Below are 72,089 nucleotides of genomic sequence, written 5' to 3'. Positions count from 1 at the left end.
GGTACATTTTAGGTATACAATATAATGACATTCATCATTGGAAATTTGCACCTTTACATAATCTCTCTTGGTTCTTATTTTTCACCCTTGCCCAGCCCTCCATTCAACCCCTCCATTCCTCCCTATATACAAAGATTTTGTTCCTATTTTTCCATTTTCTCATATTATCTTTTGAGGGGACAAATTAGTTTCAGTCATGAGAGGATTGCCCCTGCTTAGGGGGGCAGTTCCATCATGGGGTGATGTGCCTGTAAGCCTTGCTTTTCCTAGAATCTTAAAAATATCTTACTCTTTTCTTGGTATCTTCAGTCCTGAGGAGAGATGGGAGAGATTAGGTAAATTTAGGGCTAAGCAGCACGGCATTTTTAGGTTTTTGATGGATACTCCTTAAGTGATTAACACATCCACGTGCAGAGTTAAGCAGGAGCCTGACCCAAAGTGTAAGGTAGTGTTAGGCAAAAAGTTAGACATTAGCAGGTCTGGAGAATGGTGGCTGAGGGCTAATTGAAAAGCAAAGAAGACATGATGTTTTATTTTCTGTTGCTTCCTTAATCATTAGCTGTAGATAAAATCCATGTAAAGTTGTAGTTTCAAAATTTAGCTCAAGAGAATGCAGCATCCTCTAAGTGGGCTGATGAGGTCCAGGGTCTGCAAAAGACCAGACCGTGGGTGAGGGTTTGGAAAAACCTCAAGGTCTCAAAACAAACTAAATGGAAGACACCCACCTAATGGGTCAACAAAGTTCTACTAGGTCAACACAGTCCATTTTCCTTGCAAAAGAACCATGACCTTAGAGGAAAGAAAATATAACCCATGAGAGACCCAGTTAATCATGTAAATGTAGCTTGAAACCTCATTCAGTGCAACTGCCATCTTGGCATTTGTCTACCTTCATACCTGAAGGCACATTCCCCCCCTCCTCTCTCCCTGAAAATCTATCACTTTGCACTAAATTTTACCTATATTCTATACAATGACCTATATGTCTGAAATCTTTCATCAGAGACACAGAAATTCTAGGTGTGCTACTGGTTCCTCCTGGTGTTAAGACCTGGTTGTTGAGAGGATGAGAATGAACCAAAACACAAACACTGGAGACTAGGCCTTTATTAGGGGATGGGGTGCCGGGCTGTCTCGAACAATGGTGAGAGCAGTGGCCAGGGGCTGGCTAGGTGACCTCTTATATGGGCAAAGGGCAGGGGGGTGGCATAGTGGAGGTGGATGTTTGGCTGCAGCCAGAGGTGAGGTTTAAATCCACTGGCAAGTTTGAACTCGATGGGAAGGACTATAAATGGGAGAGCTTCGAAGTGGAAAAGTTAGGTTATTGTTTCCCTGAGTGATTTATTAGAGGCATTTAGGAGGTGGGGCTGCCAGAGCCATTTTATCTAGCAGAGAACTCTATCAGTGGTGTTAGGACTCAGATTTCCAATGACAGTAGCGAAGGTGACAGATACAAAATGAAGGCAGAGATGCCAAGCTTTTTTTCTGCTTTTAGTTACTCACTGGACATCTGTAAATCCAAATAAAGCAAAAGCAGTCACTAAGTTCCTCTTACAATTCCATCATGTTGTAGGTTAAGATTTTTTGTTGTTTGTTTGTTTTGAGACAGGGTCTCACTATGTAGTTTGGGATGGTCTTGAACTCACCAGGTAGCCCAGACTGGCCTCAACTTGTGGAGATCTTCCTGCCTCAGCCTCCCTAATGCAATTATAGGCAAGGACCACCACACCTAGCTTACAGGTTTGGATTTCAACATGAATTTTGAGGGAACACAAATATTCAGACCATAGCATTCTAAATTCTAAATATTTATATTAAAACATGCAGACATTTAGCCCAAATATTTTCAGATTCTACATTTGTGCCTCCATTCAAAATACTTTTCTTACATAAATATTTTTACAGCACAGCATTTGTCAGTTAAGTTCCTCTAGGCTGGGGATGGTGGGACACGCCTATAATTCCAGCACTCTGGGAGGCTGAGGCAAGAGGATTGCAAGTTTGAGCCACTTTGGACAATCTAGCTACATTGTGAGACTCTGTCTGAATGGGAATGTAGCTCAGTGTGAAGACCATTGGTTCAATCTCCAGAACCACAAAACAAAAGTGTCAAGCTTTTCCTGGTTGTGAAATGGTTAATGAATCTGCTTTTTAATTCCAAGCTCCCTCCCTCATGGTACCCCCCTGAGCAGGTAACTGAGAGTTTGATTGGATCTAGGTAGTAGGCCCCAGGGATGCTTTGGAGGCTGAGGAGCTAGAGACATGAACCATCAAAAGACAAAATTACAGGGCCAGGGATTTAGCTCAGTGGTTCTGCCACCTGCCTTGCAAACACAGGGTCCTGAGTTCAATTCCCAGTACCCCCCCTCAAAAAAGACAAAATGACAACAGATATAGTATAAAGATTTAAATTGGCTTTATTTGTGCTTCTACCTTTGAGCACCTTTCATTTCATAAAATAGAATAAGTGTCTCAGTGAGCTCAGCAGAAGTTGCTGGTTTTACAGACAGAGAAGGGCCAAAGAAAGCAGAAATACAGAACAAAGAGAAGATTTGCTTTCAGCTTTGATTTCAAAATTACTTTCCTTGTAAATCAAGGGCAAGGAGATAAAACAATAGAAAGATAACTGATGGGTTAACATAGGGTTACTTTAGGAAACTTTGTTTTGCTAAGGATGAACAAAGAGAACTTCATGATGCCAATTTCCCAATTGAAACTGGTCTGCTGAGGAAATTTGGGCCTTATCTCTTTCTTTTGATTTCTCAGGTGGTAATTTGGTTTCCATTTGATGATGTGGAACTTTAGTATAAGGAATTCCACGTTTTACTGTTAGTCAGATCTGTTGAGGTCCAGTGTGTGGGAGCTTAGTCTCAAATGATGCCCTCCTCTCTTTTTATTTAAGCAGAGAAATCTCAGTCCCACAGTGCTGTGGAAGTGACCTGCCATGGTGGTCTTGAGACAGTCAGAGGTCAGTATGGGATCAAAAACAGCTGTACTCCTGTAAACCTGTTACTTGTTTAAGTCCCTGAATGTCAAGCTGCTTTTGCTTTAAAAAAAAAAAAAAAAGGGGACTTTTCACTAGGGCCCGCAGATATGCAATGGGTAACTAAAAGCAGAACAAAGCTTGACCTTCGTTTTGTATCTGTCTCTTTTAGTACCTTAAAACTTTGGGTTGGGCCGGCAGTTTAGCTTAGCAGCATAGCGCCTGCCTGGCAAGCACAAAGTCCCAAGTTCCATCTCTGGCACCGAAAAACAAAAAACCAAAACCAAAACAAACAAACAAACAAAAAACCTTTAGGTCAGATCTTTGCTCAATTCTACATATAGGCATGCTAATTATTTAGGGACTGTCTAAAAACTAGCAATAAAAAGTTGAAGAGACTTAACTGTATATAACCCATTTCATCGCCTTTCCAGACTGAGGACATTAAAATAGGAGATTTATGGAGACATTCAACTGTGAATAGGCATCAAGAATTCTCCAGTCATTGACTTACAGGAAATTCAGCTACCAATAGGTATCTAGAATCATTGCCCTAAACCTATGGTCACCTTGGATTCTAGCACAGCCTCCACAAAACTGAGACTGTCCCAAGCAGAAACAATTATCTTATAGAGACTGGGTTGCCCTCTCAAGTGATAACTACTCCAGGGCAAAGCCAGAACTGAGATAATGTCAAGCAGACCCTAGCTCACTGTAGCAGAGGTATAAGGACTGACCTAGTTCTTTGGTTAGGGGGGCAGTCTGATCCGTTCCATCAGAGCTGTGCCTCCCTTCAGCTCCTCAAACTGAAGTCCCTTTCCTGTTCTCTCTTACTTTCTAACTCTGCCTAATAAATCAGCCTGTACCTCTCACTGACACATCCTGAATTACTTTTCTTTTTTTTCCCCCTTAAATTCTTTTCTTGGTACATTTTAGGTATATAATACATTTACATTTATCATTGGGTGCTTGTACCTGTACATGATGTATCTTGGTTCTTATTTTTTTCCCCATTCCCTGTCCTCCCTTCACCCCCTCCACCCTTCCCTATTTACAAACACTTTGTTTCCATTTTTTCCTTTTCTTACAATTTTTCCTTTCCCCTTCATCTCCCACTTCCCCTTTCCTTTTGGACCTTTTCTTCCTATTTCAAATTATCAATTATTCATTTTAATCATTTTAATCCTTATTTACACTTTCAGTTTCTCACACCAGAGAAACTATTCAGTATTTACACATGTGTGTCCTACTTATTTCACTTAAGAGGATGGCCTCGATGTGCATCCATTTAGCTATAAATGTCTCAGTTTGTCATTCTTTAAGGCTGAGTAGTACTCCATTTTATAGAAAAACCACATTTTTTAAATCCAGTTTCCAGTTGATGGGCACTTGGGCTGTTTCCAAGCTTTAGCTATTACAAACTGTGCCACTATGAACATGGGTGCACATATATCACTGTGGTATGATTCTTTTAATTCTTTGGGGAAGATACCCAGCAGAGGAATAGCTGGGTCAAATGGGACCTCTAGTCCTAGTTCTTTGAGGTATCTCCAAACTGTGGTTGGACCAGTCTGCACTCCCACCAACAGTGGAGAAGGATTCTTTTCTCCCCACACCACCGCCAGGATTGGTTATTGGTTGATTTCTTGATAGCAGCCATTCTTTCTGGGGTGAGGTAGAATCTCTGTTGTTTTCATCTGCATCTCCCCGAATGACCAGTGATGTTGAACATTTTTTCATATGTTTATTTGGTGCTTTTACTTCTTTGAGAAATGTCTGTTCATTTTAGATGCCCATTTTTGAATTGGGTCTTTAAATTTGGGGGGTCTGATTTTTTTCAGTTCTTTATATAGTCTAGATAGTAGTCTTTGTCTGAGATACAGCTGCTAAAAAGTTTTTCCCACATTTTTGGTACCAGGAATCAAACTTGGGACCTTGTGCTTGCGAGGCAGACAGTGGAACCACTGAGCTAAATCCCCAGTCTAGAAGCTTTTTAATAAGACAAGATCCCAGTTGTTTATTCTTTGTGCTAGTTCCCATGCTACTGAGGTTTTGTTCATAAAGCCTTTTCCTATGCCAATATCTTCAAGAGTTCTACCTAACTTATCTTCTAGCAAGTTTAGTGTTTCTGTTTTAATATTTAGGTCTTTAATCCACTTCAATCTTAGTTTAGTGCATGGCAAAAGATAGGGGTCTAGTTTTAATCTTTGGCAAGTTGAAATCCAGTTTTTCCAACACCATTTATTAAATAGGCTATCTTTCCTCCACTGAGGGTGGTTGGCTCCTTTTTCAAAGATGAGGTGGCTGAGTATGTCCGGAGTTGTTTCTGCATCTCTAATCTATTCCACTGGTCCTCAGGTCTGTTTCTTTGCCAGTACCATGCTGTTTTTATCACAGTAGCTTTGTAGTATAGTTTCAAGTTGGGGATTGTGATACCGTCAGCCATGTCTCTGTTGCCCAGAATTGCTTTTGCTATTCTAGATCTCTTCTGGCTCCAAATGAATTTTTGGATTGTTTTCTCTACTTTTGTGAAATATATTGTCGGAATTTCAATTGGCATTGCATTAAATCTATATAGCAGTTTTGGAAGTAGTCATTTTCACTATATTGGTTCTTCCAATCCAGGAAGAAGGGATGTCTTTCCATTTTCTGATATCTTTTTCAATCTCTTCTTTTAGAGTACTGTAGTTTTCAGTGTAGAGGACTTTTGCTTCCTTTGTTAGATTGATTCTTAGATATTTCATTTTTTTGGATACTATTGTAAAATGAATTATTTCCCTAATTTCTCTCTCAGTGAGTCTGTTATTTGCATACAAGAAGGCTATTGTTTTTTGAGTGTTGACCTTGTATCCAACTACTTTATTGAATATGTCAATTAAGTCTAGAAGTCTTTTTGCTGAGCTTTTTGGGTTTTCTATGTAAAGTATCATATCATCAGCAAATAATGACAGTTTAACTTCTCCCTTTCCTATCTTTATTCCTTTTATTTCATTCTCTTTTCTAATTGCTGTGGCCAATGTTTCCAGAATTATATTGAACAGGAGTGGTGATAGTGGGCATCCTTGTCTTGTTCCTGATTTTAGCTTGAAAGTTTTCAGTTTTTGACCATTTAGTATGATATTGGCTGTTGGTTTTTCATAAATAGCCTTAATCAGGTTAAGATAAAGACAATCTATTCCAGTTTTCTGTAGGGTTTTTATCATGAGTGGGTGTTGGATTTTGTCGAATGCTTTTTCTGCATCTATTGAGATGATTGGTATGGTTTTTGTTCTTGGCTCTGTTAATATAGTGTATTACATTTATTGATTTACTTATGTTGAACCATCCTTGCATCCCTGGGATAAATCCAACTTGGTCAGGGTGTATGATCTTCTTGATGACACTCTATATTCTGTTTGCCAGTATCTTGTTGAGGATTTTTGCATCTATGTTCATTAGTGAGATTGGCCTGTAGTTCTCTTTTTGGGTTGGGTCTTTCCCTGGTTTTGGAATCAAAGTAACACTTGCTTCCAGGAATGAATTTGGAAGTCTTGCTTCCCTTTCAATTTCCTTGATGACTTTAAAGAGTAATGGTGATAGCTCTTCTCTAAATGTCTTGTAGAATTCAGCAGTGAAGCCATCAGGACCTGGGCTTTTCTTTGTTGGTAAATTTTAAGTTAAGTTTTCAATTTCATTCACTGTAATTGGGGTGTTTAGAATTTTTATATCTTCTTCGTTTAACTTTGGCAATTTGCATGTATCTGGGAATCTGTCCATTTCTTCTATGTTTTCCATTTTATTAGAGTACAGGTTCTCAAAGTAGGTATTGATGATCCTCTGGATTTCTGCTGGGTCTGTTGTGACTTCACCTTTTTTGTTCTTAATTGCATGGATTTGAGCCTTTTCTTTCCTTTTTTTGATAAGGTTGGCTAAAGGTTTATCAATTTTATTTATTCTTTCAAAAAACCAACTCTTTGATTCATTGATTTTTTTGTATCATTCTCTTAGTCTCCATTGTGTTGATTTCTGCGCTGATGCTTACAATTTCCTCTCTTGCATGAGCTTTGGGTTTGTCATGCTCTCCTTTTTCTAGGAGCTTGAGGTTCAGCATTAGGTTGTTTATTTGAGCTCTCTCTGTTTTCCTAATATGGGCATTCACTGTTCTGAATTTCCCTTGTAGAACTGCTTTCATTGTGTCCCATAGATTCTTGTATGTTGTACTTGCATTATCATTTACTTGTAGCTACTGTCTAACTTCTTCCTTAATTTCCTCTGTGGCCCATTGGTCATTCAGGAGAGTGTTATTCAATTTCCATGTGTTTGTGGCATTTGAGGTTTCTTATGTTATTGATCTCCAATTTTATTGCACTATGGTCTGATAATATACAGGGGGTAACTTCAATTCTTTTACATTTACTTAGACATGTCCTATGAGCTAGCATTTGGTCTATTTTGGAGAATGACCCATGTGCAGCTGAAAAGAATGTATATTCTGATTTTGTGGGGAGGAACCTCTGTAAACATCTATTAAGTCCATTTGTTCAATAGCTTGGTTCAGTTCTAGAATTTCATTGTTGATTTTTTTGTCTAGATGATCTGTCTATTTGTGATAGTGGGGTATTGAGGTCCACCACTACAATTGTATTAGTGCTTATTTGGATTTTCATGTCTATTAATATTTGTTTTGTATAGTTGGGGCATTTGTATTTGGTGCATATATATTTATGATTGTCATCTCTTCCTCTTGGATTGTTCCCTTCACAAGGATGTAGTGACCATCTTTGTCTCTCTTAATTAGTTTTGGTTTGAAATCTACTTTGTCTTCCAATAAGATTGCTTCCCCTGCTTTTTTCTGGGTTCCTGTCATGTGGAGAACTGTTTTCCATCCTTTTACTTTCAGTCTGTGAATTTCTTTTTGAGTTAGGTGTGTTTCATGTATACAGCATATTGTTGGATTTTGCTTCTTAATCCATTCTGTCAGTCTATTTATTTTTGATTGGTGAATTGAGGCCATTAGCATTTATGGTTATAATTGATAGTTATTGACTCATCTTTGTCATGATGTTTTACTGTTGTTGGCTTTTATTCTTTGTATTTCCCCCTTTCCCTTTAGTTTCTTGCCTTACCTGGTGGTTTCCCTCTGTTGGGCCTCATGGAGTTGTGACCTTCATTGTCTTTTTCTAGGATATTGTTTAGAATTGTCTGGAGTGCTGGTTTGGTGTTCATGAAATTTCTCAGGTGTTCTTTGTCATGGAAGTATCTAATTTCCCCATCAATTTTGAAAGATAATTTTGCAGGATACAACAGTCTAGATTGGAAGTTATTTTCTTTTAGGGCTTGAAATACTTCACTCCAGGCTCTCCTTGATTTGAGGGTTTGTGTTGAGAAATCTGCTGTGATTCTGATGGGCTTTCCTTTGTAGGTGATTTGTTTCTTTTCTCTAACTGTTTATAGGATTTTGTTCTTCTGTTGGGTTTCTGGGATCTTGCATATTATATGTCTAGGTGAAGATTTTTTTTTATCATGGCTAGTTGGAGTTCTATATGCCTCACTTATCTGTATGTCCAATTCTCTCCCTCTGTCTGGGAAGTTTTCTACTATTACTTCTGTGAACAGTTTTTAATGTCACTGGTACTTTCTCCTGCTTTTTCATGGACTCCTATCAGTCTTATGTTATTCTTCTTTGCATCATCTAGCAGCTGCTGGATTGATTTCTCATGGTCCCTTACTATTTTTTTAAAAAATTCTTTTATTGGTACTTTTTAGGTATGCAATACATTTACATTTATCATTGGGTGCTTGTACCTCTACATGATGTATCTTATTTCTTATTTTTTTCCCCATTACCTCTGCACCCTTCAGCCCCTCCACCCTTCCCTATTTACATAGATTTCATTTCCATTTTTTTTTCTTTTCTCATAATTTATCCTTTCCCTTCTTCCCTTTCCCCTTCCCCTCCCACCACCCCTACCCTTTTGGACCTTTTCCTATTTCAAATTATCAATTATTCATTTTAATCATTTTAATCCTTATTTACACTTTCAGTTTCTCACACTAGAGAAACTATTCGGTATTTGCATATGTGTGTCCTATTTATTTCACTTAAGAGTATGGCCTCAATATGCATCCATTTAGCTATAAATGTCTCTAGTTTCTCATTCTTTATGACTGAGTAGTACTCCATTTTATAAACAAACCACATCTTCTTTATCCAGTTTCCAGTTGTTGGGCACTTGAACTGTTTCCAAGCTTTAGCTATTACAAACTGTGCCGCTACAAACATGGGTGCACATATGTCACTGTGATATGATTCTTTTAATTCTTTGGGGAAGATACCCAGATACCCAGCAGGGGAATAGCTGGGTCAAATGATCCCTTACTATTTTTAATCTCTATTTTCATGGTCACTAACCATAGTCCTGTCTTCTATATCTGATATTCTATCTTCACATTTGCTCAGTCTACTGTGAACACTTTCAGTGAAGTTTTTAATCTCCTGGATATCTGTTTGAATCTGTTTCATGGATTCTATTTCTTTCCTATGTTGGGTGATCATGGTTTCTATTTCTTTCTTATGCTGGGCATTCATGGCTTCCATCATGGTTCTGAGCTCATCTTTTTATTTTATTTTTTAATCTGTTTCTGTTCTAGAGCCTCTAATCATGTCTTTCACTCTGCTCACCATCTCTGTAGTTATTTGGGAAATTATTTCTGTTTTGAACTTTTCTAGAGCCTCATTCATCTGTTTTGTTACTTCCTGTGCTATCAGTTCAGGGTGTCCAGGTGGTCGATTATCAGACTTTTCCACCTTGTTTCCCCCAGAGTTTGCCTTTGGTGGAATGGAAGTCTGGGTTTGTGCCTTGATTAAATGCCTTCTCGTTTTTGTTTTTGGTACAGTCCTTGGTTTCATTTCTGGGTTGATACTTCAAAATTGCTTATTGTAAGTATCTTTATTGCTTGAATGTAGAACCCTTTTGGAATGATTGCTTCTTTTCCAGATATAGCTGGTCTTTAGGTTTTTGAGTCTCTAATGACTCTGGGGCTATCTCATTTTCATTATACCAGGAAGGACAACTGATTAGATCAATCACATCACCTTAGCCCAAGTGATAGAATCAGCAACACCATAGCATCAAGCACAGCTTAGAGAATGACAATTTGTGGTAGTTATTAATCTATCACCTTTAACTGTGTGAATTAAGTCAAAATTGAGGACCAGCCCAACATATGTTTATAGTGAATAGACTCTTCAATATAGCAACTTTACCCTTTGGGATGGAGAGTTAGAAGGAGTTGGTGGGGGGCCGGGGGGTAGATAGGTAGAAGGATAGGAAAAGGTTAGCAGTGAGGCCAGAGGACACAGGAAGATTATGCAAACTCTAGAAAACTGTTAAAGACAAGATGAAAAGACAGAATGAAAAAACAAAGATGAGAACAGGACAACCTAACAGCAATAGGGAGGCTAGAAACTGTATTTACTTTCCTTTAAAGCTAATGACAATTGAGAGAAGGAAAAAGAGAAGAAAAGAAAAATAAGAAGAAATCCAAATTAGGGCTAGAACAGGAAAAAAAAGGGAGATGAAGAACAATGTGGGACAGTGAGAGGACCAGAGAGAGAGAGAGAGAGAGAGAGAGAGAGAGAGAGAGAGAGAAGAGAAAAGAAGAAAAGAAAGAAGAAAAAAATTTGGAAAGAGTAGAAAAAAATTAAAAATTAAAAATAAGAGCAAAAGAATAATTTTGAAAATAACAAATAAAAAATAAAATGAAAGGCCTCCTTCAGAGTATGTCTCTGCTGTCACAATAGACAATGTGGGCATCAGTGTGCAGATATGAGTCATTGAGTCTCAGCAAGCCAGTAGCAGACCCATGAGATTCAGGCAGATTTCTGGCTGCAAGTCCCAAGTTGAGCTCCCTGTCCTCCTTCAGGGTTGAACTCTGCAAGGTTCTATTACAGGTTCCAGCTGCCCTTCCCCTGAAGGTAGTCCAGGTTCTCATGGGAGGTAATGATCCCTCCAACTTACCAAGTACAGTGGTCTGGTGTGCCTTTACTGCAGAGATTCTCTTCACTTTTCCAGTTGGCTTTAATGTTCATCAAGGAGCCTGAGAGAGGCCCTCTTTCTGTTGTTCACTTCTGCTCTATCTTGTGGAGCTCAGGACAATGGCCTTTATGACCCCCTGTGCCTCTGTAGTGTGGAACCAGGTTGAGGCACAGGCAGGAGGCCAGAGGTGGTGGTGGGGGGGGCACAGCAGCTAAGCTGGTGGCTGAGGGGCAGGCTTGGGCGGGAGGGAACCTCTCTCCATGCTGCTCACCATCCACTCACAGGTCACTTCTGAAATACTTTTTTGTGACAGTAAATCAAAAACCTCTCTGGGCCAACTTGAGGTCCCCCAAAGAGGAATTTAGGGGGACTTCCTTGAGCCCCATCCAATGACAGATTTTCCATTAATTCAGTTGCCAGACTGAAGCTGTATAGCGAGACTAGCGAGCCTTTTAGAGCCTGAAACAAACAGCTGGCTGTGACACGCATGTCATGGGTTCACCACCACTGTTGCATAGGATTCAAAGCTAAGGAGTGCGGTTGGGAAATTCTGAAAGAACTAGCTAGACCTCCCATTGTCTTTCAGATCTGAGGAATTAGACACCTGGCAATATCTTAATCAAAGGTCCAGGAGGGTCACACCCAAAGAACCAACAAGGCAAAGTTCTATTAAATCTTATCCAACTGGAACTCAGCCAACCACACCAAATGCCTAATCACACAGAAGTAATCAGCCTAACAGGAGACAAGGATGAACCCTGACTGGTAGAAAATAACATAATTTGAAGCCTCTTTAGTTCTTATGTATACAATGCATACCATTAAATTGAACATCACTGGGCAGACAATCAATCGTGATTGAAAATCAAGAGAGGAAAGAGGGCTGGGCTGGTAGAGCATTTACCTAGCATACATGAGGCTCTGGGTTCAATTCTCAACATAGAAAAAAAAAGAAAAGAAAAAAGGAAGACAGACATAGAGAGAAAGAGACATTAGAAACAGATCCTCAGATATATTAGGATACATGGACTTTTAAGTAGCTATGATTAACATTTTAAAGAAAATAGAAAAAAAGATCAGTGCATGATGGCACATGCTTATAATCCTAACTAATGGGGAACTTGAGGGTTGATAACTCCTTTTTTCCAGCAGACTTAAATGTCATTTAAACTAAGAGTACTTCTTTCCAAGACCAACGTATTCACGATTCTTTCTCCCAAGGTTGGCAGTAATGAATTGCTATGCTACTACAGCAACTAATGTGAGAGACCCTAGACAAGTCTTTTGTGGATGATATGCAGAGGTGGAAAAGCACACCAACAAAAAATGGACTTTAAAATCCTCGTTTGACCTTCTCTTGTCCTTTTTTTGAAGCATTTGGAGAATCCCCCTCAGTCTGATTCACACATAAATATCTGGCAAAAAATGATAAAGACAGAGGATAAATTTGTTTACAACAAATACACTGGGGATATTTAAAAGAATGTTTGGAGTAGGAACTATGGAACTAATGTCTTTACATGTTCAAAGAGTTTTAAGATGAGAGAAAGGATTAGATTTTATTTGACTCAGCTCCAAAGGGAAGATTGCTACTAGTTCAGGTGAGAGGTTGTGATATATACAGAGTCTGACAAAAAAATGTATACATACTTCAGGTAAAGAAAAATAATATGTTTTTTCAGCAGATAGTATTACCCTTGTAGGAGGACCCTAAAAGATGCTGTATATTGCAGAAAACCCACTATACTGCTGGCCCTTAGGGAAGAAATTGAAAATGCACATGCAGCAATCTTTGGACCAAGGTTACCCAAGCAGCAGTTTGCCGTACTAATATGTTGGGGACCAGTCATGATATGTATAGACTGATGGGGGCCAGGAAACAGGCCCTGAAGCCCCAAGATCAGTGTTAACTTGCCTCAGGAACAGAGACGTATGCAAAAGATGCAGACTTGCTGGCTCTGTGGGAAAGCCATAATCATAGTGCTCCTAAGGCAAGATAACTTCTACTGGGGACAATAAATTATGCAGGCATCCCAGTGTGGGGAACTTTAACTTGTTCCCTTTTAAATAGTCCCTATCTGGCTATTTTAAGTTACTGCAGTCGCTGTTCCTGGAATAGTACACTACCCTTTCCCCTGCGCGTCTTGCTGATTAATAAAAGCAAGCCCACTGTGGAGTTCATCAAAGCCTATCCACTAGAGATAGATTCTTCCCAGTCTCCACTGAATATGGTTTCTATCTCTTTCTTTTATTCCTCATCATTCTCCCTACAGGTATTTGGGGATCTGAAGAGCTCCCCATACTAATAAGTGTCTGGAAGCTAATGGCCACCACTTTGAGCACTTCTTGTAATTAATTGTAGAGGCCAAAGGTAACTTGTATTAATCTCATGATGTCTCAATAAATTTAGTATTAAAATATTTACACAAGTTTTTCTTTTCCTGAAGTGTGTATGTACATTTTTGGGGCAGACTTTGTATATACTGTATTTCCATCCATGGGTCCTGGCTCGTTCCTCCCATTGCCAAGCGTATTTCCCATGAAATGTGATTAGAATAATGTTGAGGTGCTTTAGCCTTCAGAATCAGGCCTCAGAAACAAAGTTTTCTGCCCTCCTTTCACCTACTCATTTTTCTCACCACAAAGGACATATAAACTAGAATATTTCTTTCCCAAGGTGGGCCATAAAATCTAAAAATACACTCCAATCTTCATCTACTTTGAAGCTGGTGGCCATAAGGAAGGTCTTTGACCTACCTTATCTGGTGGTCAACCATAAGACACTCATTTCAGAGGGGCCCTGCCCCATACCCATGAGGAAGGAGCACTGCACAGAGAGGTCAAGAAGAATCTGAATAGACAGGCCTTGTTGGTTTCCCCTCCCAGTGCATTAGCACCAGATCCTACTCTTTGTCCAATCATATTTCTGCACGGTTGGCATGCTACAAGTGTACATATGCAGTGAGGCCTCTATAAAAACCCAAAAGGACAGAATTTAGGGAGCAACCACATAGCTGTACACATGGAGGTTCCTGGAGGGTCAGGTATTCACAGAAGGCATGGAAGCTCTGTAACTCTTCCCCCATACCTCAACCTACACATCTGTGTTCTTTGCATAATAAACCAGTAAATGTGCTTCCCTGAGTTCTGTGAGCTACTCAAGCAAATTAATTAAACCCAAGGAAGGGGTTGTGGAAACTTGGGTTTCTAGCCAGTTGGTTGGAGGCACAGGTAGAACAACCCATGGCTTTGGATTGGCATCTAAAACGTGGGGGGGCAGTCTTAGGGACTGAGCCCTTAATCCATGGGATCTGATGCCATGTCAGAATTGAATTGAGTTAGAGAGCAGCAGACTGGTGTCCACTGCAGAATTGCTTGCTTGCTGGTGGGGAAGAATCCACATGCAGTTTGAGGTCACAGAAGTGATCTGTGCTGTGAGTGTACAATAGGAAAAACTGAGTCTGTTTTTTACTAACTCAAGGAGTGAGTGGAGGAGGGCTATGATTGGGAGATGGATCTTTGCTCCATTTAAAGAACTTTTGAACAACCAGAAATGCACTTTAATGGGTTGGAGAGGTGAGTGTCCTCTCACTACCAGAGGCAGCAAAGCATGGGCTACAATGTCAGGGATGTGGTAAATATCCAGGCACAGACCACACTGATTGCCTTTCAGCTCTCTTCCAACCCTAACAATTCACAATCCTATGAGCAGAGATATCTATGACCCTGAAAGATCTTTGGGTGCAAAAAAAAAAAAAAAAAGGCAAGAAATTTGGAAAAGCACTATCCTTCATTTAACTTAATAATCTTTACTGAATTTTACATTAATCTCACTTCCTCATTTTTGGAGTTGTCTCACATAATCCCCACCATTGTGCAGTCTGTTACCAGTGGCCCCTTCTACTGTTTCCTCTCCTTTGACAGCTTTCGATACTGGTGATTGTTGCATTATACGATGCTGAACAATTTTATTTGCATCTTTGGCTATGTTTTCAAATCTTCTGTCTTTTCTTTGGTGGTGTAGCATTATCAATGGCCTACCTTTTTCTTCTCTTTTCCTGGTTTCACCTTCAAAATGTGACTACAATGAAAATAATGCTCAGATCTTGAACTTCTCCTCCTCTACTTCTCCCTCTCCCCCTCTTCTCCCTGCCCCCCTTTCTCCTCCTCCTCCTTCTTCTTCTCTTTCTTCTTGGGTTTTTTTGAGACAGGTCCTTGCTATCTAGCTCAGGCTGGCCTTGAACTCCATATGTAGTGCAGGCTGGCCTTGAACTTGCAGTGATCCTTCTGCCCCAGCCTCCTAAGTGCTGGGATTATAGACCTGAGCCACTACACCTGACCTCTGTGTTCTTACTCTGAGCCACAGTGTCTTTGGCTACTTCATGGAAATTTTCTACTTCATTTTCATTGTCACTTCAAACTTTTTACCTAAAATAAACTTACCCTCCTCACTCCAGAAGTTTGGGTGGGGTGTACCTCTTATATGCTTACTGGAGACCCCTGACTTTCTCTGTCCTTAGGGTGATTACATATCCTAGCCATTGTCCCAGGGTAATTATTAGATCATGTAGTCCAGTTATGTCCTGCATAATGAGATTCTGGTCAACAGTGATTACATACAGGGACTGCAATATTATAAAGAAGGTGAAAAATTCCTATCATCTAGTGAGATTTTTAACAGTCACATTTAGTAGAATTACACATTACTCGTGTGTTTGTAGTAATACTGGTGCAAACAAACCTACCATGGTGCTAGTTGTATAAGAACATATACAATTATGTACAGCACATAATACTTGATAATCAATGATTATGTTGCTGGCTACATATTTACTATACTATACTTTTTGTTGTATTTCTTTTTTTTTTGGTGTGTGTTTGGTACTAGGGATTGAGCCCAGAACCTTTGCCTGAACTACATCCTCCGCCCTTTATTTTATTTTTCAAATTTCAAGACATGGTCTTCTTAGGTCACTAAGTTGTCCAGAAAGGGCTCAAACTTCTGATCTTCCTGCCTCAAACTCCCAGATTGTCAGGATTACAGGCATTCACATTGCTTAGAATTATCATTGTTTTAGAGTATATGCCTTCTACTTACCAAAAATAATTTATTGTAAATAAGTCTGTGTGTTTTGCTGGCAGTGGCCTCATATACCTTATGTTTATTTTGTCTCTTGATTGCATAATTTTCTCTTGATTCAATTGGTTCTTGTGCTTGATTCAATCTCTTGTCATTTTATTCAGCATGGCCCTAGGAGCAACTGGCTACATCACCTATCTTATCTGTCTATCTATCATCTGTCTACCAATACCCTTTGTGTGCGGTAGGTTATACCATTAGCTGATATGATGGTTGCACTACATGAAATTGCCTAATGAAGAATTTCTCAGCATTTATCCTCATTGTTAAGCAACATATGACTGTATTTTAACTATGTATGTTCTTTGTGGCTCTCACTGGGTGACAAGCTTTAACACTTAGCCGGAATTTGATAACTATCTGGTGAATGAGTGAAGCTCTGAGTAGAGCTAGAAGCCTTCTGTGAAACAGTGAGTGATGACCATAGCTTGTCATCAATCCACATTGGGCCTCCTTATCTCTCTTACCTCTCTCTAGCCTGTAAGTGTTATGAGCTGATGAGAATCTAGTCTCAGTTTCAGCAGGCACAGAGTAAGTCCACGTCCTTCACTAGAGACCAGCGGTGGGGAGGCAGGGCTAGAGAGGACTGTATTGCCACACCACCCTCTTGTGGCTGTTATGTGGAACCCATCTTGGGAGCTGGTGTTTTTTAAAAGCTGCTTAGGTAATTTCAGTATTTAGAGAACCTTGAGAATATTGGCAGGTTTAACCCATGTTGAAGTGGCTACATTGTCACTTTCAAAACATGATTTTGATAGACTTACTTTTTGGTATATAGAACTATATTTTTCTACTCAAAGATGATGAGGACACTGGCATATCTCTGGATGATGAGGGCACTGGCATACCTCTGGATCATACAACTGGGGAATATTTTGCCCACTAGGGAACAATTGGCAATATTTGGAGACATCTTTGTTTTCAGTGCTGGAACTCGAACCCAGAATCCCACACAAGCCAAGCAAGTGCCCTGCCCTGAGCCCATGAAGATACTTTGATTGTCATGATCAAGGACAGGGGATGTGACCTCTAGTGGACAGAGGTCAAGGACGCTGCTTACCATCCTCCAATGCAGAGAACATCATGGCAAAAAATTATGCAGCCCCAAATGTCAGTAGCTTCACAGTTGAGAAACTCAGCTTTAGATTTTTCTTTGGAGAAGTACAGAGCAGGGGCTAACTCTGGCAATGACAAAAATCAAACAAACACAGTTCTCTGCTCTGTGAAGGGGGTGGTTCCTGAGTTTTAGTGAAGGGGACACTGAGCTGGTCCTTGCCAAGAGCCCCCACCCCACCCCCGGGAAAAGGACAACCTTATAGCTCATCCAATCTGTGTGGTCATCTTCAGGGCTCATAGCTGAAGCTGTGGAGACTCAGACCAGGAAACATGCCCAGCCATGCTGCCATGCTATATAAATCCTCTAGGAAACACAAAAGTGCAATTTCCGTGGTAGAGGGTTACAATTCATTCATTTCTAAAGGGTAGAAACATAAACTTTGGGAGGGGACTGAGTTCCCAGTGGCTTCCCTGCCAATGCACGTGCTTTGAAACCATCACGTCCCACTTGTGTGACTCCTAAGGAAGCTGGGGACTCCATCCAGCTGTGTTTTTCAGAACATCAGTTCCTTCACACTGAGAGTGGGTGTGTTCCTCCCAACTTCTCCATAATTTTGATATGCTTTGTCAAAAGAAAACATTACAGAAAACACATGGGGAAATCTGACTCTGACTCTCAGCTTTGTTCTTTCAGCTTGAGGAGAAGGCTGGCTCTGGCTCCCCACCATGCCACGTGGGAAGAAGAGAATGGCAAGGGCATTGCTGGAAGTGTCTCTCTCCTTACCCTCGACAACCTGGGCCTAGGCTAGCAGGGCATCATGTCAAGTATTGTAGGATAAGTGGCCCAAAGGACTCCCTCTAAAACATAGCCTCCCTCTCCAGTCAGGCCCGAGCCTAGAGAGTCAGGAAATGTGGGAGGACAACTTCTCTTTTTCCTTTGTTTCTGCCTTTCCTCCAGGTAGAAGTCAGCCACAGGAAAAACCCAAGTGTTGGAAGCTGAGCCTCTGGAACAATCTGAGATGGAGGAAAAGAATGAGTAATTATAACCCCAAGGCCTAAATCACTGCTAGTAACTCCAGATTTAAGAACAGACAGCTGCCAGGCTTGCTGGCTCATGACTTTAATCTCAGCCCTCTGGAAAGCTGAGACAGGAGGATCAAGAGTTTGAGCCTGCTCTGGGAAACTGAGCAAGATTGTCTTGAAATTTTGAAAGGCTGGGATGTACTTCAGTGCAAAGGCTTTAGGTACAGTCCCTAGTACCATACACAGATATGATATTATATTTAGTGAAATATATATATTTCTCTGTATATATCTATATATCTACATGGATAATAGAGAGAGATATCTATATTTATATATCTATATAGATCTATACAGAAATATAGATATATATATAGAGAGAGAGAGAGGGAGAGGGAAAGAGAGAGCACCTAAGGTTACACAAAGGTGATGTAGTGGATATTATTCTTAATTTTAATTCGTTTTTGCCTTTCCAGCACCTGAATATCACTTCTTTCTATTTGGAAATTTCCTTAATTCATAAAAGGCAGAGTGTACCAACCAATATGAGAGCAAAAATGCCACATATCCACTTTTTGGCCTTCCTGGGAGGTAAGACAGAGGTGGTGACAGACAGTGCTATAGCAACAGTGACACAGAGTTTCCAAGTCCAGCAGAGGCAGCGAGGCAGTGGTAGGGTTCGTGTCCAGTGCTGTGGACAGCACCATGAACCTGAGGGACCCATGATCGCCATGCCTGGGCTGGCTTTGCAATTTTGACCATAGGCCAACCCACAGTCCACTCTTCTTCCTGCTCACTTGATATCTTTTCAATAGGTTCTTTATCTACTCAGAAAAAAATCCAATGTCAGTTTCTGTTGATTGAAACTAAGAATGCAATTTCAGAATTTGGTTCCAGGAAATGAGATGTTCAGAGCAACAGAGCCTACAGTGGGAATTGATCAGCTAGTGGAAGTAAGAGATAAGGCAACAGAGCCTCCGAGGTCTGAGGTGGGGAGTTGGTGCTCCTTGTTATACAATGGTAGGAGTTACTTATTTCTTTTTTTTTTTTTTTTCCGGTACCGGGGATCAAACTTGGGTCCTTGCACTTGCACAGCAGGCAGTGAAACCACTGAGCTAAATCCCTGGCCCTGCAGTTACTTATTTCTTAAAGTATTTATCAAAGTTAGGCAAGAACCAATAAGAAAAAGAAGAGCTAAAAACTGAAAGATGACCTATCTAAAAGCAGAAAATAGGAAGAAAGTGGGACTTTATTAAAAGAGATTCTTTCTATGTATGGCCTGTAATCTAAGTGACTGAAGCATACAATCATTTGAAACTGTTGGATCAAAATAATTTAATTATCTGCTTGAAGATAAGTTTAATATAAGGAGAGGTATTCAGGGAGTAGAAGATGACCTGAGATTCCACACAAGGCCTGAGATATAAAATGGGCTCAGAACTGGGGTGGACAGTGTCCAACTCTGGGCTCATCTGTCACTCAAGGGAGAAAACGGAGAACTAAGATTTAAAAGTTATCTTGAGAAGTGAAAAATCTCCCCAGGGACAAGTACCTCTGAGTATCCCAAGTCACTTTGCAGTAGCATAACCAAACACTGGCCACTTTTCTTTAAAATTGAATGATATTTATGCAGAGCTGTACTTTTAAGAATCTCAGATGGTTTTCATTCTACTGTGCAAAGCTCAGAGACTTTAAAAGAATCATTCTTTCAGTTTACTATTTTTTACTTGCTTTCTGAAAATAAAATATCCGTTATATAATTTTATAGAATTATCTCTGAGTGTTTTACATAAAATAAAGACTCCACCTTCCCTTCACTCTTCATCCAGTTTGAGAAACTGAGGCGCAAAGCCTCAATCAGGTCTGCGGGTGATGAAGATCAGCTCTCAGAATAAAGTACAGGCCGCCAAAATGTAAACTTTCCCAGACTTTATGACTGGTGGTTGGCTGTCTGTCAGAAATGCTAGATGTTCTGGCTTCCTGTCTTTGGCTGTTATTGTGCATCCTAGCAAAGAGCGAAATGTCCAGAAGTCTGGTCTCACAAGAGTCCGGAAGTCTGGTCTCACACTGTCCATTTCATCTGCTACATCTCAAAGATGGAGAGCTATGTTGAGGAGCTCTCTGTTCTGTGACTGTGCCAGCTGCAGAGCAGGCCAAACACTTGAGGATCACCCCTGCCATGTCCATTTCTGGGTATGCATGGAGATACATCAACAACGAGTGGATCCAAAAGAGGGTTCAGATGTGTGGAGTGTCTGTCACAGAGAACTTGAGGCATGGGACCAAGTTCAATGTTCAGTTTGGTTTTCCCATCTTCCTTCAGAAAGTTCCTTACTGGGTTTGGGTGTCAGCTCTCTGGAAGTGTCACACTGGCATAGACTGTGATGGGGTTTGGTTCCTGAGGACAAAGTAGAAATCATGAGCAAAGGGAAGGGGCACTGGTTTTACAGGCTGTGAATGGAATCAGCATTGCTTAGGAAAAGGAAAAGGTCTCTCGTTGTGTAGTATGACAATGCTGAGGGCCTGTCACAGACAAGGAATTGCTAGAGGCAGCACTCAGGGGCCCAGACTTCTTAGCTGCAAACAGGGCTACAGCTCCCTCACAAGCATTAGTGTGCCATCCAGGAGCCCAGAAACCCAACCCCAAGGTCTGAAGATCTGAACTCAGTATGCTTCCTCTCTATCTCTCTGCCCTCTTCCCTTCCCTTCCCTTCCCTTCCCTTCCCTTCCCTTCTTTCCCTTTCCTTTCCTTGTAAGGAAAACCATTTATAGGTGAAAAACCAAGAATTAATCTATTGAGCTTTAAAACAAGGCTAGCAAGACCCAAGAAGAGAGGAGAGAAGTGGGACCAGCAGAAGAGAGGTAAGGAAAGGAGAAGAGGATGGTGAACAGAGACTTCCCATAGCCCGAGGAGAGTCAGAGAAAGAAAGAGAAGGGAACGTGCGATTTAGGAGGTTTTGCTGTAAAATGTAAATAGAACATTACAGTTTTCCCTCCCCAAGGGAACTTTATTTAAAAATCAGTGTTATTTTTTAAAGTTTTTAAAGTCAGATTTATATTTTTACTTCCCTCTTGGATAAGATAATGTACTGAGAATAGATGTCAAAATAGTCCAAGCCCGCATGCCTGTAATCCTAGCACTGAGGGAGGCTGAGACAGGAGGATTGAAGTTTTTGAGTCCTGCCTAGGCAACTTAGTCAGACCGTGTTTCAAAAAAAGGAGGGGGGCCATGTAGCTCATTGGTAGAGCACCCTCAGGTTTTGAGGGGGTCTATTTGAAACAGAACACTGGCTCAGGCATATTTGGGTTATATGCAGGAGGGATTTTGAAGAAAGATGAATGTAAACATTTTTGTAGCCCTTGTCCTCCATAATCCCAGGCTGTCTCCTAGAATTCCTTGCTTAATAGAGTCCAACTGGTGTTGTTTCAGCTCATTTAGTGAAGGAAGGACTCCTGCCAGAAGTAAACACAGCAATGCTGATCTTGCATTGGGTTCGAAGAGGCAAGTCTCACTGTCAGGGACAGATCATGTTCTCCTCTAGCTTACTGCCTCTGCCAAGCTCCACCTCTGCATATTCGGACTGAGTGCAGCTGTAAATGCCTAGACATGAGCATCTCTTATGATTATAGAACAGTGTTTTAAATTAATTTTTATTAATGTGTAATAATGGTACATGGGAGTGGGGCACAGTGGGATACTTCAACACAGGGCATGAGCATCTTTACAAAGCTCTCTGGGGATCCTGTTTTGCAGGTGGAATTGAGAACTCCTGCATTCAAACTGCAGTCTCCATATGGAAGTGTGCACCAGAATTGCTGGCCTATCTTGTTTTTTTTATATGTAGGTCACTGGGTACCTCCACATCTGTTCTAATTTAACAGAGTCCGGGGTGGGAGGCCCCAGAAATCTTGCTTTTTAATCAGTGCCAGATGATTCTGACATGGTCCTTGGACAACCAGAGAAACACCAGCCAATAGAGAGTAGGCACAGCTCATTCCATGTGAGCAGGATGTGGGGCTTCAGGGAAGCCCTAAAACCAAGGCCACAGCTACTCCTCACTGCCTGTGGGCTAATGTCTCAACCCAGAACTCAACAACTGGTTTCATTTCATCTCTCCCAAAAACAAAAATCTCTCCCTTGCCTTCTGTTCCCTCTCTACAGTGAGGGGCACAGATGCCTCACCTGGGCAGACTCTGGAACAGGCTCTGTGGCAGCCACATAAATGGTGGTACAGGGCTCCTGAGTTGGCTGGGGGTCAGGTTTCTTCTGAAGAGTCTGAAAGAGAAGCAAAGAAAGCAGATTAGCTGAGCAGACTGCTCATTCCCATCCAGTTCTCCCCATGGAGAAACACAGATTCAAGAAGTTCAAGTTTAAGGGCTCCTTGGAGTTATTTGGTCCAACCTGCTTCCCTGGTGGGCATTCTCCCTCAACCGCCCCAGAACTCAGGTCTTCAGGCTTTGCTTGGACTCCACAAGTGACATCACAGAGCCCACAACCTCCCAAGACAGCCTCGTTCATTATTAGGGCTTCCCAAGGGCTTTAAAGATCTGCATTGCAGTGAATTGCTGTGGCTCTTACAGGGGCCACGGAAGGGACCAGGACCTTAGGAGAACTTAGTCTGGCTCACTCGTGGCACCTGGGACATCAGCATCTGTTCAATCCTACGCTACAGCCCCTGCTATCCCATATGTCCTCCCATTGGTGTCATAACTATTCTATGTGTCAAACATCTTCATTACTTACATTTGACAATGAAGACACTCAAGCTCAAAAAATTTCAGTACTTTCCTACTATGCAAATGCATGAAGTGTCAAAGCCAATAGCACCACCAGGGACTTTTAATTTAAAGTGTATGTTCTTTTTATGATTAGTCTTCCTTGGTTACCTCATTTTATATCCTTCACCTAAATTTCTCAGGTATTTAAAGTCCAATTCACACATCATGGCAACTGAATGCTGTGTTTAAAATACTCTCATATATTTATGTATTATTTCCCCAGTTTGTAAGTTCCTTAAGAAATAGCCTATGTAGCTGGGCATAATCCCAGCTACTCAGGAGGCTGAGGCAGGAGGAGTGCAAGTTGGTGGGTAGCCTAGGGAACTCAGTGACATCCTGTCTCAAAATACAAATAAATAAATAAGTAAATAAGTCTGGGGGATGTAGCTCAGCACTCCCTAGGTTCATTACTCAGTACCAGGGGTGGGGATGGGGACAAAAGAAAGAAAAAGAAACAGTCTATGTTTCTGTATATTCTCCCATAAAAAGTGCTAGGTATACAAAAACTCTTTCAGTTGGGCTGGGGATTTAGCACAGTGGTTCCGCTGCCTGCCCCGCAAGCACAAAGTCCTGAGTTTGATCCCTGGTACCAAAAAAACCCCAAACCCTTTCAGTTGCTATTTGTTGATGTTGCTTTGAATGAATTAAAGCCTATAATGTTAAGACAAGCTAGTGTAGGGGTAAATTGAGATCCTATCCCTATGAGATGGGAATGATAAGGACACTCAACACACTCTGGGGACAATGGTCTAGTTTAATGCTGATCTTGTTTTTCTCTGGATATTCCTACTACAGCAGATGGTGGTTTAATGAGAGTGGGTTTAATGTGAGTAAATCTTCTCATCTAATAGAAAATTAAGGAACTGGAAAAGTTTACTGGAGGAAGGGACACGATCTTTCTCTTATATATTTGTTGGATTGCCATAGAAAAGAGGAAACTATCAATAGAGCCTTTCTGGTTTGAGGCAGGATTACAGTTGGGGGAAGTATTTTGGTTCAACAGAGAGAGGATCTTTCTAACAGTAAAAGATGCTCAAGTGTGAGATGAATTGCCTGAGTGTGTTCCTCATTCCTAGAAGTGCTTGGGCCTGGGCTACCCTAGGGCTTCTCATACTGTTTCTGTGATTACAAATTACCTTGGAATCCTGTTAGAAGGCTGGTTCTTTTCTGAATAATTGTTTATATTATTTTAGTCTTTATAATGATACAGACATTGTAAATATAAGCAAAGGAAAATTTAAGGATATGACTAAGTCTATGTAAATACTGACATCTAAAACAGTACTAATTATGTCTTATATGTTTAAAATATATATGAAATCAAAGTAATGACCAAAAATAGCACATAAATCAGGGGGTAAATTACAGTGGAGTAAAAATTTATAGTGCAATATAAAGTATAAATGCACTAAATATTGCATGCCAATGAGTCAAGAATGCATTTTATAATTTTGAGGGTAGCAACTAACAAAACAGAAAAACATAATTACTATTGTAATGGAGAAGAAAATGGAATAATAAAAACACAGTTTAAAAAATCCCCCACCAAAGAAACTCCAGTCTCAGAGACCACCATCAGTAATTCTGCCAAATAGTTAAGAAAAGTAAATCAATCTTACCCAAACATTTCTAGAAAATCACAAAACAGAAAAAAAATACCATGTAGTGGGTTGAATTGTGGCCCCCAAAAGATATGTCTGTCCAGAGTCTCAGAATGTGACTTTGTCTGGAACAAAAGGTTTTGCAGATGTCATTAAAGTAAGAATTTCAGGATGAAGTTGCCCGGAGTAGGGTGCATCACTAAGTGCAGTGATGAATGTCCATCTTTTCTCCATGGAAAAGGAGGGGACACAGAGACTCGGAAGAGGAAAGTCCTGTGAAGATGGAGGCAGAGATTGCAGTACCATGGGTACAGAGCAGCAGATGCTAAAAATTGCCTGGAGTTACCAGATGCTTGAAAGAACTCTCTCTGAGGGTGTGCAGAGAAGGTATGTCCTGCAACTTGTCTCCTTGATTTGGACTTGTGGGCCCCAGAACTGTTAGAGAATAAATTCTATTGTTATAAGCCACCACTTTTGCAGTAATTTGTCATGGCAGCCTTGGGAAACTAACACATACTTTGTGAATTTAACATAATGAAAACTGGACAAAGGCATTATAAGAAAGGAGAAGTATAGGTCAAGTTTACTCAGAAACATGAGTAGAAAAAAATGAACAGAATTAGGAAGCAAGCTCCAGAAATATTTTTTCAAGGACCAGCCTAAATTGGTTCTATTTCAGGAGTGCAAAGGGGGCTTGACTTTTGTAAATCAGTATAGTTTGGTAGAGCAGCAGATAAATGAGAAACAACAATTACAAGATTATCTCAACAGATGCAGAATTCAGTGTTAATAGAATTCAACATCAGTTCATGATAAAATGTAAACCAGTAATAGAAATCTTTTTTTTTCTTTCAGTGCTTTAATTGAACCCAGGGCCTCATACATGCCAGCAGGAACTATACCACTGAGGTACACCCAGCCTCCAACAATACTCCCCATATGGTTTTAAAAAAACAGGGCAATTACAAAAACCTTCAACAAAAATCATACTTAATAGTGAGAAACTTAGACCTTTCTTTTCAGGTTTGGAACATTATAATGATGTTACTGCTACCATTTCCATATACCATGTCATGGGACATCTCAGTCAGTAAAATTAGGGGAAGAGAAAAAAAAGAGTTCTGGGATTTGTAAATGAAGAAATAAAACTACTGGTTTTTACAGATGATACAATTGTGTACAGAGAAAATCCCAATCATCTATAGGTAAGTGACTAAACTTACAAATAGGTTTAGCAATGTTGCAGCTATAAGTCAAATATACAAAAATTAATTGTATTTCTATATATTAATAATAAAGAATTAGAAACTAAAAAAATTGCAAAATGTAACATTGATGATGGTATTCCAAAATATCAATTGCCAAGTAATAAATTATAAAGGATGTAAAGTCTTTTTATTCAGAAAACATCAGACATTGCTTTTTTTTTTTGGTACCAGGGATCGAACTCAGGACCTTGTACTTGCAAGGCAGGCTTCGACATCACTGAGCTAAATCCGCAGCAGACATTTCTTTGATTTCAGAAATCAAAGAAGATTTACAGGAAGGAAAGGAAATAGCAGCTTTTGTGAATTTAAAGACTCAGTACAATAAAGATATTTTCCTTGAAATTAACTATGCAGTCCTAATTAAAATTCTAACAGTATTTGGCAAGGGAGGTTTTATAAGCTGATTTTGAAATATATATGAAAATGCAAAGGACCAAATAGTAAAAAACTGTTGAAGAAAAAGAGTAAATGAGAAGATTCATTTTATTAGACATCAAAATTTATAATAAATCTATAAGCAAGATAGTATAGCCTTCATGTGTGTATGAGCAAAAGTCTATGGAGCAGAATAAAAACTATCAAAACAGAACCATACATATATGGACCTCGAGTTCTGGTAAAGACGATGCTGCAGTGGGGTAAGGACAATCTCTTTGGTAAATGGTCAATAGCTTATCCACATTGGAAAAAATAAAACCTCACCCCTCTAAACCCAACTCCAAAAACCATATTCAGGTATATAATAGATATAAATGTGAAAGATATACCATAAAGCTTTAGAAGATGATAGAAGAATGTTTTCATTCTTTGGGAAAAGAGAAATATTTCTCAAATGGAGCACAAAAAGTGCTAGCTATGAAAGAAAAGATTACTAAGTTGCTATATACTAAAATTAAGAACTTTTCTTTATCAATAGATATCTCTGAAAACTTGCAAAGATGAGCCACAGATGCTACAGGTGCAACTGCTCATATCCAAAATATGAACTCACCTATCTTTATCTATCTGAATATTCAAAAGGCTCATATCCAAAATATATAAAAGTTTATATTAATCCATTTAAAAAGCCTAAACTTAAAGGTAAATTGGCAAGAGATTTAATAGGCACTTTAAGAAAGAGGATTTTAATATGGCCAATAAAGATATGAAAAGTTGCTTAACTTCCTTAATGATTTGACAAGTGCAAACTAAAACCATAATAAGACACATCCAATAGTATGGCTAGAATTAAAAAGACCGATGATACCAAGTTTTGGCTCATATGGGTGGCAACTGGACTTCATTTATAGAAATGGAAATTGGCACACCCACTTTGAAGAACATTTTGGTCTTATCCATTCAGTTTGAGCATAGGCATACTCTATCATTTAGCAATTCTCCTTCTAAGTATATGCATATGAATGTTCACAGCTGTAGTTTACTTTACGGCCTCAAACTGAAAATAACCCAAGTGCCCATCAATAGTTAACTGGATAAAAAAAACTCTAGTATATTCATACACTGATATTCTATAAAGCGATAAAAATGAATGCATTCATATCTATTTTAAAGACATGTATGAATCTTGTGAAATTGAGAAAAGAAACTAGACATAAGAAGAAAAATAATAGAGGATTCTACTTTTATAAAATAAAATAAAACTAAACTATATTTCTAGAAGTCAGGAAAGTGGTTATCTTTGGGGAGGAAGAAGGGAGTATTGATTGGATGGCGCATCTCCTGGAGTTGCTGGCAGTGTTCTGCTCCTTGATCTGGATGGTGGTTTCTGACATCGTAAGACTCTGCACTGATTAAGATGTCATTTCTTTGTAAATAGATTGGTAGACACAAAACAATCCTAATAGGATAAACTTTTCTTTGTTTAGTACTTGAGAAGCTGATTTAAAAATACATATGGAAGTTTAAAAGAACAAGAATAGCCAGAAGCCCTTGAAGAAAAACAAGATAGGAAGATTTGTTTTACCATGATGGGCACCTAAAGTAATTCACTGAGTAGATGCTGATTTGTTGCTTTGTTGTGTGCTATTTTTTTTTTCATACAAGTCATACTTTATAATAAAAAAGAGGATTGCTAGCAGCAAGGTAGTAGATAGGGAGGCGCTTTGGTAAATGTGAGCCTCATCTAAATGCGTAATGCAAGGGGTGAATTACTTTTTGTTTAAATGGAAGATTGGTCTTAACAGGGGGCCACCATTGTATAATAAACCCTCCAGACCATAGGAGAGAACAGAAATAAGAGCTTTGCCCAAAAATATATTTCCTAATCTTCAGAAGTCAATGTATTGGCACCTGATGAAATATTTTCATATTCTTTAATCCAGAACCTGCCCCTTCCACTCCAAATGGCCAGATTATGGCCACCTAGAATTGACTTCATGTCTGGAAAAACTATATCTCCATATCTAGCCACAATCCTTTTAGCCTCCCTCTCTTTTACTTCCAGCACACCTGTTCCTCAACTTCAGCAGGTCTGCAGTTTTTCCATCACTCTCTTTAGTCCAGTGGTCACTCTACCGCAGTTTTTCTTTCTTCCATCTCCTGGCTTCAGATCATCTTCCACCTCAACCACACTCTAACCAGAATTCTCAAGATCCTTCCTTCCTTGTCACCTTGGCACTTTGCAAATGCCTACACTTGGATCAGGCCTCCTATATGTCACACAGTGGCTTTTCCAAACCTTCCCCTCCTCCTTAAACCTGCACCCTCTCCCCTGGAGGAGAGTTGTGTAATGTGGAACTGTATAATCCTAGAACACCAGAGATGAAAAGAGTCATACATCATGGGTTTACAGCTTCCTCATATTTTCCCCATGAACAAGCAGATAACAAGAAGATTACTGAGAATTTCTTGTTATTTCATATAATAGGACACTGGCTTAGTGACCTTTAGTAACACTCTTGTTCTTGACTTCTGATTCCCTAATTTTATCTGCTCTCGAACCGCTGTGGAACCATGAATGTCAGATGTGCAAGGCGGACTGGTCAGGAATCCTAAGGGAAACAAGATAGGTCTGTCCCGAGCAAAGTATAGAACTTACATCTGATTTCTGGACTTGGGCATATATAGTCAGGCTTTTTCCTTCCTTTGCTGGCTGAAAATGTTTTGCTTTACCTAGGGAAAAGAAACCATAGTGGTTATCTCCTCTGGCCCCACATCTGCTTCCTGTGCAGATCTGTCTGGTGTTTATTTCCCACTGCATACCCACCTTTCCCAAAACATTGGGTCAGTTACGTACTTGACCTGTCTAACTCTAGTTCCTTACCTGTGAAAAGAATTTGAAATATCTGAGTCACAGGGATATTGTGATAATTATATGAGTTATTGCTTGCAATGTGTAAATAACAGTGCCTAGGACATAGTAAATGCCCACTATATGTTGGGTATTATTCTCATTGGTGTGCTCAATTATTTCAATCTCTATTGTTTTACGTGTATATCCAGTCTCCTAATAGGACTCTAGGTTTTTTGAGAGCAGGACTGATTATTTATATCTCTCTTGCATTCTCCATCTGGTAGCATGCTGCTTCACTCAGTTTTCTTACCATCCTATTTCTCGAGGACTTGGTGTGAACGTGTTTGGGGTGGGGATGATGGTAGAGGAGGGATGATCCACCTGGGGCTATGTGGAAAATAAAACTGTAATGTTATTCTATTGTTCTCTAACTGGAAATTTTGCTCAGGGCTTTGGGCCTCTGTAAACTAATAAATTGCAAAACATTTAAATTTTTAGGCAATTTTAAAGTTTCCTTTTTAAATTATAAGAGTAACTCATTCTCATTGCAAAAATTAAAGCTGTAAAAAGGCCTTAGGGTCTATTGAAAGGTTGTGACCTTAGAATTAGGACATCTTCATTCTGTCATGCTAATGACATTGGACAAATCAAGTCATCTCCATGAGTTTCTTTTCTCCCCTTTCTTTCTTTCTTTCTCTCTCTTTTTTGAGCCAGGGTCTTGCTATGTATTCCAGACTGGCTTGAACCCACTATGTAGCCAAGGCTGCCTTAGAATTCACCCCCTTGCCTCAGCCTCTCAAGTGCTGGGATTACAGGTGTGTGCCACCATGCCTGGCTATGAGTCTCTTTCTTACCACAGAGAAAATGTAGACTAATATCTTTTGCAGCTCTTATCCAAAGCATAGCATTGTCCTGTTACCATGACTTTAAGTACTTTAAGCATGCTTTAAGTACTATCTCTAGATTCTTCCAGTGCAACCCTCTCCTTGCTATGGGAATTAAACATTGCTATTTTAACTCACCTACATCAATAGATTTATCTGTCTATGTATGTATGTATGCATGCATGGATGCATATATCATCCATGGAAGTCACCATGTTATGTGTTTTATGTGTACTGACTTCCCAGTCCCTACAACAATGCTATGAAGTAATGAAGTATGTACTATCCCCATTTTACAGGTAAGTGATGAGTCCATTTGCTTGGCTACATAGCTCATCTGTGGCAAAGTCTGTCTTTAAATGTAAGTTTGTTTAATGACAAAGCTTACACTCCTTTGTCTATTTTGTTTGCTTTGAGTTCGGGTCTCTCTGTATTGCCCAGATTGGTCATGAACTCTTGGGCTCAAGCAATCCTCTGTCTCAGCCTTCCAAGTAGCTGAGACTAAAGGCATGTGCCATCATGGCCAGCCCAAAGCTCATCTTCTTAACCAGTAAGTATTTTCTGGAGATCAAAGCGCCAGAGTCAATTTGAAGATATTCAGAGTGAGGCTGGCTCCTGGAGATGATACCATTGGAAGTTGCCAACAGATTTCGGAAGCAATGTTTTGTTAAGGGTATAGCAACTCAATGTAGATTTTACCATAGGTTTGAGGTGTGTGAAATTGGCTTCCAAAGAATCAGTGGTGACTAGAGATGAGGCTGGGTATGTGTGATGGGGGAGGTGGTGGGGAACTGTGGTTGGATAGCAAGCACTGCTCCCCTCAGGATTAATCATGTGCTTAGCAGAAAGAGTATAGGTTAGGATCCCTGTGCTCTTAATAGCTAGGCTAGAGTGGGTGAATTAACCTCAGTTGTATCATCTCTGGTATCTCATTGTTTTCTTATAATAGAAGCCCAATGTGGTTGCCCCACCCCCATAGCTTTAGCGTTGAGACAGTATTTCTCTCTGAATCACCCAGTCCTCCCCCACCTCCTCCTCAGTAACTCTTAGATGGAGGAAATGAGACAAAAGGCAACTGTGCTGTGATCTACATCTTCTTATATAAGCAAAACTAACATCACAGTGCTGAGGTAAGGGATTTTCTAATATGTGGGTAACACTGATCTACTTGAGAATGAGATCAGCAATCAGTTTGGTGATAGGAATATTCCCTCACCATGGGAAAATCAGGCAGAGCATCTGTCCTAGTTTTGGGGCAGGATATTCTGACTCCTGTATGGCTTGGCAAGAGTGTGGCCAAAGGGAGACTATTGGCTTGTGATATTTAATTGGAAAATTTGGAGGAAAGGTCAGGACATACTATTGTTGAGCACTTAAACTGTAGGAGAATAGCTGAGCCTTACTGCTTTCGGTCTATTATGGGAAACATTTTGTGGAGATCGAAGAATTCTCTGGATTCTCCTCCCTTGTGAACACTGAGCCTCTTGTTAGGATCCCTTCAGCCTCCTGTACATATCTTTCCTGCAGTTCTGAACAGAAATTAACTGCATAATGTCTCCCACATTAGATACATGTGGCTCATTTCTCTGTTTATCCCCATACCCTGATATAGAGGATGAAGATGTGCTGCATCAAATTGAATTAAGCAAGTTTCCAGAATATGCTTATTAAGTGCTTTTCAAAGGTGACCCCACGCAGAAAGTTACAGTGCTGAGAACAAGTCTGTGCTTGTGAAGAGGTCCTCTGCTTACCACAGAGAGTCCAGTAAGAAACTCTTTATTGTCAGACACCTACCTCTTCTTCTCCACAGTAGTATTACCACTTCAAGAACTAGGATGACACCTACGATGCCCCCTAAGAGCAGCCCAGAATACAATCCCCATTGTCTTGATTCTGAAAAAAAATAATCAAAGTGCGATCTTAGAAGTGCTGTGAGTTTTAAAACATCCCACACAGCAATGAGAAGACTATGAGTCCTGTGTTCTGTTTGTACATCCTCTTCCAAGGGAGACACTCACCTACTTGGGTTTGGAGATCAACTTGAGACCACCGAAGAGTTCCACACCTGTTTTCTCATTCCTAACTTCACTGACTGTATTTGGCTTTCATGTTCCAATATTCATAAAGATTTTTCTATTAAAATGCTGTATTTTCACATCAACTACCATATGTCTGAAATTATTACTATTATTATTATTTGCCTCTTCTCTGTCAATGTCTCTGCCCTATTTCTCTGTTTAAATTTCTAATATGTCCTGTATTCATTATGGGTAAAAAAAACACATAAAGCTTCCACATGCTTTTGCCATCGTCCCACACCATTCTCAAGAGACTCTAGGAGGAAAAAATCTGCTGTTCTTTTTTAAACAAATAAATTCCCCCACAACATTCTCATGAGACACGAGGAGGAAGAAATTGACTTTTCTTTTGAAAAATAAACATAATAGTGCTATTGCTGTCCTTCTATGCAAATAACCATGTTGAACCCATCAGACCCAAACTGCAAAAAAAGCATGTAGCTTTTCCTCTCAATCATTATCATATTTAAAATTAGCCAGGCTCACCCGGGCTTGAAATCAGAAAGCCAGATTTTATTGCTTTCTCTCTTGCAGCCAGTTTGCCAAATCTTTTGAACCCGAAACATCATTTTGGAAAATAGTGAAGAAGACCTCTTGCCCCAGGAAATGAGACATATAGTTCAATAAGATAATAATAGGCAATGAGTGAATGCTTACAATAGACCAGATGTTTGTGTTAGCGCACCTTGTGTACTGATGTATTTAATGCTCACAGTAATCCTGTGAGGTAGATGTGGTGATTACCCATTGGCAACAAAGGTTAAAACACTCAGCAGCAGAACTCCTTTGCTGAAGCCATCCCGCCCAGCTCCTACTGAGACAATATAGTAAACTAACCAAAACTCCACATGATAAAACCAAATCTTTGATGTCAGACCCATTCATCCCTCCCAATGAGCCCTGTCCCATCTTCTTGAAAAGTTCACGTATATAGACCTTATTAACTAAAGCTAAAAAGGCTTCTGTGAGATAGAGAAAATGGTCTTGTCAAATTGCAACTTTAAACAAAATGTTAGATACAATACAGGTGCTCCTGGAAGATCTATGTATAAGGCACTAGATGATCCAGAGAAAGACATTTTTTAGATAATTACATGTGCTGTCTAAACTCTTTTTCCATGCCTCAAACCCATACAAAGACCTCAGTCTCTCACCTGGACTATGAGATTCCACTCTGGGGAACTTGCCCGTTTTCCCTCTTGACAGTATACTCTGGCCTCAATAAACTCTTATTTTTACTCTTATTCTTGCCTTGGTGAACTGTTTTGTCATCTACATCACCAGCCCTACCTATGGCATCTCACCCAGTGGTAGGTGCTCTCATCACTCCTATTTCTTGAATAAGGAAGCAGGCATGGAGAATCTCAAAAGTTAGAGCTTGGTCCAGGAGTAGAAATATGGCTGAGCTCTGAAGATGGACTTCTTGGGAAGGCCAAGAGACTCATGAGCTTGGAGAGGATTACACCAGAGTGATAAACAGTGGGTGACAACTAACGCACTAGTGTTCTAATTAATGGCACTATACTTCTGAACAGGTGTTCATTAATGTATAAGGGCAACTTATAAGGATGACTGGGGAATAAGTCTGCTTGTTATTGAACCTGTAAGGGACTTGTTGGGGGAAAACTGTAAGGAAAGAATGGGTAGGTAATAAAGGAATAAAGCAATTGCAGACAAAAGCCAGATGTTTATAAAACTGACTAAAATACAAACTGAATTCTCACTGACAAAAGGTCCAAGTGGGCCTCCAGCTTGTTGTTTCCTTCTGGATTTGAAAAGATTCTTCTTTTTCCTAAACTTTCCATGCATCAAGTCATCCTGAGGAATCTCAGTGAACTAACTTTGTGAACCCTTTGATTATAGAATATCTTCCCCAAATTACACATGTTTTAACCCTGATAGATATCAACTTCAATAGTCACATGGTCTTGATCAAAAAGTTAGAGGTGAGCAATTCTAAAAAGATGCCTGACTTTGTATAGAGCATGAAAGATGGAATCCCCACTGTGGCTGGCAGTGCCCTGTGAACTGATCCACTCTGAATGGTTGATAGTGGCTAAGAACCCTCCATGCAGGCGAGTGTGTGTGTGTGTGTGTGTGTGTGTGTGTGTCTGAGATAGATTATAATTGGTCCAGGGTTTACGCTGTCTACATCAGAGACTCATGGAGAAACCTCACCAAGGCTAAGAAGCAGAGCCAGCAGCCTAGGAGCTGGTCAGACAAGTTGTTATAGTAGTTCTTATTATTTTGAGATTATTTTCTCTTTCTTATTCTACCATGTGCATTTTGGGAATTCTAAATTAAGAGTTAATCTGCGAACAGACATCTTAACCATTTATATCCTTTTAAGAGGTATTATTTCTCCTAAATTTCATTTAAGATTTAAAATAAGACCAACAAATAAAATTGGGAAATAACAGATGACAAAACTGCATCAAGAATGTCTCCACCCCACACAGCCTTTCTCCTCTCTCCCTGTGCCTACTTCTGGCAGCTCTACCACCCACCAACTCATGTAACTGAGGCTGGAGAACATGATAACACCAGCCTTGGTATCATCTTCCCAAGATCTTGGAAAAAAAAGACATTGGGAGGATAATATCAATTTGCTACCCTTGTCCTATGACATAAATGACAAGCTTCTGCCAGGCTAGTCATATCTGAGAGACAATCTGAGCATAATCTTGAAAGATATTTCACAAGCTTTAAATTTTCTCCTGATCTCTGGATATAATATGAGTGTATTGAGAAATTTAAGTTACACAACCTAAGTCTTAAAAAAAGAAAAAAACCTTTAAGAAACTACAGTGCTTATTTCACCCAACCCACTAATTTTATCTTCAGGAAACAGACTCAGACAAATGTACCTAGAGTCCCAGAAAAAGTTGGTGGCAGAACTGAGTGAATGAGAAATGCAGATCTTGCAGTTTGTGATTTGGCCTCTGAAGCTGAAGTCCCCACTAGGAGGCCTGGGAGGCCTCTTGAGTCTAAAGTCCCCTAGATGGGCAATCCATCTCTTCACTTTCCTCCATCCTACAGGTGCCCATTCCTGGCCCTGTGCTCCACCCTGCACCCCTCCTCAGGGCTCCTTCATCTGTCCACCATGCATGGTCAGCTTGCTGCTCAGACCACTATTCCTTCCCCTGTGTCACCACTGCTTTTCCCCACCTCTGAAGCTCCCATTTTTCCCTTTCCTGTGGCCTCCTGCAGCACCAGTGGTTTATTTTATGTATCTTAGAACCTGTGTTTTGGCAACATTATCTCTGCCACAGAGACCACTTCCAGTGCTGGTGTTTGGAGCAGGACAGAAGGATTCACATTCTGGGTATATCCTTTCATAACTCTGTGCCTCCTTGAGGTTATACTCAATGGAGCCTTGTTTCTTCATTTGTAAAATGAGCATAGGAATATTCAGTTCACATATTTTTTTCCAGTGCTGGGGATCAAACTCAGGGCCATGCACATGCTAGGCAAGTGCTCTACAACCGAACAATGTAGTTATGGATGGAACATGCCCAGAGCAATGTCTGGAATCCCTCATGTGGCCCATTAGCTTCAATTTCCCAACTAACTGCGGGTCATTATTGTCAGAGACTGAGGCTCCTGGTTCTTGGAAGCCAGAGACCAACTCTTACACAGTACTCTCTGCAGCTCTTTCAATACTTGGTACGTAATGGAGCCCCAGTGAATTCTTGTTGATTGATTGGAAGGACAAGCAAATGGTTTTTATCTCAATGAGTCTGCATTGATGCCCAGAGATGCTTCAGTCCCATCTTGTCCTTTGCTTATTGCTTAGTTTCCCTATCTGCATAGTAGGCCCAAGTAGTTCCACATTTGGCCATTTGGTGCACTCACTTGGTGCTTTCTGTACTTACAATATTTATATGGAAACTAAATGCCAGGAACTCTGTGCCTTTAGGAATTGAAATAAACATGGACAAAATGCTGCTTTTCTAGCTTGTTGGGATCAAGCTTTCCCTGAGTTCTGTAATTCCTGGGAATAATTTCCTTGTGGTCCACTAAGTCTTTGCTCTTGTATCTCCACTTGCTCTGCTCTGTGCTCTCTTGGGTGCAAACTTAAGTTCCCTCACCAATTTCCACAAAAAACAGAAACAAAACACCTCACAACAAGGATTCTGAGGTTTAAATCCTCAATGGAAGATTTAAGGGGCATTAGGTACAGATTCCATTGTAATCCAGGCATTGTAATCTAACAGGCTCGGATCTGCTCTTTCTCTTCTTGTGTTTTATAAGCAGCATTTTACTTCATTCTCATACAGACCATCTTATGCACACATTGATCCCTTAAATGGTCTCACTTTCAGCTTTCTAGCATTTATTATAGTACAAGCCATCCTAAATGAACACTGTTCCCTTCCAAAGAGGAATTCTAGTAGTGATGTCTTCAATATGATAATATTTTTCCATCCAGTAATGTATAGAAGTCATACTTGACTGAAATTCCCTAAAATTGCCTCAGTACCTTGTTCTTTATTTGCACCCCCATTCCATCTGATACAATATATGACAAAGGGACATTTCATATATTCTTGATAAGCTTAGGTTAAATTAAATGTGATGCCATATGAATGATTTGGGAGAAGACTAACGCAACCTTCTGTTAAGAATTATCAGAGAGCTAAATATAAGCAAGACTCGGAAAGAATGCAGGGTCACCTTCTGAATGCCCCAAGGCAGGAGAGGAGGGGAAGGTGTGATGGCCTACTTGGCAGATGCTTTATAACACAATAGCACTAGGAGGAAAGTCTGTCTGTGCCCTCAACAAGTCACCTGTGTTCTCATTTTCACAGAAACTCTAGCTTGCCGCCCTCATTTTGCTCAGTCAGGCAATGAGGCCTTTAAGGATGGCGATTCTCAGAAATGAGACAAAAGTTGGTGAATTCTACACCCTCTCCCACCTGTGAAGGCCAGGCTGCCACCAGAAAATGTGACCGTGTGCCTCCTCTGCCTACCCCACCTGGTTCCCCAGTTTGGGCCTTGGCCCAGCACCTGCTGCTGCTCTGTAACCAAGTCAACAGGCCAGCCCCCCACCCCGCCCCATGGGCTGTTTCTTCCCCCACCCTCAGCCACCAGACCAGAGAGGGTGAGGAGGCCACAGATCCATCCCAGCCTCCTATCAAGTGAGCGCAGACCCACAAACAGAAGACCCCAGCCAGGCAGTGCTTTGGAGGGGGCACCGGCTCTGGCTTCACCTCCCTCCTGATGGAGCAGCTCTCTGTTGACTATGGCAAGAAATCCAAGCTGGAGTTCTCCATCTACCCAGCCCCCCAGGTGTCCACCGCTGTGCTCAAGCCCTACAACTCCATCCTGACCACCCACACCACCCTGGAGCACTCAGACTGTGCCTTCATGGTGGACAACGAAGCCATCTATGACATCTGCCACCGCAACCTGGACATCAAGCCCCCAACCTACACCAACCTCAACCGCCTCATCAGCCAAATCGTCTCTTCCATCACCACCTCCCTGCGCTTTGATGGGGCCCTCAAGGTGGACCTGACAGAGTTCCAGACCAACTTGGTGCCCTACCCTCGCACCCACTTCCCCCTGGCCACCTATGTGCCCGTCATCTCCGCAGAGAAGGCCTACCCCGAGCAGCTGTCGATGGCGGAGATCACCAGTGCCTGCTTCCAGCCTGCCAACCAGATGGTGAAGTGTGACCCCCGGCATGGCAAGTGCATGGCCTGCTGCCTGCTGTACCGCGGAGATGTGGTGCCCAAGGATGTCAACGCCGCCATTGCTGCCATCAAGGCGAAGCGCAGCATCCAGTTTGTGGACTGGTGCCCCACGGGCTTCAAGGTTGGTATCAACTACCAGCCGCCCACGGTGGTGCCTGGGGGCGACCTGGCCAAGGTGCAGCGTGGCGTGTGCACGCTGAGCAACACGACCGCCATTGCTGAGGCCTGGGCCCGCTTGGACCACAAGTTCGACCTGATGTATGCGAAGAGGGCTTTTGTACACTGGTGTGTGGGAGAGGGCATGGAGGAGGGTGAGTTCTCAGAGGGCCGGGAGAAGGATTATGAGTGGCTTTAAAAAATTTTTTTTTGGTACCAGGGATTGAACGTAGGACCTTGCAATTACGAGGCAGGCGCGGTGCCACTGAGCTAAATCCCCAGCCCCTGGAGAAGGATTATGAGGAGATAGGCATGGATAGTGAGGAGAGGGAGGGAGAGGAAGAGGAAGGGGGTGAATACTAGGAGATCTTGTATATCTTTCTAAATAAAGTGCTGTGGCCTTACAAAAAAAGAAAAAAAAAGAAAAAAGAAATGAGACAAAAGTTGTCCTTGAGTCCACAAACCCTTCGCTCATGAAGGAAATGTTACAAGGGCTTTCTTGAAGCAGATGTTTGGGACTTTCCCCCTTGGAATCTCTCAGAGACAGCTGAGCAGGCCAGCTAAGAACTCCTGTGACATTTATGAAGAGTATTTCTCCACACTGGTCCTCTCCTCTTTTGGTTGTGGTTTAAACCAGATAACTTTGTGTGTAGCCACACCTCTGAGAAAAATGCCTTGAGGCCTCTACCCCCACCTCTTTTTATCTCTGTCCCAGAAACACAAAAGCTTCTCTCAAATCTTCGAATTATATTTTTAAGGAAGATAAAGAAGAAAACAAACAAAAATCTGAGAAATAAATGTAGTTCACCCCTGGAGACACTGAGATGCTCATGTAACATGTAACGGTCTGAGAGTACCAGATCTCTTTCCTGCCTTTCATGTGGTTCTGTCAGCAAGGCTGCCGGTATGGAGCACGTCTCCTTGAAGAAGCCAACTGTCTTCAAGAGAGAGCATCTTGTTGGTGGAAGTTTCCACTCAGAATTGGGGGTGGAGAAAGAATGCTTACAAACTACATAATAATTTAAGGACTAAGACCGTCCAAGTATACATTTCACAGGATCCATCACTTCCATCTGAGTTGGTGGCTCACACCTATAACCCCAGCTACTTGGGAGGCTGAGGCAGGAGGATCACAAGTTTGAGTGTAGCCTGGGCAACTTAGTGAGGTACTGTCTCAAAGTACAATTAAAGAAGAATTCACAGCTTCCTGAATAATCCCTTTCCACCTGCCTATCCACCCAGATTGTATTGTAGAGGCTACAATTTAGGCCCCCAGGACCATTTATTCTATTTTTGTTTTTCACAGTAATACAAGTTTTGTGCAGGTACACGGCTCCTCAGCTAAGGACTACACTTCTCAGTTTCCTCTATAGCAAGTGTGGCCAGGTAGCCAAGCTCTAGCCCATGAGAAGTGCCCGGGTTCTTTCTACAGTTACCATCAGGTGCGCTGGGTTGGCAAGATCATGGAGAGGAACTTGGCCCTTGGCATGGAACATCTAGGGAACACAGGAGGTCCTTTTTTTAGGAAATGGCTTCATTGGAAGAGGGGACCCTCTGGCGCTCACTGGCAAGTGTCAGCCTTATTGTTCACTGAGCTAACTCAGACTTACTGAGCCAGCTTTTTGCTAATCTCCTGAAAAGGGTCTCCCTTTCAAGGAGAGCTGCAGGAACTTTCCTTTTTAGTTAAATTATTTAAAGGATTCCATCATCCTAGCACAGACATAACTATTGCAAAACAGGGTGATTAAGGACAACAGCAAATAATACACTGTCCACATCAACATGCTTCACATGACCTCGACAGGATTTTGTAGCACCTAAGGATTTAGGCTTTGCAATTAAGATGCTTGGTTATGATAGATACTAAAACAATATCATAGCAGCTGGAACAAGAAACAAAGATGAATATATGACTGAGAGCCTGGAAAAATATCATTTAAAAAAATTCTCCCCAAAGTACAAGTATCTTCTTGCATGGCTTAGTTTAACTGAGTCCTGTCGAAAGACAGTGCTGACATCACATTATAACTGGTCTCATTGCACCATTAACAACTTTGAGTTTTTATTAATGAAAGTCAGAAATGTCTTAAAATCAATGTTCTGAATTCTTAGATGGCAACCTCTAATAAACCCTCAGACTCTGCCATTTCATCTCAAAGCTGGGATTTCCTTTTGTATACACCATGAAAAAAGTCATTGTTAAACTAATAGTCCCTGAGCTGGCCCAGGCCTCATCACCTCTTGACAGATTACTGCAGTAAGGCTCCTCCTTAACCAGTTTCCCTTCTTCTGCCTCTTCCCTCCCCCAGTCTGTTCTTGATACCACTGAGCTTTTTCTTTGAAATGCAGAACTGATGGTGCTACTCCTATATCTAAATCTGTATTAGTTTCTGTCACCTACGGGATAACACAGAATAAGAACCAGCTATCGACTATCTGACTATCTTTCGTCAGCTTGGGGAATTTCTATTTATTCTCCAAAACCCAGTTTAAATCCTCTGTGATGCTCTCTCGTTCCCTGACACAGCTATTCTTTCCTTCCTCTTTGTTATCTTGCGCATACTTCTGTCTGCACCTATCAGAGAATGTAATCTAGGACAATTATTTATTAATAGAACTATCTCCTTCCTTAAGGACAAGGGTCTTCTACTTCTTTTTTAATCTTTGTATACTCAACACCTAGTATGATGTTGGAACATAGTAAACCCCTGGACGAATATTTTGTCTAACCAAGCACAGTGCTTTACAGTAGTATCCATTTGTGAACACAAATCAATGTGCTAATAAAAGTTTTTAGGCAGCCTGGTGTACTAAGAAGGGCATGTTACAAATGAGCTGTGTGGCCTGGTTTGGATGTGGTGTGGTTCCCATCTCTGGAGGTGGGAGATTTCGACTTATCTTATGAGTTGAACTGTTACCCTAAAATTCGCATGCGAAGTCCTTGGAATGGGATAGGAGATAGTCTGGAGGTCAGGTCTTTCTACAAGTTAAAACAAGGCAGAAGGGTTGCAGTTTGAGGCCAGCCTGGACTATATAGTGAGATCCTATATTTAAAAAAAAAAAAAAAAAGAAAGGAAAAAGGAAGAGAGTAGGAAAAGGAAAAAACCCTACTTTTTCATTGTGATTTATAAGGATTTTTTTTTTGAGTTGAGGTCTCACTGTTACCCAGGTTGGTCTGGCACTGTGGGCTCAAGTGATCCTCCTGCCTCAGTCTCCCAAATAACTGGGACTACAGGCACAAGCTACCACTCTCAGCTACTGTAAGGCATCTTAAATGCAATCTTTCTTCTGTGTGTGACCTCACTTACCCTTTTTATAGTTCTGTTTCCTCTCTGTAAAATGGACATAGTAATACTATCACATCATTTGGTTGTCATGAGGACTGAATGAGGTGGCGAATAACTGAAACATAGTAAATAATTAAGGCCTGCTAGTCATTCTTATTTATAGATGAAGAATTTTAGTCTCAAAAAGGTGGAATGATTTATCCTTGTAAGTAGAAAAAGCAGCATTGGATCTAGGCTTCTTTCTCTTCACATTCTGTAAAGTTCCCATTTTGCAACGCTATTTTCTTGGTCCTGCAGCATGGTCTGAATCGCTGTGGGCAGGAAGAGAGATCTGGATAGGTGGATGGCCTCTGAATATGGTTTGCATGCAAGGTGGGCAAGCAGCCAGAAACATGGAGTAGGTGGGCAGATAGCTGACTCTTGCCAGGAAAAGTCTGGGAGAGGCTATTACATTCAGTTCAGCGAAGACCTCTCAGTACCCCAGTGCATGCTGGATAGCAGCGCGGGTTCTTTCCCAGGAATCCATCTGTGAGTATTTCAGGGAAGCCTCTGGTACAGGAGGGGCAATGCTGAGGGCCTACCCTAGCTAGAATCCCCCTTCCTTCATCTCTGGTCATCTGAGAAAAGCCTTCTTACTGACAGCAAGTCTAGTATGATTCATTCCCTGACCAGTGATGCACAGAGGGAACTGTCAGGCCATAAGCAATGACTTCTAGGGACAGCATATTGGCCAGGGACACAGGAGCTTTGGTGTAAAGGGGAAAGTGTTCTACCCTGTTCCTAAGTGTTTAGATGGGCTAATTTAATCTTGCTCTCTTCCAATAGAACAAGGATAATTTATTCCCAGGAAAAGAAAAAAATTTAGTCAAAAGACCTAGGTGTAGGTGTCAACTCCACTATGTACAAGATGAAGAAACTTGAGGAAGGTACTTATGTGCTATGAACTTCAAATTCTTCATGGGTCAAGTGAGGCTGATGATAACACCCGATAACACCCAGGTTGTGTGAGAATAAAAAGAGACCATAAGGTTAAGAGCACCTTGCCAGTAATAAAGTACTATATAGCTTACCATTCTTCTCCAAATTTCAGTCCAGATCTTAGTCCCACCTCTCTCTGACTCCCCTGGCCCTCTAACCTGCTATGAGATTTATTCTTCATGCCATAACACATTATATTTTAGCTTTCAGTATTGAGTATATGTTGCACAGCTTTGTTAAAGAGCAGAGACTGTACATCCTGTGATCTCCCAATTTCCTACAGCATAGGTGATCAGTACACACTTATTGATGGTGTAGAACTGCCCCATCTGTGGGAGCCAGGACCTGCTCCTGCACCTCTTCACCCAGCCATCCCTTCAGGCCAGAGCCAAGGCAGGAGGTGGAGAGGAAGGGTCACACCTTGGAGGTGGGCTCATCTTTTCCTATTGGTTTCCTCACCGGGGAATTAAGCATAATAATTCCGCCATGATCAGCATGAGAGTGCACTCCCTGAGCACATGAGAGGCTTTTGCAAACTATGAAGAAAATCTAAAGCACCTTCAAGATAAAGGCTTTGGCTGAGGAAGCAGAGCAATTGGCCCAGTTAGGGACTGAGCCATCATCCCCTTTCCTGCGGCAACCTAGCTGCCACCGGAGCACTCACCTGTGGGGTCTGAACTGCACCTGCTCCACAGATTGAAGGCCTGGGAGCGGCTGCTGACTGGGTTGCTCGCGGTGCAGATGTAGAAATTGTCAGCATGCTGGGGGCCAAGGGTGAGGAAGAGCAGGTGGGAGCTGTTGGCTGGGCTGGGCAGGTGGGTGCTGCCCTTCTCACTCCAGTTGTAAGTCACGTGGTCCCCCTGCTTCACTGTGCAGGCTATCGTCAAGCTGCAGGTCCCATTGTTGTTCTCCTGGGTCCTGTTTAGCACTTGAATTTCTGGAGTGGAGACCTGCTCTGTCAGGAGGAAGGGGAGGGAGGGAGCCATCACTGAAATGAACCCCTCTGGAATTCTCACTTGACCTTTATGTCAAAACTACACAGCCCAGTGGCACTTTTCCTTCCCTGATGGGGCTTCAGTGTGATTTATCTCTGTGGGGGAACTGTTTCACACCATCCCTCACCCCACTATCCCTTTCCCAGGACTACACGGAGGTAAAATAGGGAAGATGGATTTGCTTTTACTCCCCTCTGCCAACGCTGTTAGGACAGCACTTGCTCTTCCTGATGTTCGGGACCTAGATTGTTCTCTATTAGTGGAATTTGCCACCCACCAATTTCCCCTCCCCACTTTTTTTACAGTACTGGGAATAAAACCCAGGGCCTCGTCTTAGCTATATTCTCAACCCAGTTTTAACTTTGAGACAGGATCTCACTATGTCACTCAGGCTGGCCTCAAACTTGAGACCCTCCTGCCTCAGTCTCTTGAACAGCGAGGATAACAGGCACACACCACTGTGCCTGGCTGTCTCCTATGAGATTTTGTTGGCTTAAAGTATAACCTCCTAGACCTAATAACATGAGTTTTTAATGGTAGGATTTCGCATCTACAGATACACACTAGTATGTGTGTGGGGTGGGCGTATATGAGATGTGGGGATATTTTTGTGTATCTAAGGGAAGGATAGGTTCTCAATCATAGCCTTAGGCTCTATCAATCTAACCCACTCTCATGCCATGAAATAGGCAAGGGAAAGTTTGGCGTATTTACAACTAGTATAGGACAAGCACAGTACTGGAGTTTTACGTCCATCCTCTTCTTTAACCCCTGAGAATTATAACTACAGTTATAATTATTCCCATTTTATGGATGAGGAAACTGAGTTCTGGAGAAGTGGGAAGTCTTCCATAATATCACACAACTTCTAAATGGCCAAGCCGAGATGAGAACCTCAGTCTGTCTTTCTCCAAATCCAGCCTTTTGCTTGGACTTGAAATGAAAGACACGGTTGCACAGATCACATTTTATAGGCACAAAAAGACAAAACATATGACCTGCACATTGCTTTGCAAAATGCATTATTTGTAGCCTCCATGCTCGAGGCAACTTTTCTCTGGGGTCACTCTTGCAGTGACCTGGTATTCTGGTGGGAATTCTGCATACCCTGTTGGCATGAAGGTGAGTGCTGGGGCAAGGGAGGGTATTGCTGTCCCTCCTCTAGATATGTGAGGATTTCAAAGAAATGTAGGTGGGGCTCCCTGTCCCATCCTCAGAGATGAGGAAGTTACTTTGAAGAAGCAGGAAAGCCCCATGTGGGTGAGGATTCCTGGAAATTCAGGTGAATCTCTGGGCCCAAGAGATACAAACTCTGGGGGCACTCAAGATGGGTCAGCAGTTAGAGAGGTTCAAAAAAGCCCTGTCCTTGGGTCCAGGTGTACCTAGGGTCTAGTTAAAGTACTTTGTAACTGGAGCCTTCCTTTAAGTGAGAAAAAGAGCTGCTCTTCTTCTACCCTGTAGATGTGATCTGAGGCCAGGCCTCAGGGCTTGGCGAGTAATGTGTGGGTGGAATTTTAGCTCTCTGGACCCAGAACCCCTAGTGCAGTGAGTCTCCTACACAAACCTGTAAGCATGTGGAGCCACCTCTCTCTGGATTTCAGTGTCCTCGTCTATAAAAGAGGTTGGGTTTGATCAGTGGCATTCAAATATTTTAAAAATGAGGAAACCCTCTATTTTTCCCAAATAAAATCTTATTTGCAAGCCAAGACCATTGGTGCTCCAGGCCCTCTGGCCCACAGGCAGCTGGGTCCCTTTTTTTGGAAATGGCTAATGCTAATCAGCTACCACTAACGTGCAATTTGGAGGGAAAAAAAGTCAACCTCTCAAACAATTTCCATAAAGCATAGTTTAAATACTCCTTGGAGATGATGATGCTTCAATTGCTTCCAATTTTAAATATCCATAGCTTCCGAGGGAGGCCTAAATTCTCAGACTGGAGGCCATGTGGCTCGCCAGGGTGGGGTGGGGAAGCTCCCATTATTACCATAAAGCTTCAGCTGCACACAAAATGAGTGGATTTGTACGTTTTCCTCCAGGTTCATAGAGTACCATCCCTCATGCTCCTTCTTGCTTCCCAGGATCCCCAAGCTCAGGTTTTCCAGATGAAACTGATAGCCATGCTCTACATAGTCTGATGAGCTCCTTTCACGTAGATTGAGAGACATTATTTTCCTCTTCACGGAGTCTTCTGGTGATTTTGATATCATGACAAGGATGCGGTTGCTTTTGTTCATGCTCTTGTTTATCTGTTCATCTGTCAGAGGCAGCAACACGTCCCTTCCCAGCTGCTGGACAAACACTGGGCAGTTCTTCTGGCTTCCACCTATGGGAGGGGAGAGAAGACAGTCCCTTATGATAGTGACTGGAAACCACATCGTGCTGTGGATCAGAAATGGCAGTCTAAGGCTCTTACTCTCCTCTTGTACTGTCCCTGGGATTGCCAGGTCCTTAGTGGTCTGTGAGGACTGCCATGAGAGTCCCTATTACATTCTCAATATTTAAAAATTCCCAATGAAAATCTTAAAATTACTGTAACTAGAACACTGAGTTTCTTTCAACTCAGATTTACAGTAAGGCCTGTAAGGGACCCGTAAGGTAAATGACTTCTCTAAAGTCATATTAGTAAGTAGCAGAGTCAGGACTAGAATTCAGGTCTGTTAATTCCTCTACCATGGTTGTTGGCACCATGGGAATATAGGACAAAGGATGGAGAGCAACTGAAAATGATTCTGAGATCATGTCCTGAGAGGACCACAGTTACAGAAGCATCATAGCTGGTGATGAGGAAAACAGAAAAGTGTGAGGGATGTAGTGGAGTCGGGGAGATGGTGAGCCCAGTTTTCGAACCAGAAACCTGGCTGTCCAAAAATGCCCTGACAAAATCAATAATGTTTAAGTTGAAATTGTATTTTATTTCTATTTTTCAAAACAGCTGAGTAAGAAACACACAGACACAGACATACACTTACCAAAAACCAAAAACATCAATAACAACAAAAAACCCGAACCAGAAACCTTTAAAGCACCGAAAGGAATCCTACTGCTGATTATTTAACACCTCCTCTCTGCTCAAACCCACAACCTGCCTTTCTCCTTCCTTAACTGATCTCCTTGTTTCTTGTTTCAGTTAAAAAAAAAATAGAAGAAAAAAAGAGAAAGAAATATTTGTTACCATCCTAGATCAACCCACCTACCCAGATGGATGGCACAGGTTGGCCTTTTTCTTCATGGAGCTTTCAACTACTTGAAGGCTTTGCCTCTGAAATTGCCCTCACTGAGTGCATTATCAGCTGTCTTCTTGGCTATTTCTATCAATGTACAACATACAAACATAATTTAATTTCTCTCATCTTGAAAATCCCTCCCCTGGTCCCAGGTACCTACCTAGCTATGACCCCATTTCTCTGTTTACCTTTATAGAAGGTCCTTTGATAGATGTTTATACTATTTATTCCTTCCTGATCCTGTTCTCCCTCCAAACAGGCATTCTTCCCTGCTACTTACCAGAAACACCTCTGTCAGGGTCACCATCTACTCCACGAAACCAAATCGATTCCCCATTCTTGTCTTACTTGTTTGTCAGGAGCACTTGACATAGTTCATCACTCACTCTTTGAAACTGTCTTCATTTGGTCCTGGAAGACCACACTCTCTTGAATTTCTTTCTGCTTCCTTGGCCTACCCTTTTCAGTTTCCTTGGTGGGAAACTTCTGCTTTTCCAGATATCTCAATATTGAAATATCTCAGGGCTCAGTTCTCAGACTTCTTCTCTTCTTTGTCTGCACTCATCCAATTTCTCATTCAGCTGTACAGTTTGACACATTTCTGCAATAAAGTTTTATCTCCCAGCCAAACGCTACTCTGTACTCTCAGTTGCCTACACGTATCAGTATTTGGAGGTCTAAAGTTATCTCAAACTTAGCAAACGAATACTTGAGTCCATAGTCACTTCTGCAAACATTACAATTCACCCAATTTCTCAGGGTAAAACACTGGAATTCTCTTTAACTCCTTTCTTTCTCTCATACTCTATATTCAGTCTAACAAAAACCCTGGTTAGCTGTAACTTCAAAATGAGCCTGAATCTGAGCAATACACACCTCCTTCACTCCTACCTCATAGTCCTTGGCACTGCCACTGTCTTCCAACTCATCTCTCAGGATATGTGCAATGGACAAAGTGATCCTTTGAAACTATGTCTAATTTCATCTCTCTCCTGGTTTTAGGACTTTCTAGCACTCACAGAAAAAAGTTCACAGTCTTTGACTGATGCAACTTCAAAGATTCTGCATTCCTATTCCTTGGTATCTCTCCAATTCTGTTCCCTGCCATCTGTCCTGTGTTCACCTCATCTCAGCCCTACTAGCACTGGGCTCTTTCTTAAACTTGCCAAGAGCATTTCTATCTCAGAGTGTTCACATTTGTAGCTTCCCTCCTTGGAACCTTCCTCTCTTGTCTGCCTGGATAGCTCACGCCGTTGCTTTATTTTAGGGTTCTGATAAAAACTTATCTCCATTGAGAGACCTCCTCTGACCATGTTTCTAAAGTGCCTCCCATCACTGCCTGATATTGTAAGTGTATGTTTTTTTAGTTCTATTTTTATTTCTTCTACATGAACACAATTCCCTCCAGAGGGAGAACCTTAGGACCTATACTAGTCCTTGATACCTAGAAGATTTTTAATAAACATCTGTTCCATTTATGAATGTTGAAAACCATATTACCTGACCAATCTCTTATTTGGCTTTGCCTAACTTGTATATAACTGTATTTAACCATCAGCTAGTATTCATAAAAGGAGCCCATGACTCAGAGGGCACATAGATTGCTCTATTGATAAGAAAGTCAGAAGAGTAAAATAGGACTGCCTGTTTCAGTAACATATCTACCTAGAAGAGACCCCACCACAATCAACAATGGTTAAGATGTGGTTGGAAAACTGGGCAAGTTGACCAAAATGTTCTCAACATCAAAATGATCCAAAATCCCCACACTGTCCTGTAAAGCACCCAACTAATATTAACTGGAGATCAGCCATTGTGAAAAGAGAAAAGGCCATCCCTAGGCTAAAATCAGGATCAGGGTAGTTGAGATGCATAATTGTTACAGAAAATTGCAAAAGGTGATTAGACATTTGTTCTTTTGAATATTACTAATATATTAAACCTTAAAACAGAGTGCTCACCCCATTGCTTGATGAGATGAGGGATGTTATTGTTATCAGAGTTTTTGGGTTGTTGTATTTACATAGAAACAGTGGGATGTGCATTCGACTTTCATCCAGCCACACTTAGGAATGCCTGAGTGTCCAGATAATATGACTTCTTTGGTGGTCACACATCTGACTTGTAGAACAGAAGGAGTAAAGGAGGGAGGGAGGAGGTGGGAGGGAGAGAGAGAGAGTGAGAGAGAAATTTCGAGTCCTGAACCTAAACTTCTATTTGTAAAGGAATAAGAGAAAATTGAAAGCCCTACATGCAAGAATGGACTCCCTGAACTTGTATTCTAAAAGTTGTGTTTATAAGCATATGTACATTTTCACAGAGCACTTCTGAAAATGTTATCTCTCAAAGGGATCTGAGATTAAAAAAAAATAAGAGTCACCACAGTACTCCTGTTTTTTAAGACCAATTTTGGTATGGAGAAAAAAAAAAACAGTGGAAATTATTCCCATTCTGAGACCATAACCTTCACTTTCCCAAATGTCTGCCACGTGCCCCTTCCTCCATCTAACCCTGAAGACCATTTATACCACAATTGCTTCCCAAACATGAAATTTGTAGGAAGAGGAGAACAAATGTAGCATGAAATAGGAAGTATCCAAAAAGCAAAAGTAAGAAACAAAAACAAATTAAAGAAAGAGAATAAGAAGGGAGGGCAGGGAATGGGGGAAAAAATAAGAACCAAGATACATCATGTAAAAGTACAAGTTCCCAGTGATAAATGTAAATGTATTGTATGCCTAAAATGTACCAATAAACAAATTTAAGGGAAAAAAAAGAAAGAGAATAGGAGGGGAAAATGAAAGGAAAAAGGAAGGGTCGGATGAGAAGGACAGGCCGAGGGGGTTACCCACATGGGTAGTGCAGTTCCAGCATCACCGTGCGGAGCCCCTAACACCTCTCTACCCACACGAAGGACGATGATGCAATTCCTGTGCCGGTGAATGGCCTGCTCTAGAGGATATACCTGAGATCATTCCCACGCAAGCACAAGTGGAAAACAAGTGGGGCTTTAAAGTGATTCATAGAACACTTCAAGTGGAGTCCCTGCTCCTGAAACATCCTACTCCCTGATGAGTGTTTTCCAGTGGGTCTGTGATTCAGTCAGCCCCTGTTTACCAAAAGTCTGGGAGGAAACCTTTAGAGCTGTTAACACCAACTCACTTTCCTTCGGGGGTAAGTGGGTAATTCTACTTCAAAACAAGAGTGATTCACACAGACCCATGGGTGATGGTCTGAAATTTGCAGGATTTAGCAAAGCCTTTCACAAGATGGGATTCTACCTAATGATAACTCTTTTTCTTTTTTAGGGCTTGGCCCTGTTATTTCACATCTGCCTTTAGCATCTTGCTATAGTTATTTTTCAGTTAAGGAAGAGATAAAGCTCATTGGCCCCACCGTTCTTATGGTAAATTTAAGCCAGGAAGAAAAAATAAATTGTCTAAGACTGCTTTTCTAACACATCCATCAGCCAAGCGCCTATTCCTATTCCTTAATGCTGCTGCATGGGGTAGATCTGTCCGTCTTAGACTAATTGTAGGAGCGACCTGCCAGTCTCCATCCAACACCTCTTCCTGAGGGAAGGCTGGCCTGGGTTCTAGCTTTGGTCAGATTTTCCAACACACACCGCCAACATAGTTTGCATCTCTCCTTGATGTCACTTACCACATTTCTAATTGGTTCAATGTCTGCCATCCTCACTTAATTATGAGCTCCCAAGTATAGGGACTGTGGCTGTTTTATCCACTGTTGTATTCCCAACACCTCACCCCACCTGCGGCACAATAGGAGCTTAGGAAATCCTTTTCTCCCCCCCCTTAAATGAATAAAATGAAATGTACTGAATGACCACACAGAGTCTAAGTTCTCCTCTCTCCACAATCAGAATAGACTCTCCTTTATCTTTATCACATTCCTAAGGGATTTAGTATGGGGGAAATGACGGGGACTCCTGTCCCACTTGCCAGGTGAGGAGCTAGCTATGAATCTTAGGTTTCAGGTTGCCTTTTCCTCAAGCACAGGCAACATGTTAGCTCTGCCTTTGCACCTCCATCTAAAATGCTCTTCTTCAAGTCCCATAGAAATCCAGGCCACCTTGTCTAAGTGTTTAAAATGCCTGCAAGAAACTCATGGCTGCCTCCAGCAGGAGATGTGCAAGGGAAGTTAGTCTTCACTCAGTACATGGGACACTCTTCCAACAGAAGAGTTCATGAAAGTTAAATGAAAACTGACATGATGAAAACAGTTTCTGTCCACTTTCCAAATTCTAGACAGAATGCTTCTTACATGCCTTGTACTTTCTCCCGATTCCAGCAATGCCTCTCACTTTTGCAAAATTTCTATACTTTAATTCTTTTCCATGCAATTCAACTCATATGTTTCAATTATATGTGGCATATTCTAATTTTTATCATGGAACCTAGATACCAATTATAGCATTCCTCCTGCTCCTCAAACATAGGGTTATTCAATTTTATTCACTGAGACTTCTGCAGTCAGCCTACACAAGCACAGGAAAACTGCTAAACTACTCTGTGTCTCTCTTTCCCTGTTTATAAAGTTGTAATTGTAACAATGATACAAGTCTCACAGTGGTTGGTGTAATAATTAAATAACTGATATACATAAAGCACTTAGAACAGTGCCTGGTATATAGCATGTGTAGAGTACACGCTATTATTCATTTAACAAACATTTATAGATGGGATCCCACATCTCAGACAATGTGTCAGAAGCTGATCAGAGTCTGTGAGTATTCACTTTGCCTTTTTTACACCTTGCACAGATGCCTGCCATATCATGTGTCCTTACTAGACTATTACTGAACTGAACTGTCCAAATCCAATCTATGGGTAAAACCGCATGGCCCAGATGTTCTGATTTCCATTCCAGTGCTGGAGACAGGGAAAGTGAGGGCCTCATACCACAGAATTAAACCTTTTGGGAAATGGAAGTGCCTAGATCAACATCTTGAGATGGAATGGTCCAGGGACACACGAGGTAGAGTCAAACCTAGAACTCGTTCCTCACATCTCACCTCATATGTGTCAAGGGGGGTGGGGAGGACTTGCAGGAAGGAATAAAAAGTTTCACTGGGGGAAATGGGAAATTCACTTTGTTGGGGGAAGGGACAGGTGGACTTTTTGATTTTTACAATTCTGAGAGGGAATTGGAAACCTAGCTGAGTAGAGATAGGAAGTGGAGTGGGTACTGATTTTACAAGAATTAAGCTTCTTGGCTGGGTAAACATGTCACGACTGACTATCCCATTTGCAAAGCATTTCCATCTGGGTTTTACTGGGGTTTCACAAAGGGCGAAATTGCATGTTTAAAAATAAAAATAAAAATTTGCGTTAGAAGGATGAAATTATATGTTGAAACATTGACACTAAAAACAAAAATTTGCTTAAAAGAGGGTGAAATTATGTGTTTAAAAATAAAAACACTGAATATTTTTTAACATATGTTGGAAGCTGGACTGCAAGGAAGGGAGCGGCTGCCAGTTGGGTTGGCCTGCCTTCTGGGGGCCGGGTGCTCCTCACTAACAAGTGGCCACCAAAGCCCTACGTGGAGCACCTGTCACCTGGGCCTCAGCTGCCAGGGTGAGGACTGCAATAGGCAAGTCCAGAGATAGAATAATCCTGCACACAGTTCAGTCTCACCACTCCTTACAGTAGCCAAGAAGTATGCCCCAAAGGGTGGAGTTCCAAGTGAAGTTCAACAAGGAAGGATAGGCTCTCCCTGGCACCCTCTTCTGAGCCTGCAGCTCAGTTCTCTGACTCCTAGACTCAGGAGGTAAGAGCCACATGTCTGTTGATTCCAAGGGAAAGTGAGGCTCAGCAAATGTCTCTATATCTGAGACTCTGGAAAGAGAGATGCCATGAGAAGATGCCAAATCTCTGACATATTCCAGGGCTTTTCCTGGAAAAGTCCATAACAAATATGCAGTCTTGAAAACTCCAAGTCTAAAACACCCTTGGCTTCAGGATTTTCCCCCTTCCCTAATACCTCCTCCACTCCAGGCTGCCTCCCACCATCTAACCAAAGTCCCAAGATTTGTAAGCAGAGCGAGCTTCTCCCACTCTCATAGTCATCCCAGGATTCGTGTCTTGTTTGGCATTGTCTTTTTCAAATATCTTTGCTCCTGGGTCTGGAACTACTAACCAGAGACCAACAACTTGCTTTGGAGGAAGAAGAGCCAGAAAGACAGGAGCAAAGTGCAGCTCCCAAATCACTCTGCTGCCAGTCAGCCCCTCCTGCTGGAGCTGCTTTGACTCTGAGGTTTCCCAATTTTGCATTCTGTAACCACCCTTGGGCTCCAGAAATCCCAACCTCTGCCCCTCTTGCTGTGGAGAAATCTCTTCCCAGAAAGTAGGCACCAATATGACCACACTGTAGCCACTGCCACTTCTCTGTCGAAGCCCTAGGGTTTTCACTTCTACCCTCTCTTCTTGCTGTTGCCCTCGAGTTTTATTAGACTGCTTTCAGATTTTTCCACTTGTATGTGTGAGGGTTCCTTTCCAGGGCTGGAACGTAGGACAAATCTTCTCCCAGAGCTCCATCCATCCAGTTCAGCCCTGCTATTCTGAGTCTTTGCCAGAATGCCCAAAACAAAACCAGCAGCACAAGCAACAACTCAACCAATGTAACAAAAGCCTTTGTGTGGAGCTCTTAGTTTCTTCTGAAACTAGGACTGGTGGTCTGAGCCTTGCAACTCAAGGACCCAGGAGCTCATAATGCATCTTCCTTTTTGAAATAGGCAGTAGAAACTCAGTCAATCCCTAAAGAAGAGGCAGCTGAAGCACAGTCTCCCACCCATGCATCTTTCCTTCATCTATTAGGCTATGCTGATTGCTGGCAGCTTATCACAAGACTCAGACCTTCAAAACAGATAAACACTCACCTGTTGCATTACTCAGATGAAATGCTGGAGACAGAAACAGCAGGAGGCTTAGGGAGAGGAGCTCCTTGGGATCCATCAGCCAGTGAGGAGAAGACAAGGGGTCTGGCCGTGGGACCCAGCCCCACTCACAGGTGCCCTGGCAGAAGCAAGCTCCGGGTCAGCAGTGCTGCCTCTGCTGTCTCGTTCACACATCAGGAACCAGCAGGTTCCTGAACCAGCTTCCTGTCTCACTGGGGCTTTTTCTGCCTGTGTCTTGAGGATTGCTCATCTCTATTCAGGCCTTAAACCACTTTGTTCTTCTTGAGAAGCATGTATAAGTCAGGCACTTAGACCATGGGAGCCGGGAAAGGGGCAATGTAGTCACCTCCACCAAACCCTGGTTTGGGGCAGAAATCTCTCCCCTCCTTCTTTCCTTAAATGTTTCCAGGAAATGAGTCTCAGCTTTTCTGGGCAGTTCGCACTGCTAAATCTTTTAAGATTGCTAAGAAAGAAGAGTTTTTGTCAAATCACCCCCACAAACTTGGAAATTCAAAGTCGAACTTGGTCAAGACCAGCCTGGCCAACATGGTGGGACCCCATCTCAATAACAAACAAACAAACAACAAAAACTGAACTTAGAAGACTGGATTTTGATGAAGTGATGGGCCCTTCTGATTTGTTCCATAGTTTCAGAGAACACCTCTATGTGCAGTCAGGTCCTGGTGCCACAGTCCAAGAGGGGATGGGGGTGGGCAAGAGTGGATCATTGGCAGAAACCTGATTTCCTGGCTGCGAACAGAGCAAGCCCTGGGCTCTGCTTTGAGGGGCTGACTTTATCTTAGAGGTTGCCTTTTTCTTCAGGAGAGGGGCTGGAATTGGCAGAAGAAAGACCCTGCCACAAGAATGGAATACAGGAACTGCTGTTGCCTGTGCTCACAAGGACATTTTGAAAGGCCAGCCTAAATGTTTTCAGGGTCTGTTTTAACAGATTGCAGTAATTATCCTGTTGGGCTCCCCAAGGGCCTCAGGATGACAAGAGGTGGTGAGAGAGATAAACTGGCTTTTTCCTCACTCCTTCCCTGCCTCCTTCTCCCAATATCTAACTAAGCAGTGATGTGATGGACACAGCACATATTAACTAATGAGAGTCAATTGTTAAATTTTCAAGAACATTGTGAACTCATCGACAAACATGGATATTATAAAATTGTATACATTCATATAACATCAAATTTCACAGCCAGGCATGAAATCCCACCTGTAATCCCAGCACTCCGGGAGGTTGAAGTAGGAGGATTGTAAGTTCAAACCAACCTGGGCAACTTAGAGACTTAGCAAGACCCTGTCTCAAAATAAAAAGGCTGGGGACATAGCTCAGTGAAAAGGCTCTGGGTTCAACCCTGACTACCACCCCCCCCACTAAATAAAATTTTACAAACTTAAAATTAAATAAAACTTATTTAAATATGTACTTATTTAATTGTTTATACTTAAAACAATGGGAATCAAACTTCAAAACCCCCCTTTTCCTAATTCTTTTATGGTATCTCCATTATCTACACTCTTGAAATCACTGACGCCTCTTGAATCTCTATGATGACAATAAAGTTGGAGATCATGGGGGTTACCTGCACCTCTTTTTTCAGTCACATCAAGTTTGGAGCTGAAATCAGCCTTGGAGGAAGTTAATCCCACAGCAATTATTAGATGATATAAATCAGAACTTTAATATATTGTGCTGTTGACTGGATGGAAGAAAGTGATAGAAAAAATATAATGATGCAGATTAAGCTTTAAATTGTGGTCCTTAAATTGTGAATAGGGTACAAAAGTGGAGGAAATACTGTCCGTTGTTCAAAAACCTCCGTCTGATTCTGTGAAGTCGTTAGCATCACTGATGAGCAACTGGTGTCCTGACTTACATCTTCATTATTTCAAATTTCTTTAAGGGAGTCGACCAACAATCATGTTGGAACTACGTTCATCAGTAACCACAAGTTGGCTAGGGATATGAGTTGAGCCATACAAACACAGGCATTTTTTGAGAATCAGTTGACCATATGGAATTTATTTTAAAAAGTTATTTTATTCAAATACATTATATTTTGCAAATTGTGTTATTCATCCTTCATATAAGTGCATTTCATAACAAACTCATGTTTGCGTGTGTATGTGTACATATATCATTTTTCAGAGAGTTAGCTGTGAACCATTTACCACACACCACTGTCATGGGAACTGAGGATACATAGCTGGGGGTGGGGACATACACCTTTAATTCCAGTGCTTTGGGAGGCTGAGGCAGGAGGATTGTAAATTCAAGTCCAGCCTGGGAAATTTACATCTTAACAAGAATAAAATAAAAATAAAATAGATATTGGGATGTAGCTCAGTGAGATCCTGGGTTCAGTCTCCAGTACTGCAATCAATCTATAAATAAACTAATGATAGAGTGAGTGGTATGCTGTCTATATATTTATAAAACAGCAGCTGAAATGTAACTAAATGAAGTGGGAATATGGCAATCTCATATTCTCATACAGTTTAGCTCACATGGCTTTGATATATAACATACAACTGTTCCATTCAGAAACAACATCAGGACAGAGCAGACCCTCATGATTTAGCTTTTTTGATGGGACAAGGCCATTCTGTGCTATTTTAAGGGAATATAATTTAATACTTGAAACTCCTTGGTGGAGGCCTTATTAACTCTGTTTCATAAATGGAAAGCCAATGATCCAGTTCTGAATCCAAGACTAAAATTTTTCATCTCAAATCACAGCCACTGGGAAGTACACTCCAGTGTTCTTAGGTTAAGTCCCTCTGTCCCAAAGATAGGCACTTGCACTCCTGTTTCCTTTGCCCTTGCTGTCATTTCCAGAATTAACCCTTCTTTAGCTTCATTACCGGGCATCTCCACTGCATTTCCACAATCTCCTCCACAGATACACAACAAGCTAATTCTGAGCATTAGTCTGAAGGGATTTACTGCTCACTGCAATCTAAGGCTCAATGAAAGTGTAGCTCAACTGAGTGAGAGTTAGAGATATTTAGAAGTATGGACCTAGGTGCTGTAGGAGGTTGAATAGTATCCCCTCTCAAATTCTCATCTGCCTCGAACCTCAGAGTGTGACATTATTTGGAATAAGGGACTTTCAGGTGTAATTAAGGTAAGGACCAAGTTGAGATCATACTGACTTGATTAGGATGTTCCTGAAATTCAATGAGAGTAACTTTAGAAGAGACACAAAAGGTTACAGAGAGAGACACATGAAGAAGGCCATGTGAAGACAGGCAAGTTGGGTTTTGCAACTACAAATCCCTGAGAGCCCCAAAAGCTGGAGCAGGAAGAAGGGATTCTCCCCTAGAGCCATCATTGGTAGCATAGGACCCCAACCTTCTCTTTGGCTTTGCAGACCCCCACCCTAAAAGTGAGGAGAGTGATATTTCTGTAGAAAACAGTTTCCCCCAAACAATTTGAGATTGGTTTTGTAATGAGGTTTTCTGCTACTGTCCTCCTTTTAAATGCAAGGTTACACTGGATCCCTGAGACCTGTTACTCTCTTTTCTGACACTATGGCTGGGGGTGGTGAACTAACTTGCCTGGCAATGCCTGGGGCTGGAATGGCCTGAACCTCTTGGCCTCTCAGTCAATGACTTCCTTCACTGCAGCTCTCAGCAGAGGTCCTCTGCAACATGAGCCAGCCCTCCAGGGAAGGGTCACTGAGGGGCAGGCCAGACCACTTGGCCACATGGGTCTCATGATGAGCACATATATCTGGCTAAGTAAAGAAAAAACCCAGAAAAACAAAATGAAAATAAAAAATTCCCCCAAACTCTGAGCATCTCCTAGGAGACCTAATTGCAAAAATCTAAAATTGGCCTGGGGAAAGCACTGGAAAAAACACCCTTGGGTCAGCCCTGCTGCATGAGTTGAAAAAGCCCACAGAGGCAGGTGTCTGATATGGGGGCTGAGCAGATCAGTGGACCAGTCAGCCCTGTTGTGAGGATAGTGGTATGGGGTGAGGAGGGCAGGAAACTGGACTGGGAGGTGTTCTAGCCAGGATCTGGGTTCAGGCTTTACCCAGCTCCTTTACTTTTAGTCTTGGTGCCAGCCAATCTCCTTCCTGGGTGGATGGATGTGTTGAGCAGTCCAGGTCCAGGGAAGAGACTAGAAACACTGGCCTTTATGTCTATGGAGTTGACATTGCCCACTCCATGGCCTTCACAAGTTTCTCACATCCATGCCTCTCCAAGATTCAGACTCAGTTCAGAGCACTGACCTCTAAGGCCATGGACAGCTGTCATTTGAAGACTTCTTCTCCAAGCTCCTTTCATTTCCACTGATGCCCGGCCATCCTTCCAGACCCCAAGGCCATTGTGCGGTGATCATCCCCTCCAAGAGCCCGCCTGGTCTGACTCTGAACCCTCCCTGTCCCCTAATGGGTACAGAGGGAGTCACTACTTCACAGACCCCCTCCATGGCATTTTTGCAAGCATTCTTGGAAGAGCTGGGGTGTTTCCTACTATTCCTCAGCCATGTCATTTTACTGCTTTTTACTGGCATAAGTTGCTAGACAGAGGGAAATACCCATGTCGGCCTACTCCTTCTAGGAAGGAATAGCATTCAGGAACCAGGGACCGTGGCTATTGCAACCCCAGCCTCAGACCTTTCTGAGCAGCAAAAGCTGCTCCCAAATACCCTGATTCACTTTTGGACAGATTGGACAATATGATGGTAATTTGCAAAGTTGTAGAGAAATTCTGGATAACCACTTTCAGCCTTGTTCTTCCTTCATGCAAAGTTCAAACGGAGATCTTCTTTTCTTTGTCAGTTCTAGAAGGCTCTTTGGCAAGTCCACCAAGCAAGCAGTCTTCTCACAACTACTGGTGAGAAGCAGAACTCATTCCTTTTAATCTCCTTTACCGTCCAGTTACTTTCCTGAGAGACAGAGACACCTGGGTAAGTGGGAGCTGTGTGTTCTATGAGGGCATTCAGTGACCCCCTGAGATATGCAGGGATCATTTAGGCAGTCCAGACAGGAATTCCTGACTGTCATGCTGGTGGGGTAGGCTGACTCTTGAAGTGAGTCCAGACAAGAAGGAAATGCTTTATACCTGGCATTTTGGAAAACTCAGGTATAGGCTAGAAAGTTTCAGAGAAGAATTCTAATTGTGATCACTGGAGAGAGAGGAGAAATGTGGGTTGTAGCTACTAATGAAGCACAGTGGTGGAAGTCCAATCTACCAGCCTGTCTCAGCACGCACCTTAAAAAAGCATAAAAATGCAGCTGGACATGGTGGCACGTTCTTGCAATCTTAGCCCTTGTGAGGCTGAGGCAGAAGAGTCACAAGTTCAAGGCCTGGGATAATTAGCCTGAAATGTATACTTAGACCCTGTCTCATAAAATCAGAGAAAAATATAAATAAATTAATTATTTAAAATTCAGAGTTCAAAATATACCGGTTTACATATAATATGATTGGCTTAAAATATAATAAATGACTCCGAAAATCCTTTAATGATATAATCCTACTGATGAGTTATAACACATTTAATTATCAGTCACTTGAATGACTTTAACAGGTAACATTTCTAGTTAAGAGGAAGATATTCAGGAGTCAGGGTTTTTTAATATCATAGTTTTGTTCTGTGATGTTTAACCTCATGTCACCAGGGGGTACCCAGATTAAACATTATTTCTGTATGTGCTTGAGGGTTTTTCTGGATGAGATTAGCGGTTGAATTGGTGGAGTCCAGGAAATAGGTCACCTCCCCATTGTGGAAAAGCATCACCCATCCAATCCACTGAGAACCTGATTAGACCAAAACGTGGAGGAAGGAAGAATTTGCCTCTTTTGCTTCCTGACTGCCTGCTTGAGCTGGGACAGCTCCTCTCATTTCCTGCCCCTGCACTGGATTCCGTCATCAGCTTTCCTGGTTCTCGGGCTTCGGACCTAGGCTGGGATTAATGATACCACTGGCTTTCCTGGGTTGCCATCTTGTGGATGGTCGATTGTGAGACTTCTCAGTCTCCATAATCATGTGACCCAAGATCTCCTAAAAAAATCTCTTTACGTGTTACAGATTGTCTCTTGAGAACTCTATATGACGTCCCTTCTTTTTTTTTTTTTTAAATTGCAAGTATAATACAGTGTAGAATAAAAATTAAGCAGAAGAAAAAAATATAATCTTCCATAGTTTTCTAACCTGGTTGCCAAAATTTCTTCCAAGTTTGTACATTTCCTCCAAATCTTTGTTTATAAGGCAGCATGAACAGAACTCTGGTTTGTGGTTCAGAACTCTGGCTCCATTGTCAAACAGATTTGGGTTCAAGTGCTACTCTGGTATTTATAAATCAGGCTACAGAATGGACAGAATGTTTAATCTCTTGAAGCTGTGCTTTCCTCGTGAGCAACGGATGGTTTCTTAAGATAAGGAACCAACCATCTCATAGAGCAGTTGGGAGAATTAAATGACACGAATACATGTAAGGTGTTAGGCCCAGTGCCACTTGGTGTCTTTGGTGGTTATGTTTAACAGTGTCAACTTGATTGGGTTGGGAATGGCCCAGGGGATTAGTAAAGCACAATTCTGAATATGTCTGTGTGGGTCATGATGGTGTGACCTTGGGTACTATATATGGTCCCTGGATCCTTGCTATCTAGCATTGTTTCACTGCTCTGCCTCCTGGCTTCCATGAACTAAGCATCTTTGCTTAGCCACTCTCTTCCACCATGATATTTCTGCTTTGGAGGCAGCCAACCATGGACTGAATCCCCTGAAATCATGAGCTAAATAAAACCTCTCCTCCTTTAAGTTGTATGTGTCAGATATTGTGTCCAAGCAAGGGAAAGTAGACTAATACAGTGCCTATTATTTTTTATCATTTCCTGGAGGTAGATATATGTGATTAAATGATGAATCTCATGTCATTGTAGCTAAGGATGCACAGGAAACACTACCGTGTGGTCAATATCAAGGTCATCTTCAGAGGCATGGAACAGGATGCATAAATTTAACCCGTAGGTATCTCTATAAGAAACAACAATAATTTTGCTCCATAAATTAGAAACAGAAGCACATTAATGGCCCCTAAGAACTTATAACAACTGAAGACAGGGAGATGGATTTTATGCAATAAGTTCTTAAAAGCTCTATTATAAAGGAATTGAGTATTTTTGGCATAGACAATCATATTTCTTCAAGGAAAATATCAGTACTTAATATAGTATAGGAATGATACAATAAAAGATGAATCATAACAGAAAATGTAAAGCAGAATGAAGATATGAACTAAAACCTTAGCCATACCCGTTATAGTTTCACAAATCCATGTGTGGATTTGAAGTCAACAACAAAATCACAGGGCATGATAACTGTAAGGACTGTCCATTTTAACTGTATAAACTGTATAAAACATCTGTGGGATCAATTTTTTGCTGTACTATGAAATTTTAAGTCAAAAATGCCTCTGGGTATCATCATAACTAAACATCTGATAGTTGGGCTATTTCCAAACAGCAGTTACAGTGAAGATGCTGGTGCAAGGGGTAGAAATCATGGAAGCAGTGCTCCTTTCCCAGCGGTGGCTTAAGTGAAGGTTTTTCTTGCCTCCATGGACTATTTATTCCAGAGACAAATTCATAATTAAAATCACTAGTATGCACATAATTTTGTGTTCTTCTTTCCTTTAACATAGTACGTAAAATGTATGATATGCTATTGTTTTATCAAAATGAATTTTTTGTGTTTATTATCTTACCTTGAAAAAAGAATAAATGAAGACCATGAGATTGTTTGAAATGTGAAGTTTTAGAAGGCATGCTATGGGGTAAAAGACATAAAGACCAGACTCACAGACAAATCCTTCCTTCTTTAGTTTATTTTTTCTAAACTTTCTTTGATAAGCAAAATAATAAAAATAAAACAAAGAGTAGGTTCCCTCATAAGATAAGAGTGACTAAGTCAGTTAAGAAGACTTGCTTGTAGTCTCAGCTATTCTGGAAGCCAAGGCAGGAAGATTTGCAAGTTGGAGGCCAGCCTGGGCAACTTAGTGAGACTTTTTCTCAAAGGGGTGGGGGTGGGGGGCAGGAACATAGCTTAGTGGCAGAGTATCCTGGGGTTCAATCCCCAATACTGAAAAGCAAAAGACCTTTATTTCTGTTACATTATCTTTAAGAAAGATGACTCATTGTTCTCAGTTCCTAGATTAAAGCCACTAAAATGTTGGACCCTGGTCTTATCTGGGTCTCATATAGTATATTAAATGGTACGTGCTTGGATGGTATCCCGAGACCCAGTGTCCTTAGCATTCCTTCCAGCCAAAATCACCGGCAGGGATTTCTGCAGAGACATTCCTTCCAGATCCCAGAGCATCTACTTTTCCTCCTGGGCAAGACTCTCACACAGAAAGAAAAACCTACTCTGGGACAGAAGACTGGGAAAAAGACAAGCAGTCAAGTTGCTTTCTATATTACTCAGTCAACGTTTGAAAATACAAAAATCTACTGTCTGAGCCTGCGTCCTTAGTTTAGTTTGCTTGATCATGGAAGAATGTGAGAACTCCACAGCTTATCCCGCTCATCCTCTCTGCACCAGATCTAACTTTCTTATTCCCAGTTCACAGATGAGCAGAATTAGACTTAGAAAGTTAAGTAACTTTCTTAAAGTCACACAGTAAATAAATATCAGAAGCAGCACTTGGAAATAAACTCTACCACCTTTTGCCACAGTGGCCCAGGATATATATTGCTTTGCAAGGCCATTTTCAGAACTTCCAATACCAGGGGCAAAACATCTGGACAAGAAGAAACCAGGGAAAGAGAACAGCTATAGTTCTTTGGGCTTAATCACATCCCCTTCTGGGCTCAGTAACCCTTATCCTAATCTACTTATCATTAGGGATCTTTTGACTCTTGACTGCCTTTAGTCTTTCATGTCATCTTAGGAACTGCCCTTGTCTTGACCTTAGGCTCTCTCTTTTACCCCATCCCTCACTCTCACCCCCCTCAGCTCAGATCTAGCAGTCTTCTAAAAGTCTCATCCCAGGCCTGCCATGGGCATAGCTCTGTTCTCCTGGTCCTGAGTTGAGGCTCCATAGGCCCTGATACTTCCACTATATGTTCATACATCTCTTTCTGCGACTACAAACACAGCTGTAATTCTTCCTTGAATGATTAAAGTTTGTGACAGATTATACTGCCACTCAAAGTACCTGAGGGTTCAAGTTTGGCCTTATGCTAAGGAAATTTTTACACCGATGAAGTTTTAATTGCAGAAGTAATAGAAGCAAAGAAGCATATGGATGAATATGCATTAGAGGCACAGGGATTTCACTCAGTGTATGTATGAGCTAGGTAAGTTGGTTTTCTTATCTATAGTATAGTACTATAAGTTATCTTGTGTAGTGGAGGCTGAAGTGTACTGTTCAGACCCTCCCTCAGGACAAAGCAATTGTTCCTTGATGCTGGAAGGATTAGCAGCTGACAGCTCTCAGGGACTGTTCTCAGCCACTTACCCAAGGGCAACCTACATCCCACAACTGGTCAGTTGGAGGAGGGAAGGCTATAGAAGTCCGGGCCCCTTGCCTGAGTTTAGAAGAGCTCCTGGGGTCATCCCAGCTCCAGAGTTCCTTTTTTGCAACAATATCCACAGTTCAACTTCTCCCTCTGCTCAGTCCTATGGTATTTCCTTCACTTCCCGTGGGTATGGATTGATTTCTTAAGCACTCCCCACTAAATTGTCTGCATACAGATCTCCATCTCATGTGAGATTTATTTATTGAGGATATGAACCTAAGTTGTTTCATTCAGTATTTTTTGAGTGTTAAAATAATAGTGTGTATAAAGCAAGGTATATAATATATTGTGGGCACTCAGTATTTGCTAGTTTCCCCATCTTCTGCTTTGTTTGGATAGTTTTTCATTCATTCTTAGCAAGGATACATAACCTAGTAAACTGAGGCCTTTCCACACAAGATGTTATTCCTCTTCCCAGCAGGTGTAAACTCCTTTTTATATACAAATAATTCAGCACATTCTCGTAAGAGCATTCATACCTTGATGGAAGCCATCAAAAGTTTTAAGTAAATGAGTGACCAGTTCATGTTGTTTGTTTTAGAAAGATTACTTTTGGAACACTTCAGTAGAGATTGAGTAGAGCTAGTTCAAAGAAATAATGGTCTCAACTAAAGAAACAACAGTCAGATGGGAGAGAAGGAGGTCCACTGGGGAGTTATTTCATGGGTGGATTTGACAGAGTTTGATGACTAATTGAATGTGGATTGTTACCAGTTTTTTATTCCAAACTAGATCCTTTTTGTCTCTTGGAATTGTGGAACCACTAAAAAGACCAACTGTCAATTGAGCAAGAATTAAAGTGGGAGATGAAACTTGCAATCAACTTTTGACCTGTTAGGGGTTGGGAGATTATATATATAGGGTAAATTAAATGAGGGGGAGGAATAGGCTAATAAAGGGAAAGAATGTTCTTGACTTTTCTGGGAATGGGTGGAAATTTTTATGAAATTCATAGGCTACCTCTTTTCACTCTTTTTATGGTTTGTTCTGGTGGTCTTCATGGTAATTGTCAACTGAGAGTGGGGTGACCTTTAGCATGCAGATGGGATTATAATGAAATCAAAAGTTTTCTGGCATTTGTTAGACAAAGAAGTAAAAGCAGCAAATAAACATATGAAAAAATGCTCAATATCACTGGTTATTCGAGACATGTAGATGAAAACAACACTGAGATTTCACCTCACTCCAGAAAGAATGGCTGCTATCAAGAAATTAACCAATAACAAATGTTGGCGGGGGTGTGGGGAGAAAGGAACCCTTCTCCATTGTTGCTGGGAGTGCAAACTGGTGCAACCACTGTGGAAATCAGTATGGAGATACCTCAAAGAACTAGGTCTAGAGATCCCATTTGACCCAGCTATTCCTCTGCTGGGTCATGGACACAGTTTGTAATAGTTAAAGCTTGGAAAGAGCCCAATTGTCCATCAACTGGAAACTGCATAAAGAAGATGTTGTTCTTTTTTCTTTCTTTCTTTTTTTTAAATAAAAGGAAGTATTACTCACCCATAAAGAACGAGAAACTAGAGACATGTATAGCTAAATGGATGCACATTGAGGCCATACTCTTAAGTGAAATAAATAGGACACACATGTGTAAATACTGAATAGTTTCTCTGGTGTGAGAAACTGAAAGTGTAAATAAGGATTAAAAGGATTAAAATGAATAATTGATAATGTGAAATAGGAAGAAAAGGTCCAAAGGGGTAGGGGAAGTGGGAGGGGAAGGGGAAAGGAAAGAAGGGAAAAGAAAAATTATAAGAAAAGGAAAAAATTGAAACAAAGTCTTTGTAAATAGGGAAGGGTAGAGGAGGGGAAGGGAGGGCAGGGAATGGGGAAAGAATAAGAACCAAGATACATCATGTACAGGTACAAGTTCCCAATGAGAAATGTAAATGTATTGTATACCTAAAATGTACCAATTTAAGACTTAACAGAAAAAAAAGTTGTCTGGCAGTCACTCTGGTAGCCATCTTGGATCTAACCAGTTTCAGCTAGCTCAGTTAAAAAGGAATCTCTGTCCCCAAAGATAAACAAGACTACTGTGAGTCAGAAACTCAGTTAGATTATGAAGACAGATGAAGATTAGGGCAAGTAACAGGATATGTGACCTGAATCCTGTGGCCTAATTTCATCTCCTGTCTGAGAAAGGAGGTGTGAGAGGCAGAGAAACTTTAGAGCAAAATTTGGAACATAGGGTCAGTTTCTTAGCTTGGGAGATGTTCAGTTGAAATGTTTGTGGGTTATTTAGGTGGAGATTTCCAAGGAGTATTTGAATATATAAGCTGGATTTCAGAGGAGAGGAATGATCTGGAGGCAAAATTTAACACTCAAAAACAAACAGAATTCACCTTTTCAGCTCCTGCATCCCACCTTGGGGAAATGAAGGATTAGAGGCTAACACCTTTGAGGGATGTGTCACATGGCCAGTTTTTGCAAAGCCATGACCAGAAACTGGAAACCAGGTCTCTTGGGTCTAGGGCAGTGTGCCCATTTCCAGGGTGAGTTTCATTATGCTCTGTTTATCTTCCTGTTTCCCCAATCTAACAATGCCTGACATACAGTAAGTGCTAAATGTGTTGGTGGAATGAATGTACTGATTGCAGCTATTCTTTGAGGTAGGGCTGCTCCTTTCTCTTTTCATCATCACTGGAATTACGTCTCAGAGGCATCTTGGAAGTCATCAGACCCAGGGAAGTCCTATTTGACCACAGATTTGCATTTTCCCAGGTTACGTCCTAACCCCTCTCCACTTCCTCTGAAAGCAAAGTCTCTGATGTTCAGGTCATATACTGGGAAGGCTTTGTGTTGAGTCCACAGATCAGATTGAGAAGGCTGATAAAAGCAAAAGTAGAAAGAAGCTATAATTTGGGGTACAGACATCATGTAATTAATTCCATCTTATATTTGGAGAAACCTTGGCTAAGAGAGCTTGTTTTAATTAAGTCAAATTAGAGTCCCAAGCCTGGGAAGAGACAAGAGATCAGACTGGGACAGAGGAAGGCAATGTATTAACTGAGTACTTATTATACGCAAGACATTGTGTTCCATGATTTACTAAGGTAACCTCAATCTTGATGAAAAATCATTCACTTCTAAAAAAAACTTTTCATAAGGAAACAAAGCTTTAAAAGTTTATTTTCCTAAAGTTCTAAAACTGGTAAATGATTTACCCAAGACTGTCTGACCTAATGGTCATATTCTTTCCCCTATGCTATGTAGCCTTCCAGGAGCTTCCAATGTGATTCCAAGTATTATGTATAAACCTGGAAACCAAAATGCTTATCCCAGTGCACGCTCTAGGAACCAACAAACCTTCCAATCTTGCCATCCTAGAAGGCCCTGAAAAGTTCTTTAGGCTTAGAGAAAATCCAGGAGACCTCTCATGAAAGAACTAAGATATGCAATGGGTCAAGCCCTAGAGAGTACCCAGTGGACATCAGCAAAAGGAGGAGAAATTATTTTTGACCTCCAGCCTCAGCTCTGCTGGTAACTAGCCAAAAGGCCTGGGGCAAATCACTTCCTTCTCCTGGCCTTCCAAGATTGAAGAAAATATAAGGAAATGCAAATTTGTGGGCTTCCCTGTGATAGTTTCCACGTCTTCTCTGTAATAATCATTTCTATCGCAGAGTGCACATATAGAGGAGATATATGAAGGAGTGAGAGTATTCTACTCCTATGAAGTGCTTCTTGGGCTTTGGAAAAACAACTACTAGTCTGAGTCTTAACAAATGAGTAAGAGCTTGTTTGGTCAATGAAGTGGGGGAGGGAGATTCCAGGAAGTGTAAAAAATTGAACCAAGGCAAGGGGTGAGTTCAGGGGAATTGGACAAATACAAAGGTTGCAGCATTTGGCAAAAGGGAGGGTCCAGGTCAGAAATGAGACAGAAACTATATCATATACAGATCAGTAGAAACCTTAAACTCTCAAAGACCCCACCTTTCGAGGATTTAAGGATGGAATTGTGGCTGTGAAATAGATGTTTCTGCTGTGTTTCTGCCTTCTACCAGAGATAGCCAGGCTGAGAGAGAAAGCTACTCCTCTTCAGAGTGGAAAGGCAGAGGAACCAAAGTCAATTTATAGCACTTATGGGTTTGTTATTTGTGGAAGTTTTCTCTTCTTGACTGGATCAACACAAAAGTAATTTGTACTCTCCTGGTAGATGATTCAATCAATGGAAGTTCAAGGTTGAAAATGATTCTATATCCTGAGAGCTCTTGGGTCTACGAAAGGAGAGGCCTTTATGGGGAAAGAAGAGGACATGGTACATGTAGAACAGGCCCTCAGGATCTTAAAGGACCACCAGTGTTGTATTTTTGATTTCATTAATATCCAAGTATTTTCCACTTTTTCTTGTTTTTTTTTCAACCTATTGGTTATTTACAAGTGTGTTGTTTACATTTCCACCAATTTGTGAATTTTCCAAATATTTTTCTCTTATTGACTTACAATTTCACTCCATTAGAAACATTTTCAACTTTTCTATCATTTTAATAATTTTAAATTTATTGAGACTTGTTTTACAGCCTTATATACACTCTATTCTGGGGAATGTTCCATGTATGAGAAAAGTGTGTTTTCTACTCTTGTTGGGTACAGTGTTCTATGGATGTCTGTGTTTAGTTCAAATCTATTTCCTTATTGATCTTATGTCTAGTTATTCAATCCATTATTGAAACTGAGATATTGAAGTCTCTAAATATTGTTATTGATTGTTTATTTCTTCTTTAAAGTCTGTTCTTGGGTGATAAAGACATTTCCATAATCAGTGATAAAATATAAAGCTGTCAGAGAAAATATTGACTTTTAAGGTTTAGTTTCAAATTCTTGTGTCCATAAATGGTAATAATCATTACATCTCCCTTTTTTTTGGAGGGGGAGGGGTTTATTTAGCTTACACTTCCTAGAGATTTCAGTCCACAATCAGCTAGCTCAGAGGCTGGGATGGCAAACAAACATCGCAGAAGAGAAACAATAGGAACAATAGGGCACGCACAAGGCAGCAAAAGTAACAAGGGGAGAATTACTGGTGTCTCCCTGCCCCTTTTATCTTATTCAGACTATTTAGGGAGGGAAGCACTCACACCCTTAATCCTAAGGCCTTTGAGCCTAGAATTGCATCATGAATCAATTCCAGCTTCACACATTCTAGATCAAGCCTGTGACCATGTGAAGCTTTGGAGGGACATCCAGACCTACCTGAAGCATAACATTCCACCCCTGGTCCCCCAAAGATTCATGTACATTCCTTTACATAAAAGGCAGTTAGTCCGTCTCTAAGAGCTGCCAAAGTCCTAACAGTTTCAGCATTGCTGAAAAGTCCAAGTCCCAAGTCTCCTCTGAGATTTGAGGCAAAGCATCTGTATAAATGAAAAGAAAGTCAAAAACTTCCAACATCCAATGGCACATTACCATTCCAAAAGGTACAAGCAGGAGGATACAAAGGAATGGGACCAAAGCCAGTCCAAAATTCAGTAGAGCAAACATTAAGTCCTGTTGTTCCATATCATCTGAGGCAGTCTGTGGCAAGTTGTGGACTTCAAAGGGCTTGGGTGGTTCTGCCCCTATGTCACTTCCAGTGATTGTAGCTCCCATGGCTTCTCTCTTGGACTGGCTCTGCTCTGTCTTTGTGGTTTTCCTCAGACCATCCATGCTCCTGGCTTCTTCAAACTTCTGAGGTCTCCATGGCACCTTCAGCTTCACATTCACAGCTTCATACACTGCCCTCTCAGGAGCACACTGCCTGGCCTCTCAGGCCTTCTTCTGAAATCTGAGTGGAAGCCTTCCTAACCCCACAACTTTTGCATTCTGCATGCACCTAAAACCATCACCACATGGATGATGCCAAGGCCTGCTGCCAGCTGGAGCAGTAGCCAGGCTTCCTTCCCTCTTCGCTGTGGGGTCGAGTGCCTGGATCACTGAGCACTCTGAACCCATTCCCAAGAAACAAATTCTCTAGGCCACCATTTTGGAACAACTTCCTGAGGCTGCTGCCATTTTGAAACAGCTTCCTTAGGTTGCCGCCATTTTGGAACAACTTCTTTAGGCCACTGGCATTCTAGAACATGTTGTGGCTGATGCCATTTTGGAACATGGTGTTCTGGGGCTTTCTTCTCAAAACAAAATCTTTACCTTTACAACTCTGAGATTGCAAAGGGTGGAGTCCTGCTACTTCCTGTAATGCCCTGAGGCCATCTTTTCTATTCTCCTATTCCTTCTCAGCAATCAAAATCTCCTCTATTCTGTCTTTACAGGATGCAACTTTACTTGAGCTTCCTTTCTGGCCAAACTCAAAACGTGGTTAAATCATTCTGCTGGGCTTTTTGCCCTTGATTCTCAACATAGATCTAGCTGAAAGGCCCCAACAGTAGCCATGCCATCGCCTCAACATTGGACTGGCTTGAGATTTCTTCTACAAGATTAATTAGTCTGCCACCTTTAATCTCATTCTCAAGCAAAGCCTCTGGACACAAGCAAAATGCAGACAAACTTTCTTTGAAGCCATAACACACATCATCTGGAGTCCAACAGCCAATGTAATCCTTCTTCTCAGCAGAAACCTCCGGAGCCTGGTCTTTACCGGCAACTTTTCTATCACCATTCTACCATTTGTTTTTTTTTGGTACCAGGGATCAAACTCAGAAAGTTGTGCTTGTGAGGCAGCCACAGTGCCACTGAGCTAAATCCCAGCCCCATTACACCTTCTTGATGAACTGACCATTTTATCATTGTAAAATGAGCTTCCTTGATGTTGGAACAATTTTTGTTTTAAATTCTGTTTGGCTAATCTTGGTGTCATTAACTCAGCTATCTTCTGGTTACTGCTTACATAGTAGACTCTTTCCATCCTTTACTTTCAATCTGCTGGTGGATTTAAGTATATATAAACTGTATGTTTAATGAACGCCGTATAATTGAATCATGTTTTTTAAACAAAATCCATTCTACAAGGTCCCGAGTTCAATCCTGGGTACAAAAAAAAAAAAAAAAAAATCTATTCTACCAATCTCTGTCTTTTAATTGGAATACTTGATCCGTTTAATTTAATGTAATTCCCAGACAAGCCAGACTTTTTTACCATTTTTATTTGTTTTCTATATATTTCATGTTTTTGTATTCTTCTCTTTCCCCATTAGTGCACTATTTTGTGTTAAATATTGTCTAGTGTACCACTTAAATTCTCTTGTCTTTTCATTTACATTATTTATTTACTTATTTTGCAGTGTTAGGGATCAAACTAGGCCTCACACATGTTAGGCAGGCACTTTACCACTGAGTTATACTCCCAGCCCTGCAATATTTTAAAAAGTTATTTTCTTTATGGTTGCTCAGGTGACAATTACTTTAATTTCAATAATACTTTTAAAACTTTCTCCAATATGAATTGTTTACAGTTGTCTTTCGTTATTGAAGTGACTAAATGTTTCTCTCCTTTAATTAGTTAATAATATTTTATGATACTATAAGACTTTTAAAGTTAAACTATCTTTGCTCTCCTGGGATAAATTCTATGGCATATTTTATAATGTTAATAAATCCAACTTGGTAATATTTTTATTTAAGAATTCTACTCATAAGAGAGATTAACCTGTAATATATAGCAGAATTCGAAGAAAAATAACCATCATCTGGAGACCTGAACTCAGAGATTATATCCATGGCATTGCCTGTATCTGTAGGAACTGGCAATAAATTTGACTTGGTTTCTATTGGGGAATAGGCATATTATCCATTAAAGGATGCACATGGTGAATAAATGAGGATTAAGATTAGGGACTTGCAGACCCCTAAAACTGAAGAGTTTAAATAAGAATAATAAGTAGTTTGTTATGCTCCCAATGAAAAGAAGAAAAGAGGCAAGCTCTTTCAAGTTGGTATGGTTCCTTGAGCACCTCCAGGATATCTAGAATAGCTCTAGGGTATGGTAGTTCAACTATAGTTAGGTTGTAATATTTTTCCTCCTGGGTAAAATGGCTCTTGAAACTTTGTCCTTCCATTTTTGTCCCAGACAGCAGAATGAGAGAATCCCTTTCCAGAAGGCTGCACTTATATAGCATACATCCAAATCTTTCGAGCAACCAGGTTGGTTTTTTTTTTTTTCCTTTCAGGGCATCCCTGCAGCCTCCTCCTTCCTATACTTTGAAGCTTCTTCCACATACACTTCCCTGACCTTTTTCTAATCCATCTCACTTTTCAGTCTCTGATTCAGAAGGGAAGTTCTCTTGGACCCTCAAAACTAGATCCATGCCTTCTGATTTGTCTTCTCAGCCCTTACCTAGCAGTTGTCGTATTTGACACATGCAGCTATAATTGAAGTTAAATTAGCAAATTTTCTTGTGGCTATCTTCCCGACTAGACTGTAACTGGCATGAGGTCTGTTAGGCTCAGGGTTAAATCTAGACGTGTGTCTGACTCATAGCAGGTGCTCGGTAAGTACATCTAACTATTTTTGTGAACAGTCTGAACTTGGTTGATTGGCAGCCAGCATCAAAAAGGTCCTTGTCCCCCATTCACATAAGGATGATGTCAAATCTGCTTCCCATAATGTGAGGATAATTTGGGCAAATCCCTCAGTTTCATTTTCATAGCTTCCAGTAATTTCACAGCGTTGTTCAGTGTAAAACTCCCCTTGCAGTTCTTCCTGTCACTTTAGCTCAAACTTGCCTTGTGATCTAAAAATCCGTAATAAGAAAGAAGGTGTGACGTGAGCTTTGCCCTCCTACTTTGCCTCATTTAGTTATAGCTTCTGAAATAATATAGGACAAGGGAATGAAGGTCATACTATTTCTTAGTTACCAGGCTGTGAGTGGTTGTCTGTTTCTCTGGCTATGGATGCCTTCCGTGCCAGAATCTAAGTGTGGGCATATATGTAGAGCATGGGTCTGAGTACTTTAGGGACTTCTGTGAGAGTGGGTGGTCAGATCTCCACTGAGAAGTGTGCTGACGTGGAAGACCTTCTGTGGCTTGGCTTCTTCCAACCCTCCTCTCACTCAGCTCACAGTGATCATGTACCTTCTCCTGCTGCTAGGATATGCCTACCTAGAGGCCAGGGTGGCAAGACAACTGAAGCCTGGCTGCCGTCTGCAGTGTATATGATGGTAACTCCTAAATCCTTGCCCTGCACACTGAGTATGTAAGCTGCTTCCCATCCTGCTCTAATGTCATGTTTCTACCTTAGGGAAGATCAGCAGATCCACTACACAACCAGGAAATGCGATGTCAGTCT

The 72,089-nt window shown here is 41.2% G+C and overlaps 2 protein-coding genes across 2 annotated transcripts; one reads left to right on the top strand and one right to left on the bottom strand.

The window, feature by feature from the left end:
- Positions 1-19,822: 19,822 nt before the first annotated feature.
- Slamf1 (signaling lymphocytic activation molecule family member 1) lies at positions 19,823-53,543 on the bottom strand. Its single transcript, XM_004858705.3, has 7 exons — positions 53,303-53,543; positions 45,162-45,500; positions 42,847-43,137; positions 31,779-31,877; positions 28,906-28,979; positions 22,404-22,496; positions 19,823-20,618 (listed from the first exon to the last, which is right to left on the bottom strand). Exons 1-7 carry the CDS (start codon positions 53,376-53,378, stop codon positions 20,568-20,570), a joined length of 1,023 nt encoding a protein of 340 aa, XP_004858762.1. The 5' UTR covers positions 53,379-53,543; the 3' UTR covers positions 19,823-20,567.
- On the top strand, positions 37,251-38,366 carry LOC106010591 (tubulin alpha-1D chain-like). Its single transcript, XM_021239712.2, has 2 exons — positions 37,251-38,105; positions 38,201-38,366. Exons 1-2 carry the CDS (start codon positions 37,286-37,288, stop codon positions 38,278-38,280), a joined length of 900 nt encoding a protein of 299 aa, XP_021095371.1. The 5' UTR covers positions 37,251-37,285; the 3' UTR covers positions 38,281-38,366.
- Positions 53,544-72,089: the final 18,546 nt, after the last annotated feature.

This window comes from Heterocephalus glaber, unplaced genomic scaffold (genome assembly GCF_053883595.1).
Source record: "Heterocephalus glaber isolate CG9 unplaced genomic scaffold, H.glaber_assembly_v1.0 deba00001561, whole genome shotgun sequence".
Taxonomy (NCBI): Eukaryota; Metazoa; Chordata; class Mammalia; order Rodentia; family Bathyergidae; genus Heterocephalus; species Heterocephalus glaber.
The sequence above is the reverse complement of the archived record's forward strand: the minus strand, read 5'-3'. Positions and strand labels throughout refer to the sequence as shown.

What these genes read in the sequence shown, in the direction of transcription:
- LOC106010591 (XM_021239712.2), top strand. Translation starts at nt 37,286, where the DNA reads ATGGAGCAGCTCTCTGTTGACTATGGCAAGAAATCCAAGCTGGAGTTC. An exon ending in GGGCCGGGAGAAGGATTATG is followed by an intron (nt 38,106 to 38,200) that starts AGTGGCTTTAAA and finishes TAAATCCCCAGC; the next exon opens with CCCTGGAGAAGGATTATGAG.
- Slamf1 (XM_004858705.3), bottom strand. Translation starts at nt 53,378, where the DNA reads ATGGATCCCAAGGAGCTCCTCTCCCTAAGCCTCCTGCTGTTTCTGTCT. An exon ending in TCATCTGAGTAATGCAACAG is followed by an intron (nt 45,501 to 53,302) that starts GTGAGTGTTTAT and finishes CCCCTCCCATAG; the next exon opens with GTGGAAGCCAGAAGAACTGC. An exon ending in CCCAAGTCCAGAAATCAGAT is followed by an intron (nt 22,497 to 28,905) that starts GTAAGTTCTATA and finishes CTTCTCTTTCAG; the next exon opens with ACTCTTCAGAAGAAACCTGA.